General features: G+C 37.3%; 4 protein-coding genes across 4 annotated transcripts in view; 3 read left to right on the forward strand and 1 right to left on the reverse strand.

Annotated features, from left to right (window-relative positions):
• Positions 1-5077: 5077 nt before the first annotated feature.
• On the forward strand, positions 5078-5688 carry Smp_192010 (hypothetical protein; the record flags this gene model as incomplete). Its single annotated transcript, XM_018799259.1, has 1 exon — positions 5078-5688. One exon carries the CDS (start codon positions 5078-5080, stop codon positions 5480-5482), a length of 405 nt encoding a protein of 134 aa, XP_018651066.1. The 3' UTR covers positions 5483-5688.
• Positions 5689-19222: 13534 nt separating this feature from the next.
• Smp_210670 (ran binding protein 9-related) lies at positions 19223-21626 on the forward strand (the record flags this gene model as incomplete). Its single annotated transcript, XM_018799260.1, has 2 exons — positions 19223-19624; positions 21192-21626. The coding sequence occupies 2 exons, from the start codon at positions 19223-19225 to the stop codon at positions 21624-21626; spliced, it is 837 nt and encodes a 278-aa protein (XP_018651067.1).
• A 2597-nt stretch (positions 21627-24223) lies between these two features.
• Smp_127490 (putative blooms syndrome DNA helicase) lies at positions 24224-52371 on the reverse strand (the record flags this gene model as incomplete). The annotated part of the gene is made up of 18 exons (XM_018799261.1): positions 24224-24300; positions 25370-25482; positions 26523-26616; positions 28876-29067; positions 29872-29973; positions 41712-41995; positions 44383-44531; positions 44929-45027; positions 45912-46025; positions 47163-47281; positions 50545-50595; positions 50635-50841; positions 51025-51262; positions 51420-51549; positions 51585-51963; positions 51996-52063; positions 52096-52305; positions 52352-52371. 18 exons carry the CDS (start codon positions 52369-52371, stop codon positions 24224-24226), a joined length of 2646 nt encoding a protein of 881 aa, XP_018651068.1.
• An 11068-nt stretch (positions 52372-63439) lies between these two features.
• Smp_127480 (hypothetical protein) overlaps positions 63440-72089 on the forward strand; it is a gene marked incomplete at both ends in the record, with an annotated part of 32922 nt that continues 24272 nt past the window's right edge. The window contains 4 exons of the mRNA XM_018799262.1: positions 63440-63730; positions 63763-64013; positions 64047-64206; positions 68904-69076. Coding sequence (XP_018651069.1) covers positions 63440-63730; positions 63763-64013; positions 64047-64206; positions 68904-69076 — 875 coding nt within the window. The remainder of the gene's footprint in view (positions 63731-63762; positions 64014-64046; positions 64207-68903; positions 69077-72089) is intronic.

Raw genomic sequence — 72089 nt, forward strand, 5'->3', positions numbered from 1 at the left:
ATGAGAAGGCGTTTGATAGTGTGGACATTCACTGACCAGATAACATCAGAAATAGCCTTCTGTGGGAGAGGACAAACCAGCTTCCAGCTGAAGAGGAAATTAAGAAAAGACGTTGGAAGTGGATAGGACATACATTGAGGAAATCACTAAACTGCATTACGAGGCAATCTCTAACTTGGAATTCAGAAGGGAAGCGGAAACGAGGAAGGCCAAAGTACACATTACGCCGGGAGATTGAAGCAGATGAATGTTGACTGGAAAGAACTGGAAAGGATTGTCCAGGACAGGGTTGAATGGAGAATACAGGTGGGTGGCCTATACTCCTCCACGAAGGGTAACAGGCGTAATTAAGTAAGTATGCAAGTGACTTGTTTTCACTGTAGCAGACGTCGATAGCTGCTTTCTTCCAGCATAACTACAGTTAATTTTTTTGTTTTGGACTATTTATGTAGAATGTAAATGAGGGGATGGTTTATGTGTCAACTCTGTTAGAAATAATTTGTCAGTATACATACTCAACAAATCAAATCTTCTCATAAGTTACGAATCAAGATATAAAGCCATGGAAAAAATAAACGTTGGTTGATTTTCAGAGCGATAACGCAAAAATTTTCAATATTTTTCATGGTTTGCTTTAGGAATCTTGAAATGTTATATTAAAATAGACAATATCCCAGCCTATCAGAATACGAGAGTCTTTCATGAAGGTAGATTCCTCTTGTTCTATGTACAGAACAACCAGACTAGTGCTCAAATGTGTCTCTATTCACATTATGAAAGAAACTGTTGGAACCTGAGGTTATCCTTTTCGAACACACGAAGTTTTCAAAGTCCATAATAAATTAAGAGGATATTTAATGCCTATGTGAAACAAGAAAGTAATTGGTTATTTGGGTTATAGTATTTTCATATAACTCAAATGTTCTTAGGCAACTCTTAGCCAAATGACATAGGTTTTTACAAGGAATTTCAAAAAGATCCTAAACTTCTCATACTTCTGTTCAAGATTTTATGTTGAATTCAACGAAAAAGATACTTGAGCAGTTTTATGATTTATTGATCTAAGTTTCTGTTTTTTCGAAGAGTGTTCATTAGGGATTATCTTTATTTACAATTTTTCTGCCCTAAACGTTTCAGCTTACGATCATAAGACAGATTACTTACATGATTACAGAATCAGCGCCAACAATCAGCTTTTAATAGCCGTATAGTTTATAGATAATTTATATTACCAATGCGTTCATCTAATTATCTGAGTTTAGAGCTGCTAAAAAAATGCCCTATAATATAGTAGAATGATTTAACGACAGCATTATACACATTTCACTGATCAGATTAATTATAAGTGGACGAAAACAATTAAACATCACAAGTTGGGACACAAAGGCGAACAACGATATTGAGCATCTCATTGAATCAACAACTGAGCTTTTCTGCGTTTTTTACAACAGTTACTTAGCCAATGTAATAGAGAGTAAGTCAAGCATATGTTTAGTTTATATGTCACCGAGACTTAGGATGTTTCGGCGGACTTCTCGTGAGTCTATTGCACCAAAACGATTAGCCTTTGTAGATGACTCATTGTTCACTGTTTTTTTGTTGGCATTTGTACACTAAACGAAATTCAATGTCATCGAATAATCAGGTTTTACAAACAGACCGACCAAATAAACAAGTGTTTTGTTAATTGCATCCACGATCTGGTTCAAATAACGAAGCATATTTATTGATACTTCACTTACTGTTTTCTAACCTCCAACATTTACTCAGTGAACACTAGGAATTAGGAGTTACACTCATTACGACTGCGAACTCTTCAATGAAAACCTCAGTAAAAATAAGCACAAAATCCATGGCACCTAAATCTTTTGTAATAATTTGAAGTATTTTAATCGTAGTATAAACTAGTAATCTCTGCAATAACACAATTTAATCATGAAGTATAAGATGAACACGAAGGAATGTATTGCATTTGGAATTCAAAATCAAAACAGTCATCAATACAAAAGAGTCATTAGTTCATTCAAACACCACCATGCGATCAATCATACCTCGACTGCGATGATGTAGTAAAATAATGGGATTCCTGATTTCCTAGCGAGTCAATTCATCGAATGCTTTAGATGTGGTAAAACTAGACACATTCAGTCAATTTGTGATACCATGGTTCATTTCGCTGAAACTGATGCTAAAATTTGCTATTGTGATCCTGTTAATTTGAATGATGCCAATGAGCACTTATCTTTATCCAAGACTTCGAGTAGCAGTATAACGTCACATAGCAGTCCAGAGTTGAATGAAACCCAGAATCATTGTGAGACAAAAGTTTCCAATCAACCAACTTCTTATGAGAATCCTCATGCTATCGTACAAGATATACTTTGTCCTAATGATTCACATATTTCTGATGAAATTTCTTACAACTCTGAGAATAAAATGTTGAATGAATGAAATAATGATCAAAAACCGAATTCAGTTTTGGTAGATTCTGATTTTCTTAATGATCCATTATTCTCTAATGAAATTCTGAATAAATTTGATGAAAATATTTCAAAATAATCAAATCCTGATGTCATATCATATATTATTTATCATCATAATGCATTTGCTTCTTGTAGGAAACATTCAGTACAAAGCACGAGTAATAAATGAGCTTGATTTCCATTACAATTCGGATAACCTCATATCAACTCTTGTTTGTATTTATCATGAAGTCATTTCTAGTAAATACTCTAATCAAAATGTGAAATATGTTTTAAATGAAGCCACATTAGTCATAATCCGGGGATATTTTTCGTGGGGGAAGATATTGTTGGAAAATATATTGTTCAAACTCTAGATATCACTGGTTTCAGTGCACAACTGACATGGTAATTGTATACAATTCCAGGACCTAGGTGAGTCCGTTACTATTTCAGTTGTTAACTCTTATACTAACGAGCTCATTCTAGATAATGTACAGTCTATATCCGATACACTGTCGGATAGACTTAAGATGAACTTAAAAAGAAGACGTACAATCAATTACAGACACCTACACTCCAATTTGTGCTGTGGCGACTGTGGTGTTTGAATAAACCAATGACTCTTTTGTATTGATGACTTTTTATTTTGAATTCCAAATACAATACATTCGTTCGCGTTCAGCTTATACTTCGTGATTAAATTTCGTTATTACTGAGATTACTAGTTTATACTACAATTCAAATACGTCAAATTATCACAGATCCATCACGACGCAAATGTGATACTTAAAAGTATTTGAATTATATTATAAACTAGTAATCTCAGTAATAACGAAATTTAATCAAGAAGTATAAGATGAACGCGAACGAATGTATTGTATTTGGAATTCAAAATCAAAACAGTCATCAATACAACAGAGATATTGTTTCATTCATACACCATATCTTTACAAACCCGAAAAATACAGTAAGAATAGGTTCAGGTGTAACTTTTCAGCAGAAAAGTAGGAAAATTTTCATTACGTATTTAGACGTTTTTAATAGTGATTGTAAAGATGGAAAGAGAAGTAACTTTGTCAGTCATGTATTGAGTATCAAAGTTCGATGAACTTTAGGATTTCTGGGAGAAATAACAACACGTGAATTTGTTTACAGTCTTTTTGTTTGTTAGGAGTACGTTTCTGAAGCTGATAAGTGAGGTTTCCGAAACGTACACAACGAAGTGTCTTAGTGCCTGAAAATCCTGTAGATCACTATCTTAGATGATCATTGTCGAATGACTGGAGGCCTACTCGAGTTAGACGGTGATGGCGTGACAAACCAGCTAACTTCGAAGTCACACCTCGCGGTCAGCATCTAACGTGGATAGCCATCAAAGTCAAGTACAACCAACGCGCAGTTAATCGTACGTTTAAGGATAAACCACTCTTAAATATAGCCTCAAGGTAACGTGAATGCACAACTCTTTGTAAATTATCCTCTTACATAAGCGCAAGAAGATTAGCTGTCGATTTTGAATTCATATTTCTGCTTAATCACTATCAACTAACTTCCGTCAAAAACTATCCACTAGAATGTTTAACAAACTAAACCACTGCCTTCCTAATCTCCAAGTTTTGAATTCTATGGCCAAACAGAAGATACAAATGCCAGGAATTTACAGTGAGTTTGAACTATAAATTTCCAGCGTTGTTAGACCTTGTTTAAACTGTTCGTCATGTAATGCTTCGTATTTCGCTTCAGTTAATTTTGGAATTATACAAATTCAGTCTACAATGCTGTGTTAATCCAAGTATTTAATCAACAGTATCTGTAACAGCTCAGGTTGGTTGGTTAAGAGTTGACCCCAAACAACCAAGCATATGCTAAAACAGTATTGTTCAAGTATTCATTCACTTCCTTACTTTTTGTAAGCGTTATATTCCCTATTATCTTATATTGAATGTTGAGAGCCTTTGTTTGTCTGAACAAATAATCCCACGCTCCACTGTGACTGCGCGAAGATCGAAATAAAGACCTATTCACTACTTCTCTGGTTTCTTCTATCAATAGCACGAGGGTTACCTTAAGGCACGAAAGTGGTGAGCCCTTTTTGAACACAAATTTAACCTCATTTCTGTTATTAATTTTTTTTTACTTAAGCGTAAAAGTAGACCTGATTATCCGTAAACTAAGTTGAGTATATAACTAGTTTATTCCGTATTATCTTAAGTTATTCGTGTTATAGTAACCATTTTTCGTGCTAACTTTATTGCTATATTGTGGTGTGAGCTACTGATATCAACATAAGTAGTATATATGGTGAGTAAGGAATAGAATATCTGACAGCAGAAGATTGAGAAGATCAAGAAGAGAAGAACAGAAATAAAAAGCAATTTGTGTGAAAATCCAGGAACAATGAAGCCTGAGGCAATTGAAGAACATTTTGCAAATAGTGTATCATAGCATGGTTTTTGTATTTTACCAAGTAACGTTGTAATTTGTGCTAAATACATAGTTGGGTGTCCTCACCTGTGTTCTCATTCACAACAATATTTGTCACATACCTCATGTCAGACTCAGTAGAAACCCATAATCTGGAGGATTTGTCACCAGTGGAGATAGACACTGTTATGACTACGAAATCCCGACTTCCAGAATTTGATCGTAGTGATCCTGAGTTGTGGTTTGCTCAACTAGAGCATTATTTCACGAGACACAATATCAAATCTGAAGGGGTTCGCTATAGAGACTTGTGTTCTATCCTTCCTCCTTCAGTCGCCAAAGAAGTCCGTGACTTGATTTTAGATCCACCATCACCACAACCATACACCATCTTAAGACGAGAGATGATAAACCGTTTATCATTATCAGATAGTCAAAGAATCCAAAGACTTTTTCAAGGTGAAACACTAGGTGATCGGTCGCCGTCACAGTTTTTGCGTCACCTCCAAGTGTTAATGGGTGATAACACGGTGGGTGAAGCAGTCCTAAAACAAGGATGGATACAAGCTCTCCCATGCTACGTCCAACACTGAATGCACAAGATCCTGAAACCTCATTATCTCATTTAGCGCGTATAGCCGATAGAATCATGGAGAGAGGTCCTCCAACTGGACCAGGCACAATAAATCACACACAAAAAGTAGAATCAGCAAAAGACCCCGTCACAGAAGGACTCATTGCGAGTGTTAAGAGTCTCACTGAGGCTGTCACCAGAATGCAAATGGGTCATAGAAACAGGAGCAGGTCACCACAACGACCATGATCCAAGTCACAAAACAGGTCACAAATGTCCAGACAACCTGGGCAGTTTTGTTGGTACCACTGGAAGTTTGGTGTCAACTCAACCAAGTGCATGCAACCATGCGCCTGGCCTAAGCATAATTCTAAGACAGCGGGAAACGAGTAACCCCTCCCCAGGTCGCGACGACTGAGGAGGGGCGCCTAAACAGTCGCTTGTTTTATGTTAGAGACAGAAACTCTGGCTTGAATTTCTTGGTGGATACTGGCGCTGCTCTTAGCATCACCCCTCAAAATAAAACTGAGATTAGTCGAGAAACATCATCAATTTCACTTCAAGCTGCAAATAAAACTAAAATTGCGACATTTGGGCAGAAAAACTTAACCCTAGATTTGGGTTTCAGGAGGCAATTCCCTTGGGTTTTCACGGTAGCCGACTTAGATCTGGCAATACTGGGGATGGACTTTCTAGAGAGATACGAATTTCTAGTTGACACCAAGAAACGGCGATTAACACTATAAGAAACTTCGTATTACACAAAAGGCAAAGAAAGTCACATCAGCTCTCTTAACTTGATTCAAACTCCTCCAGTAACAACAGCGAAATTCCAAGATATACTCGCGGAATTTCCAAACTTAACTAAACCAAACCCACAGCCTTCTAAAGACAAACTAAAAGTAAGTCACACTATCAAAACCGAAGGTGCACCGGTTTTTGCAAAACCCAGGAGACTAGCACCAGATAAGCTCAAAATCGCTAGGGCCGAGTTTGATTATATGCTACAACTGGGTATTATCCGTCCCTCTGATAGTCAATGGGCATCCCCTTTGCATATGGTCCCAGAGAAGAATGAAGGTGACTGGCGACCGTGCGGGGATTACAGAGCCCTCAACCGTCAAACCGTACCAGATAGGTACCCAATACCGCATATCCAAGATTTCACAAACGGTTTACAAGGTATGAACATATTCACTAAAATTGACTTAGTCAGGGCATATCACAATATCCCAGTGGCTGATGAAGATATCCCCAAGACAGCTATTACAACACCCTTTGGCTTATTCGAGTTTGTACGCATGCCATTCGGCCTGAGAAATGCGGCACAGACATTTCAAAGATTCTTAGACAATCTACTTCGAGGTATGCCATTTGCGCAGGGGTATATAGACGACTTGTTAATTGCCAGCCCCGATTTGCAATCACACGGACAGCATGTAAAAACAGTGTTAAAAAGACTGGATGAACATGGAATAAACATACATCAAAGTAAGTGTGTTTTCGGTGTTCAAACTTTAGAATTTCTCGGTCACACAATAAGCCCAGAAGGGATTAAACCGATCAAAAAAGAAGTAGACACCATTAAACAATATCCCATACCTAGTTCTCTAACACAACTGAGAAGTTTTCTAGGTCTAATTAACCTTTATCGCAGATTCATACCAGGTTGTGCACAATTAATGCAACCTTTGACAGATTCACTAAAAGGAAAACCAAAAGAATTCAAACTGTCTTCTGACGCTGTCGAAGCTATTAAACAGCTTAAAGATAAACTAGCTCAAGCAACTACGTTGATGTATCCGAATTCTCTTTCCCCACTTGCTTTGATGGTGGATGCTTCTGATAAAGCAGTAGGCGGTACCCTTAACCAACTGGTTAAAAACGCCTGGAAACCAATTGCTTTCTTCTCAAAAAGACTCGCTCCAGCAGAGACAAGGTATTCTACCTTCGGGCGAGAACTTCTTGCAATCTACCTAACCATTAAACACTTCCGACACATGTTAGAAGGCAGGGAATTTATAGTCTTTACGGATCACAAACCACTAACGAATGCACTAAAAGCGAGAGCTGATAAATACTCACCTCGAGAAGTCCGACACCTTGACTATATATCACAGTTCACAAGCGATATCCGATATGTCAAAGGTCAGGACAATCAGGCGGCAGATGCTTTATCTAGGCTAGAAATAAACGTGCTACAGCAGTCTACAGTAAACTTCGAGACGTTGAGAAACGAACAAGAGCAGGATCTAGAATTACAAAACCTGATTAAAACAAACAATTCAAGTCTTAATTTAAAACAGTTCCCATCACCTGTTGATGGTATTCTAATCTACTGTGACACGACCAAGGCAATGCCGCGACCTTTCGTTCCCAAAAGTATGCGAAAGTTGATATATAATAACTTTCATTCTTTGTCTCATCCTGGCGCAAAAGCTTCAACAAAACTAATCAATGCCAGATATATATGGCCGAATTTACAGAAGGATGTACACAAATGGGTTAGAGAGTGTTCAGCATGTCAACAATCAAAGATAAATCGTCACACAAATTCACCCATAGGTGTTTTCTCGCAACCAGATGCACGTTTTGCCCATGTGCATATCGACTTGGTAGGTCCTTTACCACGTTCAAACGGTTTTAATTATCTTTTTACATGCATAGATCGATTTACCAGATTCCCTATAGCCATCCCGATAGCGGACATCACAGCGGAAACAGTAGCCAAAGTTTTCATGCAGAACTGGGTAACCATTTTTGGTACACCTATAACAATAACGACGGATAGAGGAGCGCAATTCGAATCCGAACTATTTAATAACTTGGCTAAACTTCTAGGCTCCAATAGGATACGCTGCACTGCATATCATCCTCAGACTAATGGGATGGTAGAACGTTTTCACCGTCAGCTAAAAACCGCCCTTATACCTCACTCAAACCCCAATCAGTGGACAGAATTCCTACCGTTAGTTATGTTGGGAATGCGAACATCTGTCAAAACTGACGCACAGTGTTCAGCTGCGGAACTGGTTTTCAGAACAACTCTGAGACTACCAGGTGAATTTATTAACCCTAATACTAACATTCAAAAACTTAATTTAGAAAATTATGTAGATCAACTACGGGACCACATGTCTAAACTTAAGCCGATTAATACTCGTGAACAATCGCGCGCTGTATATATACCTAAAGACCTAAGCAATTGCACGCACGTCTGGATAAGATGTGACAAAATAAAAGCACCACTCAGTCCTCCATTTGAAGGTCCTTTCAAAGTCGTCTCAAGAAAATCTAAATATTTCGTGATAGAAAAACATGGAAACATCGACACAGTAAGTATTGATAGGCTAAAGCCGGCTTATCTAGATCATGAACCACCATACGTGTTGTTAGATCGTTTAACTGACAAATCCATTACGGAATCGAAATGTAAAGATGATAAATCTTTACAAATGACTAAAACGGTTCGCTGGGCACATCCGATTAGTCAGTCAAGGATGTTGACAGTTTCGGCTGCAGGATAAATCTAACCACGTAGCTAATCAGACCCTGCATCTACGTAAAAATAGTTTTTTTTCCTCATTCCGCCTCACATACAACTCCCCAGACCTTTTACCTTTGATATATAAGTGTTATGTTAAATTTTTTTTTAAATACTGGACACGTAAGCTAGGTATTCCGAAACGATGGCTGAGGATTTTAATCAAACTCATACAACTAACACTGGCAAATACAACGAATTCAAAAAGCAACCCAGGCGAGTTTTATAATTTCTTTTTCTGGTTAATTAACTATGTTGAATGTACTTCTTATATATCTGTATACATTTTTCACGTAGACTGGCTATACATATATACCATATGAACTAATTCTAAAAGTTTTCGGTCGAAGATATGTTTAGTAGCTTGATACGATTAATACTACTATTAATAAGTTTTTTTTAGACAAAACATTTTGGATTAAACCATGGTCAAGTACTTATTAAAGTTCTCATCATTTTTTTTTCTATAGTATTATTATTAATACAAACAAAGAACTTGTACTGTTCCAATATGGCACTTTGATATATCAATCTGTCCTCTTGTTATCTTTCTCTCATATCTGAGCAACTTATGGCCAACAAACGTCGTATTGAAGGGGGTTTTGGTGAACAAGAACATAGGCCCCACGCACTCGAACCTCTGCCCTCCTGAATGCTGGACCGTGTGCCTAGCCATTAGACCACATCAAACCACGGGGGAATGACTGCAATTTTTCCTTTTATCGACTAATCATTCATAATACTAATGAGTAACAGGACTTACACACTTCTGAGGTGCAAACCAATTCGTTACTTGGATGAATTGACGAAATATTGCTTCAATATATCATGCACACCTAAATCAAACCAGAAAAGGGTATTTGACACAACTGTACTTGATCCGCATACTCCACACAATTTTTTTTGCTTCTTAACCGTATATTCGTTTCAGTTTTGTGGATTACTCTGATGCACCCTTGGTTACGCACCTAGTTGTAAAAGGCGGTCATCACTGGCTCAAGGTCATGCATTTGATCGATTTTGTTAAAGAGTCCAACTTCCAGCAAGTTCACCCTTTTACATATATGCATTACAAAAGAGTTTTTTTTTGTTGTTTTCATGGTTCTTCGTACACAAGATATCTACACTATGTTTATTTCCTTCCACAATACCAATACGTTCTGGAGGCCAAGCACTTACATGAACCGAACAAATATCAATTGCATTTATGTATTTCCATTTTGTATTTTATTATTTTATGCAGGCAGTGGAGCAGTTCTTCAGGTTTGCTTGATTTTCACCATTACCTTTGGAGTAGACTCTTCTTTACTTTTTACTTGAGGGCGACTCAAGAGGTAGGTGAGTAAACACCTGATAGCCGGTCTGGGCATGGAAAAATCGTACCTCACCAACATGGTGTTGGGTAGCCCGCTCGCGGCACTTCCTCAGATATTCTTATTCCACATTCTCACACTTTCTCTTGAAAGCACGCAGCAAACCGTCAGCGATAGTTGTAGAAAAGATCACATGCTACAAAATAAGATGACAAGCTAGTAAATGAAGAGACATCCATGGACTATCGTTGAAAGCGTTAGTCGTAACTGATTGTAAGTCAAATAGTGAGCGAGTTGATAATTTCGCCTTGGGATGAGAAATAGAACTAAGGTGTTTTTGATAGATAGGTTAATCGAACCGACGTTCCTACGGAAGTCGATTCTAGGGGGAAGCTAATGTAACAGCTCAGGTTGGTTGGTTAAGAGTTGACCCCAAACAACCAAGCATATGCTAAAACAGTATTGTTCAAGTATTCATTCACTTCCTTACTTTTTGTAAGCGTTATATTCCCTATTATCTTATATTGAATGTTGAGAGCCTTTGTTTGTCTGAACAAATAATCCCACGCTCCACTGTGACTGCGCGAAGATCGAAATAAAGACCTATTCACTACTTCTCTGGTTTCTTCTATCAATAGCACGAGGGTTACCTTAAGGCACGAAATATCTCATATATAATACAGATTCGAATCACTGTCTTCTTCAAAATTTAATTATTTGGGAGCGAAAGTAACCCAGACGAGTTTCATGATTGCATTAGATTATTTCGTACTGTGTTTGTGATGCCTAATAACATTTCGCAGTTACTTTCACGTACAGTAGTCATATATTATGTGACTACCGCCAAGTTTCAGTCGAAATCATGTACATTTATGACTCGTAAGTTGTCGTATTGTGGAAAAATGTATTGCATGTACACGAGCGTTCTGAGTCCATGCCCTAAATAGACACTTTGTTGTACGTAATATGCCACTTAACGCTAGATAATAAGCTGTTTGTATTAGCTTTTTACGAAGTGTTCACTTTATCTGATTTTTCTAAACTTTAGCTATATTGGTGGTTACCGTTTTAATTAATGTTTACTATACGCTTTGTATTTGCTGTTATCTCGAAAGGCAAATCATGACCCGACTTTGTTATTGCACGAAAGTCATTTTTATTCCGTTTTCGGTTTATTCACATGCAATACAGGTTTGAGGAATACCTAAACAACCTAAGAAATTCTCCACGAACCCCACGATAGTCTTCGTATATGTTTGCATGTACACATCCAACTGTTGTATTAACAATACCCAAACTAACGTTCAGTACAGCTTTCAGTATACGGAAGAACGATGTGACGTTGTAACACGTCCAAACTATCGTAGTTATTCAACTTCGACGTCATACTTTGTTTTATGAAGTATTGTGACCTCATGGCTGTTATCTAAGAGATCAGCTGTTCAACTACTCGACGACATAAAACCTGTCCAGTTCAACTGGTGGTTTGACGACACTATCATTCGCACAAATCATCAGTTTACGCAGTCGAGCGAATCTTCTGCAAACTGGAAACGACATTGTCAACTCTATCCCAACACTGACAGCGTTTTTCACCGGCATCATTGACATGAGTTCAGAGTGACACTCTTGTTTTCTTATGTTCTTTTCGATATTTTTCGTCTCACTTATCGAACAAACATGCAACACTCACCGTTTATCATCTTTTAGAGACTTCGTCGTGCTACTTTTGCTATCAATCTGTAGTCTTCGACCCTTACTAATTGTAACAGGAGTCATCAGCTTTTGAAACTCTGGCTACAAGTTGATCGATATTTTCGCACAACGAAATCGTGACTTCTCTTCACGGTTATACTTCTGTACTTACAGTTAGTCTGTTAAATACAGATATAACTAGGATTCGACACTAACGAACAGTAGCTGTCAACAGCACCGTCTGACTTTCTACTTTAAACCAATGGCAGTATAAAAATCGGCAACGATTGGTAATTCGCTCAACATTTTTCATCTGAGGGATCCAATCACTTGTCAGAGCTATCTATTTCAACGTAACTTGATTGATCTTACAAAGTCATGTCCTTTCTTTTACTTTGAAGATACCACAGGTATTGTAGTTTGATAACACTTTACCAGTGACACCTTCGATAATTGAGTCGCGCCCACCCAGTAAAATCAGAAGTCAGAAGCGAGGAGGTTGGAAGATATATTTGGTGGGTTATCAATATATCGAGCAGTGACTGATCTAATCTGGCTAGTGATCGCAGGGGGTGTTGCTCACGCTGTTCTGAAACGTGATTTAGTGCGGATGCACGGCCGAACACCTTCAGCTAAATGAGTACATTAAAACTCATGTGGTCGGCATCCAATGTCGAACACTCACAGAGCTATCGATTTTGGGGATTTATTCACAGCTACAACTTCTATGGTTAGTCGCTTTACATTCAACCTACTTTCTACAATCATATTACTACTCGCTGTTTCCCTATCAGTTTCTGCTGCCCCCTCTCCATTAGTCTTACACCTCAGTAATAACCGGAGGATCCATAATAATTGTTTGGCAACCTCCGGTGCGCGACCACTCCCAACATGTTCGACACACATTCAAACGGCCGTTGAGTATGGAGGGGGAGTATTGTAGGGGCAGTTAAATACCCCTGAGCTCTAGCCAACTCATCCGGCAGTTGGGTCACTGAATATCGAACAGATCATTGATACCCGTCAAACTTAAGGAAAACCAACGCTCATCAGTCAATCATACACCATGGACTGGCCCATGCGGTGGTGGTTTCACTAGCTTCTCTGTAATCATTCTTACCTATATATCTACGTCATGACGTCCTTTGTGTTATATGGTCTTCAAAACAGCCATACTACTTTTATACATCGAAGGGGTAGTCCACGTTAGATGCTGACCGCGAGGTGTGACTTCGAAGTTAGCTGGTTTGTCACGCCATCACCGTCTAACTCGAGTAGGCCTCCAGTCATTCGACAGAGATCATCATCGTTGATGATTCACAGATCCAGGTGCCGGATGACTTAGCTAGGGCAAAGTGACATTTCACTGGCCCTACAATCCCATTAGATTTTTGAGAAGGCATTTGCATTTGAATAATATAGATGAAAAAGACCGTTCACCAGTAGCGGTTAAATGACCAGCTGGAATACAGCAGATAATATCATCCTAATATCATCAGTAGTACTTAATACGGCAAAATACAGGGTGTCATTTATCGAACCTAATTGGGTAACTGTTTTAGCGGTTACGTATATGTTTTTTCTTTATTTCCACACGGATATCATTTCACCTAAAAGAATCACTGAATCCATTACTTAGAATATAGCAACTTTTTGAGCGAACGATCTCAACGTTCCTTTCTGCTTGTTATAATTTACTATAAATTAGGTCAGAAGTTACTGGCGGTTATCGACCCAAGTAAGTATTCTAGGTCTTTCGTATTTCGGTATTCTGGTGATCAAACCGTTCCTAAATACGTCACTATCATTAATTTCGATATAAAGGACTCTGTTAATGTTCAGCCTATCCCACATAGTATTATTGACTAAGACCTAGCGAGATAGGTTCTTCATTTCTGTGACCCAAATAGTCTAAAAGGGTGAAGTGGAGATATTTCTTAAGAAAATAGTGGAGAGATATGAAGCAAATGCGAAATTTTTCGTTTTGTCGTTTTATGTCTAAAATTCTGTAGAATTCTCTTATTTTCCGTCTAAAAATGCTCCTCTTTGCCCAAATGCACGCGCATTAGCCACCTTTACTCAAGCCCACAAATCTCTAATGTTCTTCATGTCAATTGCAAAACAAAGAAACGTCGATTGCTGTTGATCATTAAGGGTAGACGATACTCGTAAGTTACTGGTATTTGATCACAGATGTCTTAGAAATATTTCTCGCGTCTGCTGGGATCACCGGGTAAGTGATAGTGAGGTTGGACGCAGGGTATTAAGGAATGATGGTAAATCAGTTAATGAAGTTGTTAATCTATATCGACTGAGATGGGTAGGCTACGTATTACACATGCCCAATCACCGACTACCATGGTGAGAAACGCTGACTAATTTTGGAGACGGATGGAAGAAAGTTAATGGCTGCCAAACCAAAATGTGGCGTTAGTCCATAAAGTCACTAACTTCTGGTGTGAGCCATATTGTTAGATGCAGACTACTTGGTTGGAGTCCACACGACTATCGTAAACCCTAGTTGGAGACTCTGGGTGACATGGTTCAGGATCTATTATAATGGTGTAGGTGTATGCACTCTGTCTTCCCTTAAACTGTGAGATTAAAATTACTTTATACCCTTCTTTCTCCCTGCATCATATCCTTATATGCAATCTCTTCTTTTAATATATTGTTACCATTGAGGTAACTGCTTCTATGGATTCGGTGTTGATCCTGTTCTGCTAATGAGGTATGACAACTTGTACCGATGCATATGTGTGTGGTCTTACGTTGTAGGTGACTGACTGACACTATAAAGCAGACGCACACATTAAAAACAAATCCTAAATTGATGAGACTTAGTTATAAGAGTAAGCTGGATCGAGTTTTTAAATGATCCTGATTGAATCAACATACAGACCATCGAAACAACGAATATCAATAAACGGCTCAGTATTGTGGATTGGGATTAGGTTGCAGATCCTACTATTTATTTTCATAGTGTAAAGAGTGGTATTTGACTTTGCGGTTAATCTGTATGTACCCTAAAGCCTATTTCTAATCGTAAACCAAAGACTATATTTGAATCCTAGCCCCAAGTGCTCAACTCTGCATCCTACTACTAAGTTGTAATCTGAAACTCCATATCCTATTTCCAGACTCTTCCTCTGCCTCTACATCTCAATTATAATTGCAACTATAACCCATGATTCTAAATTCTACATTTTTACCCTATAACATGGATTCTGGTCTTAAATCTTTACTCAGACATCTCGGGGTACTGTCGTCACTAACATAATTCAGGTTGTCTTCCTGAGTCGAATTATTCTCATTAGAATAAATGAGCATTACTAACTCAGTTCATCTTATTCGCCAGAAGGTGTGCTGTTTTAAAGTACACATTGTGACTTTAAGTGAGCTCTCACGCTTGAAATTCTCTCATTATGGTTCAGCTTTACTGTCAAAATAGCTTTCACCAAGTTTTAAGGTGCTTAAAATTCCATAGAACTATTTTACTGCAGTACCTTTTTTCTTGTATACATAATATTCTTTTACTTTTACTGATACTTCTACTACGTAGGGATTCGTAAAATAATTTTATTTGGTTGTAATAATAGGATATGACAATTTAAACCGATGTACGTGTGTCAGGTTCTACTTTGTGTATTGTAACAGTGATGAAAATACAATACATTTGACAACCAACCTATACATGATCTTGGTGCAAGTTGTATCTCAAATATTTATCATCCGTTAGTCGGCTCTTGTGCCTAAAATGTGTCTATAATTGTGTTTAGTATAAGTCGTAACCATAACTGCTAACTCCGAGATTCATCTCTTGCTCATAACTCAACCGTAACTTGACTTTTAGTTCTTACCGATTACCCTTTTCTGTTTGCAGTAATAAGCAGTTTGAGTTAGCTCCCAATAACCATGTCATACTGTTGAAAATTTTTCACTGATCGTCAGTGATTATATAGCTAACCAATGTGTTGTAATTGTTCAAGGTCATCAGTACAGCATTGTTTTACTGTTTGCATTTTTAGACAGTGAGTGAACTAGTTGAACGCATAGTTTGCTTTATTTATCTTAAGATTCTCATCAGTCCTGGTTGTATAGTGTGACGGGCGAGACTAAAGAACATGGACGAGCCAATCAGAAGCTTTCGCGGGTTTTCAAGGTCACGGCGCTAAGTTCGGTACCTGACGCTTACGTACGGTCGGTTTGCAACGGATTTTAAAGAAAACATGATAATTAAGCGTCTACAAGATAAGTTATCATGAGATTTTGGCGCAGAATTCAATTATACATTTGGATAGAGTTGTGGCATTATAGCTGATGTCAGTTCGTGATGAAAACTTTAAGTATAATTCCTAACCTTAACCATGAACTGTAAATCATAATTTGAATTCTTCACACAGGTTAATAACCCTCATTTAGTCTTAGTTATTACGTTGACACTCTCAGATTCACTCTAGCGTCGCTCAAATGTCGTCCATAATTTATAGTCTCCTCTTAAATCCTAAACCGTAACCCTAATCCTAAACCCTAAACCATACCAACATACCGACAACACTGAAACTATGTAGTCGAGGCTGAAAGAATTCTCGGGACTTTATCATGGTTCCAGAGGTTGACTACTATGGAGCCACATGGATGAGTTCTTGTGCCGGATGCACTATGATTTTAAAACTTCTGAACCTATATCTGACCTTGATAAGTTTTTGATTCATGTAAAAGAACAGTATCCCCCTTAATTTTTGAGTTTTGTATAATATATTTTTACTGTATGCTAACTGTCTTCTGATTGGCTAATATTTCTCAAGGTCATTTAAGATTCGTTCAAGGGTCGTCCATGTTCTTTAGTCTCGCCGTGTGACGAAATCTCAATATGCATTCAGAAAGTTTGATTTGCTTGTTCTAAGTTACTTCACTTGTGACGTAGGCGAGATGACCGTCTCCCAACCGAAAGACAAGTCCACTGCTCGGCAGTTTACTTGCTTCTACTCCATGGGTGTGAAACATGACCAATATGAATAGGTGATACTCATAAGTTACTATTATTCGATCATGGATGCCTTGAAAACATTACTCTTTTTTATAAATTATGACCACCTGGATGCCGTGTTAATGATAATACCACCATTTAGAGAGCAGCGAATCATCGATCGGACCAATGACACACGAAACCTGTACGAGCAGTCTAGAGTATTTGTCAGTCCTGCTTTTTGCCTAGCCCAGCCAGTTAAGTCCAGAACACCAATCTCAGCCTCTAAAGTATGAATCATTTATTCCAAGTATGCTGGGTTTATATACCAAACAGACTACATCGTATTTTAAGATAGAAAATAACAAGATTCTGCCATATGTGGCTGTGAATAAGGGAGATAGTAAATGATAAACAGGGCATAATTCAAGAGTGGTAAATCATATAAAAATAGTCTATAGGTCAAAATAAAGCCCATAATAAGGGGGACACGAAAATGAATAGTTTAGTTATTTAACAATTATACGATGAAAATATACGCATAGTATTGGTCCAAAAATGGATCCCAAACTTACCATTCACTATTGTTATCGGGACATAACACTCTTGTAGTTCGAACCACAGAGCAAGCAATGCTCGTGTTTGGGATAGGGCTCAAGGTAAGGATGACAAATTGACTGATAAGGTGGTTATCGAATCCTCATCAACTGAGGTGGTTGAGATATGTGCTATATATGGCCAACCACTGTCCACCTACATGGGCTATGTTAACTGGTGTATGAGTAGACTAAAAGAATGCTAAGGGCGGCCAAATCAAATCATATCATCGGTGGATGAAGTTATTAAGGATTGTATTTAGTCATGCTGGTGAAACTCTCGGAACAAGACGAGGGTATCATTTACTCTCAATCCGGAAGGCCGAATCATTAGGGAGGGCACTTGAGGAGACAGTTCAACTGACCTTCAGTTACCCACTATCTCCAAGCAACCTGATGTAAGTCTTCCAACTCTTAGTGGTTGAAAAGGCTATAAGTAATCTAAAGCGAGGGAGAGCAGCAGAGCCTAATGAACTAACCCCTGAGATTTCTAAGAATAGTGGTCCAGTTTTAACAGTCGGATTAACTGAAATTTTAGCTAGAATCTGGGAAGTGAACTTAATTCCATTTGACTGGTCTTGAGCTCTGATCTCAGTTTATAAGAAAGGACAAAGTCCTCTTGTAACAATCACAGAGGGATCAGTTCAAGTAGTATTGTGTCTAAAACATTAGCCTCAATAATACTTCGACGTCTAACTAGAGCTCGTAAAGAGCGAACCCGAGAAAACCAGGCTGGACCGAATATTTATTTGTTCTATTTTATTTATTTGGACACAAATATTGGTGCACACCGAATATTCACCCTTAAGCAGACTATGGAACATAAACATACTACCGAGTAAGCAATGTCTGTGTTATAGATAGGGTACTAGGTAAGGATGACAAATTAACTGATGAGGTAGTTATTGAATCTTCATCAACTGAGGTGGTTAGGACACGTGTTATATTGCCAAACCAAAACATGTCACTGGTGGATGAAGTCATTGAGGACTGAACTGAGCCATGTTAATAGATGTAGACTTGCTTGTTGAGATCGGGGTGATTATATAATATTGGATAAAACCATTAGTAATAATAATAATAATAATAATAATAATAATAATAAACAGTGGTTAGATACTTCGATCGAAATGACTCGAAATCGTTTCGAGCAGAGCAGGTGCATCCATTGTTTGTCTTGCCTCGAATTCTGGGCTTCTGAATTTCCCATAACTGTTTTCTTCTGTTTTTCTCTCACTAATTTATGTTTTCTTTTGGAGTGGTATATTCAACATGTAATCACCACTGATCCTGTTGCTACCTCTCCTATTCTATGATTTGGCTTGACAATCTATTTTATCTGTGTAATAATGAGATATGGTAACTTGAACCGATGTACATACTTACCAGGTTTTCCTTACGTCGCTCCACTGCCTTGTGTTTCAGACCTTTAGGTCAAAGGCTTGAGGAGTGTCCCCCTCAAGAATACCACCTGCTTCGGTTTGGGCACCTGGGCAGTATCCCAGCCCTCACATGGATCGAATGGTTTCTGTGGCTCATATCTGTTTGGCGCTTCCTTGTACCAATGCTTATGTGTTTAAACATATAAATAAATAAATTTAGGCATAACTTTTTCCTGTTATTAACTTTATTGTTAAGACCTATGTCTACTCCACATACAGAAGTGAACTCTGGACAAACTGAATTAGCCCCTATTAGTACAGTCGGGACTGATATGTCAAGTAATACATTGTCGATTGGTGTCCCTCTTCACACTCTTGGTCCCATTGAAGGGCAAGATGGACTTAGTTTGACTAGACAAGAAATAAATCGACTCATCTTGGAGTATTTAGTTGTCGAAGGCTACAAAGATGTCGCTGAAAAATTCAGTCGTGAAACGGGAATTGTAGAGCCTTTAAATGAGTTGCAAGTTGCAGGTGCAAGTTTAAATGATCGCATGTGGATTCGTGAAGCAGTTTTGTTACGAAAAATCGAAGACGTTATTGATACAGTGAATCGACTATGGCCTGAACTCTTTGATAAAAACCCTTTTATCTACTTTCAGGTAAGATACACTACTTATCTTATGTCAAATCTTTGAATATAATATTTGACACTTGTTATCTATGTAAAGTCCCACTACTATTCATACAAGTTCATAATTGATGGATCATCCAGTTGTTATATTACATTAATCACTAGCTGGAACTGTAGAAACTTCCCAGTGTTTCTTGCTTTTTAGTGGTGCGCCAGCTGAGGTCAGTCTGTGATGAATAGCATCTACAAGCTAAAGAAATCCAAAATTCCATAAAAAGTAGTGAACGGGTAAATATACCTCATCTCAAAGTAACAACTGAACAAGGTCGATACTTTTAATATAAAAAATAACCAGAGAAGTAGAAAATTATTGAAATAAAAGGAAACCAAATAAAGGCTGAGACTCAGTAATGCTGTTGAGATCGGTTTCTCTAATCATCTTTATACATATGTCAGTCCAAGCTATGACCAAACAGCTGAAAAGTGAAGAGGTTGAAATATCAGTAAAAGTGAATAAGTTCAAAGGAATAAAATTTCTTCAATAATAATACTGTAAAAATATCAGAAAAGATTCAAGATAAGCTCGTTTGTACCTCTACCTATAATCATGATCTATGTCACCTAAAGCATACAATTATTATTCACTAGGATTTCGCTTACTATAAGTACATTTCTCTCCAGGACAAGTAGATAATTAATTTCATAAGCTCATATCATGTCTTTCTCTGATCACCCTTGAGGACTTGTAAGCTTACTCCAGAATAGCGCGTAAATGACTGAGAATACATGACACGTTCAATCATCTCAGTTGATCAAAGTGCCAGAAAGTTCTAGGTACAAATCTTTTTGTTTGGACTACTGTCAACAATCATGTGAAGGTACTATAATCATCCTGTGTTCTTACAATTCCGAAATCGTACTAGATGGAATGTAATGCAGAACTAAACTGTTACTAAACTTCAAGAAAAATCTTCGTCACAATAAAAACTATTTTCGCGTGCTTTAATTTATATAATTCATCATTATTTTAATATAACTAGACTCTTAAAACCAATTACATTTATTCGTACGTTGTTTTGAGAGACTATAACAGGTCAGTGTAGCTATTGGCAGTAACCGAGTTCAAATCTCGAATGTAATGAATGTCTGTCAGATTACTGATTGTCATGATGATTAATCAAATGGCCACTGTCAATAACAAATAATTTCTTACAGTTCAATTATGAGGCAAGAACAAATGTTGTAGACTGAAGCATATTCATTTTATTTTGTGTCTTCCAAATTTTCACAATTACACACCAACTTAATAGGTAAGATGTAAATTATTAGTGATAAGTTACATATCTACATCACGAAACAGTAGTGTCATGTTCTATATCTTGAGTGAATTCTATCCATTATCGCATTATACGAGGGGTGCAATATATTGTCAATTACTTACAAAATATCCTTAACACTTCACTTCCACATAATCTTTAATTTATATGACAGGGAAAATTAAGGAAAGCTAACTTATTTCTAAAGTTTAGACCGTAGATTAACTAAATTTCCACTCTTAATCTCTAAATAATATCTACAACATTTTTTTTGATTAGCTTCGACAGCTGCAAATGCTAGAACTTATTCGGAACAAACGTTTAGAAGAAGCCCTTATATTTGCCCAGTCGTATTTAGCGGATCCAGTAGCCAAACGGCTATCAGAACATCCTCAATTATTAAATGAAATGCAGAATACTATGGCACTATTAGCTTTTGACAATCCTGCTGAAAGTATTTACGGCAAGCTGCTTAGTCCTCAACACGCTGAAGTGGTTGCAGGAGCACTAAATCGAGCTATACTTCGACATATCGAATCATCAGGAGATGAAATCGATACTTCAGAAGAGGGTAAAGGCTCTGTGACTGCAAACTCTATGGGTTATTCCGGTGTTTCATCCACTGTACCACGATTGACAAAAATGATGGCACTGTTACTACATTTCCGTGATTTATCACAGCTTGAACTTCCACCCGAATTAGCCTCACTATAGATTAGTTGTTGAAAAGTGGAATAAACTCGTTATTATTCTCATCTTTTATGTTTCATAACTTCAACTGATTATTTTTCGTTAAAGGCAGCATGATGGTTGATTTCATGACATTTTGACTAATATACATGTACAAATTATATAACAAGCAAGATTGTGTATTAATAATATTAGCCAAAAATTTCAGGTAGTTGGCCCATTTTGGGAGACTTGTTTTACACTTATGTGACTTTTTAATCAGTATACAGCATTAAAGAGTTTAGTTAATTCTTATACCCTTGTTTCCTTCAGAAATAAATTGTTTGAAATATGTCTCACTTACTGCTACAGTTCTAAATAAACGGGATTTGTGGATTTCTAAACATAGCAACGGAACGTTATGGACATAAGCATATTTGTAGTGACCTCAATCATAAGATAAAATAATATGGTAATGGTATGCCTAAAATTTTGATTACCGAGTTTTGGAAAGAATACAGCGCGAAATCTGAAAACAAATCACTATTATAATGCTGTCTATAACAAACAAGGGTTTTCTAAATGATAGTATATCAGTACCAATCTACCAATACAAATATGAAAAAAACAAAGTTGCAGAAGATATCGATATATCTGCACTAATAACTGGATCGTTACAGACAATTGTATTAGTGAATGTTAATGTACATTATAAATCAATGACTTATATGTTACAATCTGTTTCTTCAATCCGAATTTCTCACAATGCTACTTGAAAATATGTTGAGTTAACTTATTCACTTCATAACTAAGTCTGACATTGCGGCCATATCGAATCCACATACAAGTTAATTACAGGAAGTGTACACTTATTCGGTTTTCTATTAAATGTATCGTATAAATTGTTCAAGAGATATCTTTGCTATCACTAACTGATGTGTGTACAGCAGTGTGAGCGCACTTATGAAACACTTGTCCACGAAGATAGGTTGCTCGCTTTGAATCATATTTATCTAGGTCACCGAACCATCAATACTGAGCATTAGTATACATAGCTAGTTTGAAATTATAAAGCAGTTGCATTACGTATGTTCATTTCTCTGAAATAATAATTTAATCCTTCCAGCCCTACCACTGAACTAACAATATTATTACACTTGTATGATGTTACTGTTAAAACAACTAATCTACCAGGGATCAATTGTATATCAGTCACACTTCAAAATATATTTATCATTAACAAGTGTGAATTTATCTCTTGAATAATAGTATCACGTTTACCAAGATATGAAACTAGCTAATATATCTAAATATTTAAACCAAAGACAATCTAAAATCGCATTGGTATTTATCTACTGAACTATTATAGTTCATTTAGACTTTTATCATACTAGAAACAAATACATAGGAAATTTATATTGACTTTTCAGTATCCTAGTTATTATTATTTTGTGTGACTGGAAATATAATGACTATCAACTTTAAATAACCCATCAGATATTAACAACCTGATCGACTATGGATACCTACCTACGTATATCTTACAAGTCTATTAATAATCCTGGTAAGTTGACAATGTCAAGAATGGTGCATGAAATTCTTAAACTTCGTAAAATAAGTGCACGCTGCACTAGTAAAGTAATTTCTACAAATGATAAGCCAACTTAAGCTTTATTTCAGAGAGGAATGAGATGAAAACGAAATGCAGGAACGTGTAAACGGCATTACACTACGAACATAACCAGCATTGCATTTTGTTTTGTAAATATGTTAACTAGATATATTTCTGATTATTTCGGGCAGCTAGAAGCATCATCACTGACGTTTACAGGCGAATTAACTTATCTATGGGATTGTTTTCCAGAGAGAAGGAAGTAAAACTAAGATGGTGTAGTGCCATATTTCGCTAATCGAAACCTTGATAACCGTTATAATACAAATCTCAACGGTGCATGAAATCAGAAGGCAAAGAGAAGCGGCAACTACAGTTTATTATAAAATAACAGGCCAGAAAGCTACAAGCACATGAGTAAATATGAGCGAGCGCAAGCAATCACATAGTCAAATTGTTTAAGGACGCAGCAAGATAAAGCTAATAATAGGATTTGCGTGCATATATATATTGGGAGGAGGATGAGTCATCGAATGATATTTAAGCAATTAACGTTTTGGCTAGAGTGTCATGTACTCATAACATTACAAAGAGATATGCAAGTTGTTACTATCCGAATGACAATGTCTGTTGATTAAGTTAATAAAAAGGACTAACCATATCGAAAATGGTTGTAGGATAGTTGCTATAACGGGATAAGAATCTGAGTAATCACCATCTTACAGACACTACACACTGATATGATGGCACATTAACTAGTGTAGCACATTGGTGTTTTGTCAAAACAAAGAATGTGAGTTTAAAAGTGAACCAATATTGCAATCATAAGGACCTTTGATAGGCTTGAGTTTGTTACATTCACATTCACAAAATAATTAGTTGTCTTAAGTAATATTTCGACCCACGTTTGCCAGACATATATTTTTTAAAGAAAAAAGGAAAGACGAATATTTTAAAATTATTTATTTTGATACATCAAAATGCATAAAAACAATAAGTAACTTTATAAATAACCGGTAAAAATGTCTAATTAATCTCGCTTCACAGAAAGTTTCATGAGTTTTGGTTGAAATGTGTTTGTGTTGAACGTGCTTGTTGGAGCTTTTCTATAACAAATGAAAAAAAAGATATTGTGGAATTAACTGACATACCTACAATTTTCATTAATGTGTACGAAAATTAATTTATGGATTAAATATACATATCTAAAAGCTTATTTTGTAGTGTTGTGTAATCGGTATGATAGATGTTTTATTCAAACAAAACAATTACTACTCAGGGAACACCTAGAAATCTTTTAATTTCAGGAGCAAATTCCCAGACTTCTAGTGAGAGACAGTGGCTAATGGAGAGGCGATTGCTCATCAATAAGACATGATTACGTAATATCAAGTTAGACAACTACTGGATATCGGTTTGGTAATCTAAACGTTTAGCGCTTGCTAAGGGACTTAAAGGTACTGGGTGCGCAACGTTGAGGAGTCCCATACTAGGAAGCAAAAGCTAGCCAGTATTTTCCGGTTTTAGTGGTTCATTAACTAAAATCAGTCCGTGATGCCAAGTACACAATAATAGTTATTACATACTAAAACACAGACCAGTACGATATTGTAAGCAAACAAAGAGACTGATGTACTTCCTGGAATTAGCAATAAGAGGAAAAATGCTATTAACCAGCAACACTAAGTAGCAAGTTGATTCAAAAACCTGCGACTAAAGGATTACAAAGGACAGGTTGAACAAAGACTTTCTTATTACAATAATTGAAGCTTGTGCTTTTGATTACGGACAAAATCTAGGAAACTTAAAACCATACGAAACGCTCCTTCATATATAGCAGCTCTTAAAATAATATCAGTTTCCAATGATAATTGTATTATACGTCAATAAATAGTAAGTCCAGAGAATGTGTGATGGTCATATTATGACTAAAATATAAAGGAGTAAAATAACTAGTTTGTCAAGCTTTACGTTAAATCACTAGAATATTAATAGCAACATGAAATGATGAATGAAATTAGGTCGATTCGCATAAATACAGCCTTTCTGAATAGTGGTGGCTAGATAGGACGCAAAAATTAGTAACAATCGAGTTATTTATTTCTTCACAATGAATATAAAGAATTTAAGATAAACAACAATAGTTAAGCCATTAACTGAGAATAAAGTTTTTACCGTTTCCAGCCTGCTGAGCTACTGGATGACGCTGACGAACTGGGATTGGATTTGAATTGATATTTGCCAAACAGATAATTTCGTTTACGTTCGCCTCCACCACTTGACGTTATCTGAAATATTCAATTGAAAATAATTAATAAGGTATCATTTATGATGCTGATGTATAACCATGTCATGTCATTCAAGGTCTCTAACTATCGATTGCTATCATCTCGCAGATTCCAACCAGGTAGTCTACGCCTACCAACATGGTTCAGTCCACTTATCAGTGACTTCATGGATTTGCGCCATCTTTTGGTCTGGTCGCTCTTAGCTTTCTTCCAACTTACTCCTATACCATAAAACATCGCTCGGTGGTTAGGCAATTCGAGGTCCAAATTATGACGCTACTCGGATCCTGTATGCGCGTTTCGAAGACGCGGCCCACATCGATGGCGCGAGATTCTAAAGTCCTAGCTAAGGAAGTCTGTTGTCCTATTTGGCACAGTGTTCGGACGTTAAAAGCTCCTACATGTAGTTTAGAGCGTGGTTTCAGGACACCAGGAATAACGTTCCACGTACTCGAGTCGTTTGCATTAGCGGCGCGAAGTGATAAAGGGACGTGAGAAGGGTTAGTCGTGGAGATAGGAATTATAAGGAGGTGTAGGAAGGATTTGATTGTGCCCAACTTGGTCTCGTGTGCTGTCACGGGTATGAGGGCTGATGTCATTTCCCGGCTTTCCACACTGTGAAAGGGTATTTCTTGAGGAATCTGACAAGGAAGTTGGATTAATGTTGGTCTTAACGACCTGGGAGTGTAGCCGCAGAGCCTAAAAGACAACTGCTTGAAGCCGGTCACGCACAACTCTTTTGTGGCGGGTTTTTTGACGTGTTAGCTTCGTTCTTTAAAGGGCCTTACCACCAGAGACGGAAATCCGTGAGGTAAGGTGTGACATCTTTATGGTCGACCTTTTCTAACCCTTTCCTTCCTTGTGAGAAGACAACATCGCTGCAGATGCTAGTTGTTCGAGTGAAACACCTTACTGCTGTCACACCTCTCCATAGTAAGCAGTACGACTTCGCCCATATTGAATAAGGCCATTAGTACTGATAACAATGAATGAATACATTTTTTCAATAATACAAAATAAAACAAATGAAATTCACAAACCTTTTTCGTACTGTAAGCCTTTGTACGACCACGTTTAGCGAAATTACTACGTCCTCGACCCCGACTGGAACTAATTAATGGTAAAGATTGTTGTGGAGTGTTCATTTCCTCATGTTCTTTTTCTTCAGCTTTTAAGGCTTAAAAATCAAAACAGTGTGGAAGCGTTATTTTAAGCAAAACTGATACGAACGAAAAATTGGATTATTATTTTACAGAGAGAGTAATTATTACGAAAGACGAAGATATCTCCTTAAAGAGATAATCTTCAAGTATAAAGGATAAAAATTAGTTTGGTACTAATTTTCCTTTGTTATTTAGTACCTTATCAAGTCTTCCAACGCTCTAATTTTTTTTTTTTTAAAGTTTTTTTAACGACGTAGTGGCCGTTACTCATAGTCGAAAATTACCGATTTAACCATAAATGATCGTAAAACAAGGAATAGTACTTCGTGTGACCCAAACAAAGTGTAGTAAGGGTTTGAAAATAACATACCAATCGTATGGAATGAACATGATGGCAACATGCTTAACTATCATATATAATAATTACTTGCTACTGGAAAAGAATAAAAGGTTAATGTCAGTCAGTCAACTACAACGTAGGATCAGGCACATATACCTATAACCTTTTGAACTTCAACTAGAGTTGAGCCATGTTGGCAGATGCAGACTACCTGGTTGGGGCCCGTGTGACTATCGTAACCAATGGTTGGAGACTCTAGGTGACATGGCTCAGGATCGATCACAATGGCGTAGGTGTATACACTCTTTATCTTACCTTAAACCTTAAGATTAAAATTGCTTCATAACGTTCTTCCTTCCTATACCATATCCTTATATACAACCTATCTTTTATATACTACCACCACTAAATTAACTATTTCTATGAATCCGGTTTTCATCTTGTTGTGCTAACGAGATATGGCAACTTGGGCCGATGCATATGTGTGCCTCGTCCTACATTGTAGCTGACTGACTGACTGAGAGTTGAGGGACCTACTTCAATGTTCCATTAAGACTGTTTGGGAATGGTGGGTGACTGTAGAGTAGTTGAAGGCCAGCTAAACTGTTCTCTAAAGTGTTTCACCCATCGTTCTAAACGTCCGGGTTGAGAGTAGATAAGGGTTCCGTCTTTTTTCCGAGACTGTCTCACTTACACTTGACTTCTTAATTCCGGTTTCTTTTATTAGTCTGAAAAGTTGCCTGGTGTTGCCTGCAGACACTGCCTTTTCCACCTCTTTCGTTTTCGTTGCCCACCACTCCTCACGATCGTTCTGTAGACTTTTGGTTAACCTAGATCTGATTTGTTTTCATTCTTCGTCGTGTTCAGAGCCTGATGGCATGAGTTTACGAGAATCCATCAGTGCGACAGATGTAGAAGAAACCTATTGGTTTTTTGGAACCCTTCGGTTTAAATTACTATTAGATGTCACTGTTGTCTCCACAGCTGTTCGTATATCTTCCCAAGCAACATCTGGGTCAGCCTCGTTTACAGAACGGCCTAAATAAGAAACTCAGTTGTTCATGAAACTTACTTTTGGTTTTCTCGTCCCTTAGTTCAATTCTATTGGGTCTTCTTAGTGTGGTTTTTCTGCGTCCAGTGAGGCGCAGACAAATGCGTGCTCGGAGTCTAAACAAGTATTCCGAAACAAGCCACAATCTTCTATCGAGCCTCTTCAACGATGAGTGATGACAATATGGTCTATTTGAGTCCATCGTTGGTTTGGCGAAGGTGGTCGCCATGTTAGGCGATGTCTCTCCTTATGCTTAAAATCAGTTTGCTAAAAACAAACGGTTGTCTGAGCACAGATGCAACAGACGATCACCATTATCGGTTCGTTGAGCCGGAATACTAAAATACCCATCTATATGTCTTTGTCTCTGGTTTAAGCTAATTAATTAGGCATTAAATTCACCTGCAACGAGTATTATGTCTGAGCGTTTAGCTTTTTGAAGAAGTTCAGACAACTTTCTGTAAAAGTTATCTTTCACTTCATCCGGGGCTGCAGTCAGTGGGAGCGTAGGCAGAAACGACGAAAAGGCAACGACGTGTGTCTCTATCCTTCCGAGTTCTTACGGAGCCATTTAGTCGAACAGCACATAGGTGACTGTTAAAGGGGACCCAATCTAATAGTGCTTGTTCTGCTCTCGTAACAAGGTTAATGTTAATCATTGGTATATAATTCCGATTTGTGATTTTCTTTATCACTAAACAAACTATAGAAGATAAATATTTCTATTACCGATAATTCACAATGCTCATCTAACACACAAAAATGGTAATTTGAACGAAATGAAGAAATCATTTAAAGAATAAATATAGTACTGAGTTAAATAATTCAACTGCATCTTACCACCAAGAATTGAAAGATAATTTAAAGTAATTTCTAAAAATGATGATTCTGCATTGAAACAATTCAATTTGTAATCCGTACACTGAGGTATTTGAAGTAATTCTTCACGAGTAGCTGGCAAACTTGAAGCCATTTCTAATAGCATTTCATTTGGAAATACAGTAGCATAATTTGAAATCCCTTGAGCGGACGCTGAATAGTGAAAATTAACAACAATAATAATAACCAATTGAACAGTTGACAATAAAACAAGAATAAAATCCCATGCGTGTAGTTTCAGTTAGACAGTAGAAAATGTTTGTTGATTACATCGCGTTCCCCTATGAAATATTACATGTATATATTCAAGGTTGAACAAGGCATTCCAGTGGTAAGACCTATAGCATATTACAAATCGAATATAATAACAAAGCCAATAAACACCACATCGTCAAATATAAGTCCTAACAAAACTAACTAGTTGTAATATTCTCAAAATAAAAAAGTATTATTAGCTAATAAACTGAATACTTGATAGAAAGCCTTACAGTTTAATTACAACTACTTCTCAAACTAATCAAAAAAGTAAGGGAGTATATAAAGAACCGAGAAGTATCATGTGTCATTTACAGTTAATTTTTAACCTTGTGCATCCACCCGAGATAATCCAGTAACTCATATCAGTAGAGTGAGATAGGGCACTACGAAGGCCTCATACTTTTAACGGATGGTTTTAATAATTCGACTATTTAAAATGAGGTAGACTTAGAAAATATATTATCCATAGCCTACTCGTCAAAAATTGACTAAATGAACCGAGAGGTAGCGACTAAACCAATTAGATTTTGATTGACAAAAACAGGGCTGTTTTTTCCATAAACACAACAGCAAATACTAAAGATTGTTTCCACCAAGTAAAAATTAAGACATTCACTATAAACCAAAAAGACGTTAACATAACAAAATAAATCAATTTGATGTCAATTACACAAACACAAAGGTAGAACAATGACTTACTAAGTTGTTTTGCTGCTTGAACTAATTCCTCATAGCATTGATTACGAACACTGGCATAACGATCTTCTGGTGGGCGACCAACAACATTAGTTTCACTTTGTCCTGATCGATTCGGTATAGAAACGGGTAAAGTAATCTATAAATAAAAATCAAGTAATTTGTTTGTTCATCCAAAAATGAGACAACCAAATAATCACAAAATCAATAAATACTCAGTTCATCAACCTACAAATACTAAATTTTCTTTATTTGAATAGAGTTGTAAACTGAATTCGAAACGTTAAAAGTATCTATATGAGGGTTTTCTTTTTTAAATACTTTACAAACACTGATTCCTAAATAGGTAATGCACTAACCCAACTGGTTAATTTTGTGAAAGTCTAATGTAGTGAAAATTAATCAATGTGCTAATTATTATTACCTGGTAAACAACTGAAAACAAGAGAGCACAAAATGATTGTCCAGTTTAGGTTTTGATTTTAGTAGTTTACATTAATTAGTCAAAATGTAAACCACTGCATTTTGAAGCAATATTAGAATGACAGCCCGCTGATCACCGGAAGTACTAATTCGATGGGTGCATCAAGTCGAGGATGCATGTTTCCAAAAAGAGTTCGCAAGAGGAATGTAGGAATCGTTCCCTAATCCTTGGTTTTCAACTTCCCTTTAATTGTCGTCAATTCTGTTGTTTTCTCCAATTTGTCCATTGAAATTTTATAGGTAAACAAATATTTCTAATTATTACTGGTCCGAATATGGGTGGCAAGTCAACTTATATACATAGTGTAAGTTACAAAAAGAAAAGACCAAATAACATTTTCCTACTTTCCATTCTGTGATGTACTAATGCTTATGTGTATATGTGTCCATGAGAGAGAAACTATCGCGAACACATGACATGCGCATCATGATCATTATCAAGACCTACGGGAGCCGATAGTATATATATATATATATATATATAACTTGATAATCCATCCGGTACAGTGAAGACTTTTTTTCCCGACCGTTGCTGCTACCTTGATGTGGTGGTCGGGCTTGCCTATCGTGATGGTTCAATCGAGTTATACTGACTGAAACAATCGTTCATCAAGGTCCTACCATGCCAGACAGGTCGGTTGAAGAGCGGTGAGACTAAAAGCAGCAAACCCAAGGTCCGAAGGCGAAGTCGTACTGCTGACTGTACAGAAGTGTGACAGCAGTAAGGTGTTTCCTTCAGACAACCAGCATGACAGCGATGCTGCCTTCCCACAAGGAGGGGTGGGGTTAGAACAGGTCGACCCTAAAAATGCACACCTTGCCTTATCCCACGGATACCCGTCTCCGGCGGTAAGGTCCTTTGAAGAACGGAGCTAACACAAAAACTACCCAGAAAAAGGTCGTGTGTGACCGACCTCAAGCAGTTGTCCCTTGGGGACTGCGGTCACGCTCTCAGGTCATTAAGACCACTTCTAACCCAATTTCTTTTTCAGGTACCTCTAGAAGAACCCTTCCACGGTGTGGGCAACCGGGAAGTGATAACTGCCCTCATACCTCTAACAGCACTCAAGACCACTGTATTCATAATCAATCTCCTTCTTCAATTCCTACTATTCCTTCTACCTTGACTTTCAACGCTAAACTTCCTCTCTCGGTTTCCTCCTCAAGTGTCACCATGGCCAACGATTCTAGTGCGCGAAACGCTGTCCCAGGTCTACTAAAACCTCGCTCCAAACTACACATTGGAGCCTTCAACGTACGTACCCTATGTCAAATCGGTCAACAGGCCTCCTTAGCTAAAACCCTAGAATCTCGTACCATTGATGTATGCTGTGTCTCCGAAACACGCATACAGGATCCTAGTGTGGTCATTCACTTGACCTCACCTCGCCAAAATGGACAGCCAACGAAATACACCCTCCGTGTATCTGGCGACCCGTTGGCTAGTTCTCGTGGACTTGCAGGTGTAGGCATAGCACTAAGTACAAGGGCAGAATAGGCACTATTAGAATGGATCCCCGTTAACAGTCGCCTGTGTGCTGTCCGGCTAAATGGCTCCATAAGAACTCGGAAGGATAGGGACACACGTCGTTGCCTTTTCGTCGTCTCTGCCTACGCTCCCACTGACTGCAGCCATGATGAAGTGAAAGATGACTTTTACAGAAAACTCTCTGAGCTTCTTCAGAAAGCTAAGCGCTCAGACATAGTAGTCGTAGCGGGTGACTTTAATGCCCAGGTAGGCAGCTTAAATCAAACAGAAAGACATATAGATGGGTATTTTAGTATTCCGGCTCAACGAACCGATAATGGTGATCGTCTGTTGCAACTATGCTCAGACAATCGTTTATTTTTAACAAGCACTAATTTTAAGCATAAGGAGAGACATCGCCTAACATGGCGACCACCTTCGCCAAACCAACGATGGACTCAAATAGACCATATTGTCATCAGTCATCTTTGGAGAGGCTCAATAGAAGATTGTCGCTCGTATTGGAATACTTGTTTAAACTCTGATCACGCTTTAATACGAGCGCGCATTTGTCTGCGCCTCAATGGACGCAGGAAAAGTACACTAAGAAGACCCATTAGGATTGAACTGGAGGACGAGAAAGCCAAATGCGAATTCCAGAAACAACTGAGTTCACATTTAGGCGGTTCTGTAAACGAGACTGACCCAGATGCTGCTTGGAAAGACACACGAACAGCTGTGGAAACAGCAGTAACATCTATTAGTTATTTAAACCATAGGACTCCAAAAAACCAGTGGATTTCTTCTAAGTCTATTTCACTGATGGATTCTCGTAAACTCATGCCATCAGGCTCTGAAAACGACGAAGAGCGTAAACAAATTAGATCTAGGTTAACTAAAAGTCTAAGGAACGATCGTGAGCAGTGGTGGGCAACGGAAGCAAAAGAGATGGAAAAGGCAGCGGCTGTAGGCAACACCAGGCAACTATTCAGACTAATAAAAGAAACCGGAATTAAGAAGTCAAGTGTAAGTGAGACAGTCTCGGAAAAAAGACGGAACCCTTATCTACTCTCAACCCAAACGTTTAGAACGATGGGCGGAACACTTTAAGGGGCAGTTTAGCTGGCCTTCAGCTACTGCACAACTACCCACTATTCCTAGAAAACCTGAATGGAACATTGAAGTAGGCCCCCCGACCCTACTTGAAGTTCAAAAGGCTATAACTAATCTGAAACGAGGAAGAGCAGCTGGTCCAGATGGATTGGCTCCAGAGGTCTTTAAATATGGTGGTCCAATTTAAGCGATTAGGTTGACTAATATTCTGGCTAAAATCTGGGAAACGGACGTAATCCCATATGACTGGTCACAATCTCTGATTGTCCCAATATATAAGAAGGGGCCAAAATCATCCTGTGATAACCATAGAGGGATCAGTCTGACTAACATAGCATCTAAAATAATAGCCTCAATAATTATCGGGCGCCTAACTAAGACTCGTGAACTCCAAACACGAGAAAATCAGGCTGGCTTCAGACCTGGTCGTGGCTGCATCGGCCACATATTCACCATTCGTCAAGTTTAAGAGCACAGACATGCTTATCGGCGTCCGACAATGATAGTTTTTCTTGACTTAAAAGCAGCATTTGACTCTGTAGACCGAGAGGTTCTGTGGCAGTGTCTGTCATTGAAAGGTGTACCTCAGAAGTACATAAACCTTGTGAAGGCTCTTTACTCGAACACTACCAGTCCAGTGAGAGCTTATGGCGAACTGTCATATGATTTTGCAACCTCAAGTGGTGTCCGTCAAGGCTGTCCACTATCCCCATTTTTGTTTAACTTCATTATAGACCTGTTGCTGGAAATAACACTCTCTTCGACTGAATTTTCAGGAATTGATCTCCTACCAGGGGGACCACTAAGCGACTTAGAATACGCAGATGACATAGTCCTGTTTGGTGAAGACGCTGACAAAATGCAGAGTCTTCTGTTGGAACTCAGTAATAATGCCAGGATGTTTGGGATGCGTTTCTCCCCATCCAAATGTAAATTGTTACTCCAGGACTGGCCTGCGTCAACACCCGAACTAAGAATAGGGAGTGAAGTAGTCGAACACGTCGACAACTTCACTCATCTTGGAAGTCTGATCAGCCCTAATGGGTTGGTGTCTGACGAAATCTCAGCACGGATTCAAAAAGCTCGTTTGGCTTTTGCCAACTTACGTCACCTATGGCGAAGACGAGATATCCGTCTATCAATTAAGGGACGAGTATACTGCGCAGCAGTTCGTTCTGTTCTACTTTACGGCTGTGAAACATGGCCATTAAGAGTAGAAGATACTCGTAGGTTGCTAGTATTTGACCACAGATGCCTTAGAAATATTGCTCGCATCTGCTGGGATCACCGGATAAGTAAGTAATAGTGAGGTTAGACACAGGGTACTAGGGAATGATGGTAAATCAGTTGATGAGGTGATGAATCTTCATCGACTGAGATGGTTGGGTCACGTGTTACGTATGCCTGAACATCGATTACCACGACGCGCAATGCTGACTAGCATTGGGGATGGTTGGAAGAGAGTTAGGGGCGGTCAAACCAAAACATGGCATCAGTGCTTGAAGTCACTAACCTCTAGTCTGAGCCATGTTGGTAGATGCAGACTACCTGGTTGTGGTCCGCTTGACTATCGTAACCAATGGTTGGAGACTCTGTGTGACATGGCTCAGAATCGATCACAATGGCGTAGGTGTATACACTCTTTGTTTTCCCTTAAACCTTGAGATTAAAATTGCTTCATAACTTTTTTCCTTCCTATACTATATCCTTATATACAACCTTTCTTTATATACTACCACCACTAAATTAATTACTTCTATGTATCCGGTGTTCATCTTGTTGTGCTAACAAGGTATGGCAACTTGGGCCGATGCATATATGTGCCTGGTCCTACGTTGTCGCTGACTGACTGTCGTCAATTCTAGATTTTAAAGGAATTCTATTACTTCTTATAATCTCGAAGTGTATATCAATCAATTACACTAAAAACAACTCACTTTAATCGAACCATTTAATAATCCTGTTGATTTTGATCCAAGACGAACATAGGCAACAACATGATCTAGTTGTGTAACTGCTAACTCTTCATACAAAATACGTTCGGAAACAAGGCGATGGAGTAGTCTCTCAGCATCTGTTTTTGAATAAGCAGAACCTTGTCCATAGATTTGATTTGATTCATCACCACTTTTTTGAATGTGACTGGTTTTTGCTCCTGATCAAGAAAGAAAAGATTAATGACATATTTCAGATTAAAATAAGTGACTGGAAATGATGTGCTCCTTATTATAATTTTATTAGTCTCTCACTTCACATAAAAGTAATGTCACTAAAAAGTTGACATGAACATAAGAATATGACAAATTGCTTGGTTGATGCTCACAGCACTCTTCATTAAGATAAATAGGGTTTCTATCGTTGTATTAACTTGATGTCATACATAGTAACTTAAAACTTAAGGACTGTTTTCTTCAATTCAAAAACACATTTTCCCATTCATCCTGATTATTATTATCTTATTTGTATTCTGTTTTCTGATTAACACAAACTGAGATTATTAATCATCATTTCAGAAAACAACCATTTTATTGGTCTTGTTGAAAAAGCTCAAAATAAGCTCTTTGTCTATCATACTGAATGTATACATATCAGTTAGTTCAGTCAAAGCCATAATACTCTGATTTCAACCAAACTGGATAAATCAGATGACACAAATTCTACATGCTTAATGTATCAGTATGTAATAGTGTCAAACAAATGTAACATACAAGAACTATACAGATTTATAATATGATCTACCTCGAAAAATATCCACAAGATAATTCACTGTCACATTGCGTCGTGATCGTACAAACAATTCAACTGTACGAACTATTTTGATAGCATCTTCTGTTACATCTCTGTGTTCTAAACGTCTTCGATCAGACAACTGACAATTATCACATAAACAACCAACTATAGTTCCACAAGTAGCTGAATCGAATGCTTCACCAAAATGTGATAGTATTTGTTTACGACGACAGTCAATTTGATTTTCACAATAAGAAACCATACGATAAAGTGCATCTTCGTGAAACTGATGAGTTCCTCTAGCTACTGCAGAAGATCCATCGCCTGGATTATTAAGAAACAATTGAATATAAAACTATTAGCTAGCCAGTGTGAAAGCTAGGGAACGACAAACTTTACTTAAAAAACAACGGTGCTAGTTGAACACTGTAGGATTTTATTATGATCAGTAAGTGATCGTAGAATAACTGATAGGTGACCAGCAATCAAGTCAAAATAATACATTTGCTATAAAGAAATCAAAATTATGAAATCACCAGGCTGAATTTCACATTCTTATCAATTCGCTTTATAATAAATTTTCTACGATTGTGAGATAGCTATCAGATAGAAAGCATCCGACAATGTCAGACTATAGTGAAGGTAATTACCTTACAAATATTAAATTCCCCGCAAAACTTAGCAAAGAATAGTAAATTGCTGCTAAAGTAATCAACCAATTAATCAGAACTATATTTTATGTTAAAGAAAAAATAGTAATTTAACGCAATAACCAAATACAATTTTACGTACAATCGCCTATACGTAACGAGTATGGTTGCAATGTGTTGGTAATTTATTTATTTAAACACATAAATATTGGTACAAGGAAGCACCAGATAAATATGCGCCTCACAAATCTCATTTGATTTGTGTGAGGGCTGCGATACTGCCCAGGTGCCCAAACTGAAGCAGGTGATGTGTTGGTAAGAAATTTACAAGAAAAGACCAATGCATATATATATATAGGAAAATCAGATTTTCTGATTTAATTTGAAATGGCTTGAATTATACTGTTGTTGTTGTATTTTGACTGAAATTTAATTAGTCCTAGTTGGTATATGTGCATTCTATGCGGAATGTCTCAATATAGCCATTAAGATACAAGTTGATTCGCAATAGATGAACTGAGGGCAGGAGTGGAAACCAGGTTTCGTCCTTACTTAGGGCTCATCAGCTGGATGTTCTTTCATCCCAGATTTGATGTTTACTCCGGGACTGACAGCCCAGTAGTACATCAACTCTGGGATTTAGATACATCTAGCTAATGAATTCTAAACACGATGAAGCGTGCATCCTAGATTACACTGTGAACTACAGTCTGTCTATTTTGTACAAAGGTTTTCTGGTTAATGATTTAAAAATGTCTGCGATACATTTTAATATAGTTTGCATTATAATTTAATACTGATTGAAGAATTATTGAATACTGTGTAATACTTGATGGTTATTTAGTACAATATTTATCAAACTCCTAAGTTGAATTCTTTTAGAATCTACAGTAAGATCACGATATTGGATTTCAGCTTATATGGTGAACAAACTGAACTTATATATTGACGTGTAACAGTAACATTTGTCAAGATTTGAATATTACTTATTCTTAACATGTACTTGATAAACTTGTAAAGCATGGACAAAAACATACAATTTTCAGTCAATAAGAAAATGGATAAACATTTAAGAAAAAATGGTTTGGGGCCTTTTTTCTAGATTAAATAAAATTTAGAAATTTTTTCAAGTACAACTTGACATAACCTTGTATTAACTTCCGTAATCTGACAACATCATGCCAATGATAATAAAGAATGCATGTCGAGGGTAATCCATCTCTTCCTGAGCGTCCAGCTTCTTGATAATAACCTTCAATTGATTTTGGTAAGGAATGGTGAATAACAAATCTAACATCTGGTTTATCTATCCCCATACCAAAAGCAATAGTTGCGCATACAATCTACAAATTTAAAATACCACTACGTACAATTAATTTTTATGAATACAATGGAAATCGGAATTATATCTTAAATTATTGTTAAGCGATTTTTATTAATGTTGAAAATTGATTAAGATGAATCCGATATCAACATTAGATTCATTACTGTATTTAGATTATTTGCATGTATACCTCTGGATTTGTTGAAAACTTAGACAATTGAACGACATGACACAGTGTAACTTCCCAATATTTATGTATCTAATATGACAATGAACAATTGCATAACCAGCCCATTCTCTTTGTCGTTACATAGTTGTACTTCGTCCTTTTTCATATATTCAAGGTAAGACATGTGTATTGCATCGTAAGGATACAAAGATAACAACGATTAATATGGATAACTATTATAAAAATGAACAAACTGGTATCCTAAGTAATATGATACGTAATGTAATTTTAAATTATAGCAGGGGTAACTAATCGATCGTTTTGAGATTTTTAAGCCCGATGAGACTGTGGACAGACGTTCTTGATAGTGGAAAGCGATGGTCAGCCTTTCTCTTTCTGATGAGATAATTGTGTAAAATAGTTTTTAGATGTTGCCAAACCTCTCAGATATACTTTTCTTTATTAGACCATCCCAGAGAACAATCTCATTGTACCGAACGCAACTCTGATATTAAGAAACACAATCGCTGGTGGATTGAAATAAGTATTCTTACACTCAATAAAAGGTGAAAATCTGATCAAAAACAGCCAGCTTCCAGAGGGTCAGTCTTTTACAGGTTTCACACAATCTCCGGAGTATGGTGAAAGCCGATGTTTCGAACCCAATACCCATGAGTTATTTTATAAATGATGTGAGCTCTTTTTAAAGAAGGGGATGATGGTCGTCTTATTCTAAGATGTTGGAGCAGTCTTTATGCCAAAATTCTCCCAAAATAACCCAATCAATTCACCATCATCCTTAAGAGCAGAGGTCAAATTCTCTGGACTACGTAGTTTGGGACGTTTTAAATATAAGAGTTCCTTAAGGACCTCCTTTCAGTAAGGTGGATCAGTCAGGGAAGACAGGACAGTCTGATTGATGTTGCCGGGGAAACAAACCACCTCAAATATTTCTCGAAAAACCCCGTTTATTGACCGAGACAACTTTGAATATTATAACGTCTTATCAACTTCATGAACCGTTTCAGTGACATCAGATTTCATGCTGGTTTGAATGAGTTGACACAACTTCAGGTAGTTACCAGATGTAGATGTTGCTACCCAAAAATTGATAGGTTCTGACCTCCATGTTCCTCAATCCTTAGGTAAGTTTTGTGAAATCTAATGTAAAGAGCATGTAGCAACATAATGCTTATAAGAGGGACGTTTTGTGAATCCTTAAAAGACGTAAATAGCCATCTACAAGGCGTTGAATCGGTCAGGAAGTAAACCTTGTCTGATGTCAAACATATTCTACCAGACACAATGGTTGAAAACTTTACAAAACATAATTGACGGTTAAATAATTACATTCATCTTTTTTATTGGTTAACTCAGAAATTCCTGACACTTTACAAGTTTTTGAGTTTGAGTTAATTCAGATTGCCTCCTAGTTTTGTTGGTTTCTTGTTGTTTTTTTTAAGGAAAAGCGATAAGCTAATGTGTAAAGAAGTTCTACTCACAGCTTTGCATCATCATGACGCCATGAAAATGGCGAGTAAAGCCGCTTGCAGCTTCGCGAAACGTCCCGCTTACAAGCCCTGGGTTTCTTCTGGCTCCTTGCAACTGATGGAAGCCCGTCGGTCTACTCCGGGTGACCGTGAGTTTGACCACAAACGAAGGCTGTTACGTAGAGAAATCGGGCAAAGCTTGCGTAAGGACCGAGAAGCCTGGTGGTCGCAGCGTGCTAATGAGATGGAAGCAGCAGCTGCATCTGGTAACTGCCGGAAGCTCTTCCAACTCATCCGAGCCACTGGCAGCAAGAAGTCTGGTGTGAGTGAAACAATCTAGGAGGATGACGGGATGCCAATCACTAACATCTCTCGACGTCTTGGACGATGGGCGGAATTTTTCGAAGGGCAGTTCAACTGGCCTGCTGCTTCGGCAACATCAACCAGTTTGTCCTGCCCCCCATGGCCGGTGACGACTGATCCACCGAACGAGGCGGAAGTCCGCAAGGAACTCCAACTCCTGAAGCGCTACAAATTACCAGGCCCAGATGACTTACCTCCAGCTCTTTTTAAAGATGGTGGTGACTTTCTGACTAAGGAATTGACTATGTTGTTTACAAAGGTTTGGGAGTCAGAAAGCGTTCCAACCTCATGGAATGAGTCAATAGTCGTCCCTATCTTTAAAAAGGGTTCACGTTGTTCCTGTAACAACTACCGGGGGATAAGTCTACTTCCGATTGCGTCCAAACTATTGGCTTCTGTCATTCTTCGTAGGTTGTTTAAAACCCGAGAACGATTGACTCGCGAGGAGCAGGCTGGTTTTCGTTCTGGTCGAGGATGCATTGATCACATCTTCACCCCCCGCCAAATGTTAGAACACCGTCATACTTATCGCAGGCCAACAATCGTAGTGTTTCTTGATATCAGGGCTGCCTTCGATTCGTTGGACAGGGCTGTTCTCTGGGATTGTCTATTGAAGAAGAGTGTGCCTGAGAAGTTCATTAACATCTTAAAGGCCCTGTACACGAACACCTCAGGCAGAGTGAGGGCATACAACCACCTTTCTCCCTTGTTCCATTCGAGCAGTGGGGTTAGGCAGGGTTGCCCAATCTCACCATTCCTCTTCAACTTTGCCATCGACGACATCCTGGAAACAGCTCTGATGGATGTAAGTAATGGCGGTGTGGATCTGCTGCCTGGAGAACGACTTCTCGACCTCGAGTATGCGGATGATATTGTCTTACTGTGCGATAATGCCCAAGGCATGCAATCCGCACTTAATCAGTTGGCAATCAGTGTCCGCAGGTACGGCATGTGCTTTGCACCCTCCAAGTGCAAAGTACTCCTATAAGACTGGCAGGATTCTAATCCTGTACTCACCCTAGATAGTGAGCAGATTGAAGTAGTTGAGAAGTTCGTGTATCTAGGTAGCTACATAAGTGCTGATGGTGGCGTGAGTGATGAGATTGATGCACGTATAAGGAAAGCCAGAGCGGCTTATGCCAATCTGAGCCATCTTTGACGCCTTCGTGATGTTAGTCTGGCTGTAAAAGGTCGGATCTACAACGCGTCGGTGAGAGTAGTTTTGCTCTATGCTTGTGAAACCTGACCTCTCCGAGTTGAGGATGTTAGACGACTCTCTGTGTTCGATCATCGTTGTCTCCGAAGGATTGCTGACATCCAGTGGCAACACCATGTTAGTAATGCAGAGGTTCGGCATCGTGTGTTCGGGCGCCGAGATGATAATTCAATTGGTGTCACCATCTTGAAACACCGACTTCGGTGGCTTGGACATGTTTTACGAATGTCGTCCCAGAGAATTCCACGTCGTGCATTATTCGCCGACTCTGGGACTGGCTGGAAAAAGCGGAGAGGAGGTCAGTGTATGACATGGTGTCGTGGCATGAAAGAAAGCTGCAAAGGGCTAGCTTCTGTTGGTCCTTCACGACTCCCTGGCTGGGGTCCGAGAGATGGTGCAACACAGTGGCTAGAGACGTTATCAGATATGGCTCAGAATAGAAGCCAGTGGCGATCCTGCTGTAACCTTCTTTTACTTTCTTCATAAAGAGTGGTTCTAACTTTCCTAACTGAAAGAGTCTTCTGGTTGTACATTTCAGTCCGCCTTATCTTTTCATCCCTTCTCTCCCTACTTTCATTATTTTGTGTGGCGCATATGTATCTGGTGCCCTTTTGTACCAATATGTATGTGTTTAAATAAATAAAATAAATAAATTTCTGTCTAAAAAAACAAATAAAGGGAAATAGTCACAAGCATCTAAACAGAATTAAAAAGTAGTTTATTTTAGACTTAACCTACACAGGGTTTGAAATTTCTTAATTCAAAAAGTGAATAAAGAATATATTAAGTATAGGTTTTTAAATCTATTGTTTTCGGAAGAAAACTAGGTGATATAACTTAAAACAGTACTTGCCTTACATTTATCTTCTTGTATCCATGCCTGTTGAACATTTCGCCGCTGAGCATCTGTCATTCCAGCATGATAGGCGGACGCTTGAAGACCAGCAGCCTTCAGCTCTTCAGCTACGACATCACATTCTCGACGTGATAGACAATAAACGATTCCTGATCGTTTAGGAAACTCGTTACGTATAACATCAATAATCTCTTTTGTACAATTTTTAAGCTTTTTTGGCCGAACCTCAAATCTCAAGTTTGCACGGTTGAAACTTTGAATAAACCTATGTATTAAAATAGCTAGGATAAAATATGTTTCGGTAAGTTGTAGAAAACTTAAAACTGTGCGTAAAAACTTGTTGTTCACGAAGTATTTTCCACTTGAGACTGTGAACTTTATTTACCACAGTTAAGAGTTGAGTACAAAATCTAACTGCTCAGATAGCAAACAGCAGTGATTTTAAACGGATGGCTGTAGGGACACAAATAGAATATGTAAATTATTGAGTTATAAATATATAAGGATGAGAGCACCAACAAACTGGAGGTGAGATTAAAAACTATGTACTTCAAATCTAAACAAGTAGTTCCTGTGATAGCCCTTTCAAGTTACATGATAAAAACTATAAATTCACAAGTTAAACTAAAATTTAATAAAGTTCTTATACACCAACTGGTTAGAAATACTGTAACTGATGAAACCAAGTCTTAAGAGCCGACCCTCTTAAATTCATGAATTTAAGAACTTATAATTTGATAGAATACAAAATCAAATCAGGCAATTATACAGAGTAACAACCCGATAGGAAAAAAAACATTAGTAATAGTTAAAAACAAGAGGTAATAAGACAAGGTATACCAAGGTACATGAGAATAAAATATTTAATATTCGAGAAAGAAAATATAAATAATGAGTGAATCCAGATATCGGACGCGATCTGAACTGTTGCAAAAACATGCGCAAACCTTATTCATATAGATCGCTGATTGTATTTCTCTACTTGACGAAGGTTAACAGTTAGTGAAAACAAATGACGAGCTGTATTAGACCAAAACTAGTAACTTACACTGTAGATGTCACGAAAACATTTACATCTGAAAGTAACTATCTTAAACTAAATAAAACCTATTTTGTGAATTTAACAGGTTTAAGCATCGGTGCATTGAAATCTACTGAAAAAAGACGGATAAGTTGACAGATGCTACATCGTCGAAACGAACTCTGATTGAGTTGTGATATTATACTACTTGGTAAAAAATATATAAATTCGTTTAGATTATCGGGTTATAACCTGCTGGATCATATTACTACTATCTTATGCAACAAAGGGACTAAATGAACTACAGAATACCGCAGATTCCGAATCGGCATGAAAGCCTTGAGCCAGTCACCAAACAATCTGATTATCAACGACACGCAAAATATTCAAATACGTATCACTTAAGACTGACTAAAGCAGTTAAGAGAACGTTTAATGCTGCCGACCTCTTTCTTTCTTACTCGACACGATCTATGGTGATTCCCCAACTAAAGGACAAGTTGCCTGGTTATGCCACTTCTATGTGTATCTATAAATTCAGCTGCTCCTGTGGAGAAAGCTATATTGGGCGCACTACCAGACAATTGAACCAAAAAGTTAGTGAACACCTCCCTTCGTGGCTAGGAAAAGGTATGGTCAAGTCGATACGGAGCTCGATTCTTTCACACTTGATTGATAGCGGTCATGAAGTTGACAGAAACCAGTCTTTTAAAGTTATTTATCGTATTCCTACTACTTTTCCTTATGGGGTTCGATCTCGTCTCCTACACATAGCAGAAGCTATAGGAATTCGATCCAACAACCCAAGTCTTTGTGTTCATAAGAAATTTGTAACACCCTTATCCCTCCCTTGGCCTTAATAAATAATCTTATTTTCCATACTCTTTCTTCGTTTATTTTTCTTCACCCCCCTATCAATTATTTACTTATAATTTTTCTAATATTCGCTTCCAATTATCTGAACACTTCTTATTACGTAATCTTATAATTTCTATGAATGTTATTTCAGTGTCTATATTTTTCTAATCATTGACCTATTTTCCTATTATGTAACATTGATTCAAACCTTTTATTATTCTTATCACAACTAGCACACCTGTCATTACACTATCAATTTGTACTTTTCACTTATTATTAATTTTGATTATGTAATCTATTCCACTGTTATCATTGACTCATAAACTGCCTTGATTGGTTTAATAATTTCGTATTTGCTTATAAATATTACTGTATATTAGAGTAAAGCCTGATGAGGATCTAATCGAAAACAATATTGTTCGCTTATATATGTTGTTCTAAATCACAATATGGGAATTTTTCAAATTTTGTATCACTTAATGACTTTAACAGTAAGCAACATATGTTTAATGACACTGTTGCATAGAAAAACTTGCAATAGCATAGACCTTTACCAATTTATTTTCCTACTCAAAATTCCAAATAGTTATACATGATGAACAGTAAGATTTGGATTTCGAGTAATAACGGAAGTTTTGGGTTACGAGGACACAGACGGAGGTTACCGAATATAACAGATGGTAATGATAAACCTAGGTTATTCATTAGGATTTTCTTGACTGTAATTTGTTGAACCGCTCATAGAAATGAAATTCTGAACAAAAATAACTTACCACTTAGTATTTGTCATTTTCAGCTGAAGTAGAATATCTCTACGAACTTTTGGTGTAGCTGTAGCAGTCATGGCCATCATTGGTACGTCTGGGAAGTTGATTCGCAGAATATTTAGATTTCTATAATCCGGTCTAAAATCATGGCCCCACTATTAATAGTAAAAAAATACAATCAGACAGCAAAAAATGGACAGAGCTAGACACTCTTAAAAATGATATAGATAATGTGGGTAGCGATAACTTCGGGTGACTAGTCAGAAACTAGCTAGTAAGGACTAAGTGGTCAATACTGTTGAGGATTTCCGGATGCAGAATATTTGTGAATTGTGTTGTTTTCAAGAAAAGCTAAATACTGATATAGACAAAGATATCCACGTGAAATAAGATTTTGCAATATATGACTAGAGGACTTTTCAGGGACATTTAAGTTAACGCTATCCTGGTTAATTCACTATATCTCTAGATGCTTCCCTTATATGAGTCTTCATATTGAGTATCTTGATTAGCTTTAACTTGAGTGCATTGTACTGTTAATAAAAGACTCACCTGACTGACACAGTGTGCCTCATCGATCACAAAACGATCTAAACGTTTACGTTTGTACAGTTGTTCCAGGCATCCTTTCAGCTTATCGGAAGCAGCGATCTAGAAATTTATTACGAAAGATTTGAGAAATTACTGTTTAAGTAGTATCATACCATAGGTTATGTGGTAAAGGCAAGTACACACCTGATGTCAACACAATAAAAAGAACTACACCATCAATAGAAAAAGTACTGATGCTACTAAGACGCAGACACAGATAGGATTCTTTAGTCAAAATCAAAGATTTTCAGAGACACACTCGTCAACACCTTAGATGTTGAAGAAATACCATTCCCAGTATTCCATTAAATGTTACTGGTTTTTTTGAAGATTCTCTAGGGATATGCTACTTATCAAATAAATGGCTTAAATCAACCCAACCTTTTGGGTCCTGGGACAATATACAGTAGCTACTGCTGGTAATTACAACGGTTATTTCTATATTATTTCCTCTCCTTATTGAGAGCATCGTGAATACTTTAAAGAGACTTATAAAAATTGTGAGTACTACAGATCAGGTTGAAACGAAAACCGTCATGAACTGCGAGGAACATACATTCAAGAAAATGCAGCCCAGAATAGCAACATCCTTAATACAAAGACAATGTAGTTTATTTACCAAACAGCTCGGTTTTGAGCAGAACGTTTGCATAAAGGTTAATGATACTATCCGAGCTTCCTAAATAAAACGAGTGAGATAGGGTTCAGATATGAGTCTTAAAGGTTGAAATCCATGAGCCCTAACCAGAAGGCCAACGCTTAACACAGTGATTATACTTCACTTTTACGTACCTAAAGGCTAATAACCACAGTATTTTTCGGTTACTATATGATGATATGTATACTGTGTTAGATATAATTTAACAACAGTTAAAATATACTTTAATCAAATATAACACAAACCTATATCAAAAAGCGTGTAATTTACAAAGAAAGGAACATACTTTCTCTGGTGTTACATACAAAAGTTTTAAGCGCAGATTGGCCATATGTAGAGCAGTGTATACTTGATCAGTTTCGGAGAGACTGGCCTCACCTGTTAGATGAGCAGCTGGAACCTAAAAATAAGCAAAAGTGAGTACACTTCTAATCCCAAGATAACTTTTAATAAATCACCAGTACTGACGACAAAATTGTTATGGATGAAACTACAAGAAGTAAGGCAAATTGATCGCAAACATAGTCATCTGGATAAATGGTTAGGAGAGATGATGTCCGTAACACACGGCTGCAGTTACCCACCACAATAAAACTAATTAGAAGTAGTGGAACGTTCCCATTTAGCCACACAAGCCAAAAACTAAGAATTCTTTAAAGCAAATTTGGCAGTATATTAGAGAGAGCTGTTGTAGCGAAGATTTCATGATACACATATTCATCTTTAATCACTGCCGTATGCATATGTATGTCAATATCTGTAATAACGTTCATTTTAAGATATTATAGGTTGTAAGCAGCTGATGAGAACCTGACGAAATAAAATGAATTCATATTATTCTGCATCAATCTTCGTTTTTGCTCTCTTCATGATAATAAAGGGAACTATGTGTATGCAACATATTATAGTCAAATGATTAACCACTCCCCCCAAAAATAAAACATCCCACTGCAAGTCTGAAATACTAAGATAAAGATCAAAAAGAGTAAACTTTGATCTGTAATATCATATAAATTTTAGTAGCCGCAAGCCACATGCTGGGAAGTTTACAAACTGCACCTTAAAAATTTCAGAAAATAAACATCACTGCAGAGCTACATAAAAGAAACAATGGGGGAATAACCATAGTAAAATATAAAATACAAAAAGCAATATAACTAGCAGTAACAGAATATTTGCTGAAATAGGAACTTTGTGGACTTAAAATAACTTAGAAAAATGCAGTAAAAATTCAGTATTATTAAACACGAGTGACAGCAAAATTCTACGACTAAGCTATACAAACTCAGAAAATGTGTGACAAAGTTTATCACAGAGCGTATTACATGTTGAAAATGCAAAAGGCACTTTTTTCCTATGATAAACCGAATAACACAATAAGGGAGTACGGTAAAAACATTTAAGAAAATCACAACTACAAAGGATTTAGTATGATACTTAATACTGAAGCTCTTATTTTAATTTTCAATCATTTTATGTAATTTTCGCACTACTCTCACTAATTATCCTGAAAATACATCTTAAAAACAAGACTTACCCCAAGTGACTGAAGTTTTGTAACTTGATCCAACACTAGTGCTTTTAAGGGGGAAATTACAACCGTTAAGCCAGACTGAACAACAGCTGGAAGCTGATAACACAGGCTTTTTCCACCACCTAAGATTAAAGGAAGTTGTAAAACACAATTGTCAGATGAGAATTTCAAAGATAGTAATCATAGAGAACTCGGTGCAGAAAATTTTCTTTTCGATGACATAATTTACCTAAGTTATACATTCGTATTCATACTTGTTCGATAAATATTTGAGTTTATAAAAGGACAAAAGAGATTACATCATAAAAATATCCCGAATTCCGTTATTCCAGCAGAAAGTATAGACCAAAATGAAATCTTAGACGAATTCAACAACTGTGTATAGATAACCGACGTGGAATGATCAGTATACGAATTTTCATAGTTGTTATTTATTTACTTATTTAAACACATACATATTGGTACAAAGGGCATCAGATACATATGCGCCAAACGAAATAATGAGAATGGGGGGGAGAAAGGGGGAAGATGCGTATATATAAAGGAAGGAAAAAAAGGATGAAAAAAGAGAAGAGTAATGATGGGGGAACTGAAATGTACAACCAGAAGAACTCTCTCAGTTAGGAAAGTTAGAACCACTCTTTATGAAGAAAGTAAAAGAAGGTTACAGCAGGATCGCCACTGGCTTCTATTCTGAGCCATATCTGATAACGTCGCAGGACAGATAACGGGGACCGTTTGCTGTAACTGTGCACAGACCACAACCTGTTTCTGGCTAGCACTAACTTCCGGCACAGTCATCGCCGGTGTGCCACCTGTCGTCCTCCCTCTGCATCTCAAGCCTGGACTCAGATTGATCACATCGCGATCAGCTACCGCTGGCGTGGTTGTGTATAAGACTGCCGCTCCTTTTGGAGTACCTATCTGGAGTCTGATCATGCCCTGGTCTGCGCCAATCTCACCTTACTTTTCAGTGGCCGAAGGATTGACCGCCATCAACGGATCGATGTTAGTAAACTGGCTGCAACTTCTGTTGCAAGTAAGTATCGAGCAGAGCTAGCTTCTAGGCTAGCTACCATCCCACCGAAAAGTATAGATGAGCATTGGTTGCATCTTCATGACGCCATGAAAATGGCGAGTAAAGCCGCTTGCAGCTTCGCGAAACGTCCCGCTTACAAGCCCTGGGTTTCTTCTGGCTCCTTGCAACTGATGGAAGCCCGTCGGTCTACTCCGGGTGACCGTGAGTTTGACCACAAACGAAGGCTGTTACGTAGAGAAATCGGGCAAAGCTTGCGTAAGGACCGAGAAGCCTGGTGGTCGCAGCGTGCTAATGAGATGGAAGCAGCAGCTGCATCTGGTAACTGCCGGAAGCTCTTCCAACTCATCCGAGCCACTGGCAGCAAGAAGTCTGGTGTGAGTGAAACAATCTAGGAGGATGACGGGATGCCAATCACTAACATCTCTCGACGTCTTGGACGATGGGCGGAATTTTTCGAAGGGCAGTTCAACTGGCCTGCTGCTTCGGCAACATCAACCAGTTTGTCCTGCCCCCCATGGCCGGTGACGACTGATCCACCGAACGAGGCGGAAGTCCGCAAGGAACTCCAACTCCTGAAGCGCTACAAATTACCAGGCCCAGATGACTTACCTCCAGCTCTTTTTAAAGATGGTGGTGACTTTCTGACTAAGGAATTGACTATGTTGTTTACAAAGGTTTGGGAGTCAGAAAGCGTTCCAACCTCATGGAATGAGTCAATAGTCGTCCCTATCTTTAAAAAGGGTTCACGTTGTTCCTGTAACAACTACCGGGGGATAAGTCTACTTCCGATTGCGTCCAAACTATTGGCTTCTGTCATTCTTCGTAGGTTGTTTAAAACCCGAGAACGATTGACTCGCGAGGAGCAGGCTGGTTTTCGTTCTGGTCGAGGATGCATTGATCACATCTTCACCCCCCGCCAAATGTTAGAACACCGTCATACTTATCGCAGGCCAACAATCGTAGTGTTTCTTGATATCAGGGCTGCCTTCGATTCGTTGGACAGGGCTGTTCTCTGGGATTGTCTATTGAAGAAGAGTGTGCCTGAGAAGTTCATTAACATCTTAAAGGCCCTGTACACGAACACCTCAGGCAGAGTGAGGGCATACAACCACCTTTCTCCCTTGTTCCATTCGAGCAGTGGGGTTAGGCAGGGTTGCCCAATCTCACCATTCCTCTTCAACTTTGCCATCGACGACATCCTGGAAACAGCTCTGATGGATGTAAGTAATGGCGGTGTGGATCTGCTGCCTGGAGAACGACTTCTCGACCTCGAGTATGCGGATGATATTGTCTTACTGTGCGATAATGCCCAAGGCATGCAATCCGCACTTAATCAGTTGGCAATCAGTGTCCGCAGGTACGGCATGTGCTTTGCACCCTCCAAGTGCAAAGTACTCCTACAAGACTGGCAGGATTCTAATCCTGTACTCACCCTAGATAGTGAGCAGATTGAAGTAGTTGAGAAGTTCGTGTATCTAGGTAGCTACATAAGTGCTGATGGTGGCGTGAGTGATGAGATTGATGCACGTATAAGGAAAGCCAGAGCGGCTTATGCCAATCTGAGCCATCTTTGACGCCTTCGTGATGTTAGTCTGGCTGTAAAAGGTCGGATCTACAACGCGTCGGTGAGAGTAGTTTTGCTCTATGCTTGTGAAACCTGACCTCTCCGAGTTGAGGATGTTAGACGACTCTCTGTGTTCGATCATCGTTGTCTCCGAAGGATTGCTGACATCCAGTGGCAACACCATGTTAGTAATGCAGAGGTTCGGCATCGTGTGTTCGGGCGCCGAGATGATAATTCAATTGGTGTCACCATCTTGAAACACCGACTTCGGTGGCTTGGACATGTTTTACGAATGTCGTCCCAGAGAATTCCACGTCGTGCATTATTCGCCGACTCTGGGACTGGCTGGAAAAAGCGGAGAGGAGGTCAGTGTATGACATGGTGTCGTGGCATGAAAGAAAGCTGCAAAGGGCTAGCTTCTGTTGGTCCTTCACGACTCCCTGGCTGGGGTCCGAGAGATGGTGCAACACAGTGGCTAGAGACGTTATCAGATATGGCTCAGAATAGAAGCCAGTGGCGATCCTGCTGTAACCTTCTTTTACTTTCTTCATAAAGAGTGGTTCTAACTTTCCTAACTGAAAGAGTCTTCTGGTTGTACATTTCAGTCCGCCTTATCTTTTCATCCCTTCTCTCCCTACTTTCATTATTTTGTGTGGCGCATATGTATCTGGTGCCCTTTTGTACCAATATGTATGTGTTTAAATAAATAAATAAATAAGTATACATAAAAAGGTGTAATGTAATGTTATTGAGGATACAAACCATGTTCATGTTTAAAAAACGGGACACAATTGATCTAAAAAGATGAACCGAAGCACACATCACAGTAATGTCTAAACAAAGTTTAATAACAGAAGATAATGATAACTCACCGGTGGGCATGATTACAAAGCAATCACGGTCAAGAAGAGCTGCATTGATTGCTTGAAGTTGATTCCGTCTGAAGGATCGTAGACCAAACATTTTTGAGAATGCTTCCATCATGCGTTTAGAATGAGGAAAGCGATCATCTCCATCAAATTCGCCTGTGGATCCATCATCTGGTTGATTATATTGGTCGTCACAGTGGGTCTGGACATCTAATCGAAAAAGACTATGGTCAAAATGTGTGACCACAATTATTAGAACAATAAATCGATTTTGAAATGACTCAATTTTTCTTTCAGCCTTCATGTATTTTTAGCTACAACAACAGTAACTTGTTTACTACAGTTTCATTCCTTTGTAACTTAAAGGGCGAATTTTAAAAAACTGATACTTACCCCATTTAGATTGAGCTTGAAGTGGAAGGAAAGCACTTCCTTCGCCAGAGTCAAAAGTCATAGTCGGATGTCGTATGGTGCAATTATTATCCGTCTTTTGTGTAACTGACTTTCTAACTGTTAAACATTTTATAGGAACATCCGACGAGGCTCGGGTTTTCGATGGGTTAGTGCTAATGTTAGCCCAACTGTCATCATCGGACAAGATATTCTCAGGTGCATGAGAAGTGACGCCCATCTAGGCAGGAAACGAAATAACAGATGAGCGAGATAATTGGCAATGAGACAAGAGGCTTTTTTACACGAAACTAACTTAATATAACTTCTTAAAGCAGTAGCTACAGTTTTAATGAAGCCTAACCATCAAAATAATCATCTAACAAAACTGTACTGACCAACGTCCTTTTAGAGGTATTTGAGTTGCGAATGTGTTGATCAGATGTGGATGTAAGAGAAATAGGATTTGTTAACTTCTTCAACGTTCCTGAGGGAGGGCGACCGCTTATAATAATTGGGTTTGAGCTTCTGCAAGAAGTATTATTAACTTGATAACGACCAACCTCTCATGAAGTAATTTTGTTATTACAGATAATTCATCCCCAAAACAATACATTAATTTGTTCATCGGCAAGTTCTCCAATAAGTCACATGCTTTACAGATTGAACTGTAAAATGACTGAGGTATTGAAACAGAGTCATCATGAGATCCTAAATTTGAGTTTTCTGTGCTAAATGCTTGAACATTTCGAGACTCATTTTGCAGACATGGTTTAGATACACTTGTCACAGAAGTAAAGGACACCAAGCTAGGAGTTTGAGGGATAGAAGAGACCGGCGATGTTTTATCAGTTGGTCTATTGAGTGTTAGGTCTTGGGTGGGTAGAGGACTGGGATTTTCTACTGGTTCAGATTCGTCAAACCAGGAGGGTGAAGGAACTTCTATAGCTTTTATATTTAACTAGCAAACCTACCTAGTGACTCTTCGTGAATTGAAATGTCGAGGTCAGGAGATGGGGACCTAACTACATCATTGTTGTTCCTGTAACTAAGCATATGAATGATAAAACTCACCTGATTGGAGTCACTGTAGCTGTGGGGAGAAACTTAGCTGAAACTTTTGTTGAATTATCATCTTTGCATGTTGGGGAGTTATCAGACGTCGTGAAAAGCGGTCTATGCAATGGAATACTGGGTGCCTTTAAAGATTTAATAATCAGAAAATGTAATCCATACTGAGCTCGAAATGCGTGGAGTGGTCGCTTTTGGAGTGCTCTTGAGAGGCTTAAAAGTGAACCTAGAAATATCAGTTCAAAACTTCTTGCATTACTTTCGCTGCCCGTCACCCATTTCCAAGGCTACTCAGAGTCCCTTTAACAGTATTTTATTCGAGACTCGTAAAATAGGTAAGATGGAGGAATACTGGGTACTTCTGAAAAGGATCTCAAGAACCATATAAGATGATAGAGACCGCGTGAACCTATAAATTTGAACTTTATCAAATAGACCAAGGGCTCGAAAAACAAAACATACCCCATTGCTAAAATATAACACAGATTGCAGGATAACAGCATGTTACGAGATATAGCATTAGCTACCAAATGATCTTTCCAGATACATAAAACCTGCAAAGTAGAAAACAAAAAACGATGGTTAAAAAACCCCGTGAGAGCCACTTATGATTGAGTTGCAGCCTAAATATTACTTCCTACTTAAGTGATAAATACTAGACTAGAACTTCTGCTGAACATAAGTGAGGCTTGTGACAATATGAACAGACATTCTGTGGGGTATAGTTCAGTGTCCTCTGGTCAGACTACGATAAATTAATCAAACTTGATAGTAATAAGGCCTCCTCTAAGTTATAAAGCTATGGCAAGGAAGATAAGTAGAGTAAACTAGAAATACAAAATCTAGATACTTTTAAAAACCTGTTTTTCGGGATTTAATCAACAAACACAGAATGTTTTTTATTAAAACTTTAAAGCGTTTGATTGCAATGTAAATGAAAAAGACTTACGTAGCAAATGTGACGACTAAGCTGGATTTCATAAGACGCGCTGATATAGAGGCATCAAGAATTCCGCCTAACATTTTAACTAAGGGACCATTTCGAAAAATGTGGGTACCTTGGATGACAAAGGAGCCGTATGCCCAATAAATTTTCGGATAGTAATAAGTAACTGTTGAAACGAACATCGTTGACTTTAGTCCTTGCTTACGAATGAAAAAGACGTATATCTTTTGTAAACGGTACAAAGGTACCTTAAACACGGTATTTTATGGTTTCATATCATATATCGTGATGTTTTCTCCACAAAGTCAGACTTTTTTCGCGGTATCACTCTAGAATAAGTGGTCAGACGAGAGTCATGTGTTGTCATATCTGTCGTACTACTCTAAAGGAAATTTAAAGACGGACACTGAGGCCCGAATCCCTTTACCTAGTCACTTGGGTTATGACAGAGCCAGATGAATTTCGTATGATTTATTTGGAAGGGTACGTCCAGTTCTTTGTCAGATAATTACAGAGCTAATCAATTATAAACCCACTGGATGTCCAGGATACGACTTGAAAGACTTTGCGATTAAGGTTGTAGCTGTAAATAAATCCCCAACATCAATAGCTCTGTGAGTGTTCGACATTGGATGCTGACCACATTAGTTTCAATGGACTAATTTAGCTGAAGGCGCTCGATCATGCATCCGCACCGGATCACGTTTCGGAACGGCGTGCGCAACATCTCCTGCGATCAATAGCCAGATTAAATCAGTCACTGCTCGATGTATTGATAACCCATCAAATATATCTTCCAACCTCCTCGCTTCTGACTTGAAACTTGAAACCGTACGCCGTTCTGGGTAGCAGTTCCGATACTCCTCTCATTTGCGAAGGAATAGTTAGTCAGATGTATAGATAAAGTTAACGACTGTTAGTGGAGCTACTGTCTTTAAATATATGAAAGCAAATTTATAAATATATTCTTTGAATGAAAGAGAACCTATACTAATCATCAGAGCCTTTACGATCAACAGCGTCTTGACACATGATACAAACCTCCTAACCGAACAACACCTGGGCTCGTGGAAGCATTTAAGAGATACAAGTTTTCCGAGATTATAAAGCCGTCGAGTAATAGTCTTGATCGAATGTGATACTTCAGACGCACACTGAGTTTTGGAACAACATGTGGGAGGTAGAAAACCCAGGTTTGGTATGTGTACGTCACTCGTTTGGTTGGGTCTTAAGAGGACAAATAGACTAGTACGTCAAGTCAAATGACAACATCATTTCAAACCCACTATATGTTACACGATCTGGAAAGATTATATAATTATTATTACGAGTATTTAAACGAGCTGCTTGAAAGACATTCTGTCAAAGACAGGCAGGCTTTTCAAAGAGATAGTGGTACTATTGCCTTGGTAGATGGCAGTTGCACTGCTGAGTTGAAAATAGACCCAGAATTATCTGCTAATAGTGAAATTGACCTCCAACTACATTTAGTACAGAAGTAAGTTCAGGTGCAACTGAGATTTCTTCAGGGGGTTAAGCTAAAATAGATGTAATTTCGTCGTCTGGGTGTGAGTCTCATACAGACTGTGATGGAAAGAATACGCTGAAAATCCTCTGAAGTGGTTATTGAACGATTTGTTATTTCTTCTTAATTTTCTCCTGTCATGTATTTTAACTTCTACTGAAGTCTCTTGTAATCACGCTCTATGTCCCTCAGTCTTCTTTGTTTGGGCTTCTATTACTTGAATTATTTGAAAATTAACCTCTCTTACCTAATTTTGCTATTGCGTGTTGCCGGACCATTCACAACGGTTTTGTTGTCGATTAAGAACAAGGTTATGGTGTGGCTTGGCTCATAATTGTTGACCTTTGTTTTCTGGGAAAGGTTAACCGGATCTTTGCAGATAGATATTTGGTCTAGCTTGTTGAGAATACACTTATGAATTGTCAGTTACTTAATGCTTATTTATTAACCGTTTTATTTTCTGTTAAGCATTTTATTTTGTGCTAGGGAAACATTTGACTGAATAACAGCGGCCGTACTGTTAGGATTATTTTGTACTTTTTATGTTATTTGTTTGCTTTCTCAAATTATACTGGTTGAGGATACGACCGGTATTCTAATTTGGCAATTAGCGACCAGTAGCACCTTCTATATTCGAAACCTTCCCGACCAAAGGAAATCAGAAGTCAGACGAGAAGAGGTAGGAAAGATATATTCGATACGTTACCAATAAATCGAGAGGCGTTTGTTCTTAGCTAGCTATTGAAACGTAGGAGCTGTGTCCCACGCTGAATCGAAACGTGATATGGTACGGATGCATGACCGAAAGCCTTCAGTTAAACAAGTCCACTTAAACAACGTGGTCAGCATCCAATATCGAACACTTAATGAGCTATTGATTTTGGGGAATTATTTACAGCTACATGGTTTAACTTCAACACACAGTTTGTCTTCTGATATAATTTGATGAGTCACTCAAAAGCGCTTCATTTGTTATACAGGAGAACGTATTTCGGCCTAATTAAATAAACATTTGTTTGTAAGCTCTGAGTTCAGATAGAATGCTGGAATTTCCGTCGTTACACAGACTATATCGACAAACATCCTTCACTCGATTAACAGTTTGCAACAACGTTAAAACTGGACGGAAAATGGCGTTTGAGAAATTCAGTTGATTATGGACAATATTATTTTGTTATCCATGTATCGCCTAATAAATCATATGGAAAATTGATTGATACTTCATCTGTATATACAATAAGAGATTGAATGTTTATAATGTGTATGTGTGGCTTGACTATCGGACGACTGTCTACATGATTTAAATTATGCTTATTTATTATGAATAGAAGGATTATCTGTTTGCTTAGTGACTCAGCTGATCGTCCGTGTATGAATTCATGAATGTGAGCGAAAATAAATAGTTGAGTTGTTCATTTACCTAGAGAACCGGAAGAATCTGAACATGTAATTAACTAAAATCAGTTTAGCGATGACTGTGTATCGCTTATAATGAAGTCCAAGATTCATCATGATTGCACAGAAGATTTCTGGATGTTTAACTAGCATTGCATTGTTACATAGTGTTGAGTGTAGATCAATTAGTGATGTGGTGGTAGATCAGTGAGCTCAGTAGGTTTAAATATAAGTGGTCTTCGAGTTCAGAAACTCTAGAAAGCTCGACGCACCAGCACCTCGGGGTAATGCTGCTTATTTGTCCATCCTTGAAAAGAACGAACATTCTCTCGGTCTGTAGTGTTAGGGAAAAAACTGAAAGTATTTGACGTGTTAATAACCGTCAGATTAAATATTATTGATTTCAGTTTATTTAGTATGTATTTGTTTTATTTAAGTTCTGAATGTAATTGTTCATACGTTTGATCTTTGACATTTTCGATTTCACACTGCTTCGGTTCAGTATTTTGAAAACCGTTCATGTCGTTCCATGATATCTCCATATCCGGTGTTATCCACTCCAACTTTGGTGTTTCGCTCTCCGATGAGGATCGTTGGCACTTCTCAACTATCGACTGCAGCCCCTCGTAAAACTGATTTTTATTGTCGTCGTTGCAGTACGTTTTTGAATTTAACGTTACGATTACACGGCATTTTTTATAAAGTGCTTATATGTCATTGAGTCCTAGTTTATAGCCCATCAATAACATTTAAATTAACCCTTTAAGTAAAATAAGTCGACTGACAAAAAATCGAGCACGGAAAAGCCCTATTTCTTCGGATAATAACAAGTCTATAAGAGTAGAGAATAAACATCTATCATCCTCTGTTGCCAAACATATAATCGAAACAGGTCATAAGTGTGACCCTAACCCGGTTTTTATGGTGCTGTTTAAGTGTAAAAGGGCGCATACTGAGGTTTATTGAAGCCTTAGCCATACGAAAATTCAAACCCCCTTTGTGTATTCAAAACAGTTTCTTCTCTCCTTAAACCTACCCTGGTGATATTAGCTTATTATCCAGAGTGATTAGATGTCAAATTGTTTTCACATTATTTTTATTTTCCTTGTTTATTCTTACCCCATTTCCAGTCTATTTGACCTTTTATTTTTATATATAACTGTTCTTAACAAGTATTTGTGTGATCAGACTGTTCGAAATGTACTGCGCTATTACATCACATAGTTCTGATAATCTTTGTATTCTTATTACATTATCGAAATTCTGCAAGAACATTTACCACATACTCTGCAACTCCTTTTGAATAGAATAATAGTGGGACTGCATGTATACTACCCCTGTTGCTGGATGACTCAGTCTCTTATTTAATAATGAGTTCTACCTCAAGATCTGAAAGTATCGACCATATTAAGAGTGAATTAGACACCACCTATAAGCAATTAAGCGATATGCGTTCTAAAGTGGATTCACTTGCGGGCTTTTTATTAAAGCATGATGAACTTAAGCAAGAACTAAAGACACTGTCACCCCTTAAACTGCTATTGTCAAAGGATGTAGTTCCTGCGGAATTTGGAGACAGGGTCACAGTACAATCTGCTATCGATTTTATTGCTAGTGAAGTTACTAAACCAATAATCCCCCGAAATAATGTGATCATCTATAACATACGTAACAAAGTCGCCATTAAATATGTAAGGAATTCGATATTAAAAGCAGATAACCTCCAAGACAGTCCATTCTAATGTATTCGACTTAATAAAAAGCACCAGAAATACTCCTGCCCTATCTTGTCTAGATTCGATTCCTATTTATTAGTTGAACAGTTGAAAGAATCCGACCAGCTAATCTGTTCGCTTAAGGAGTTTAAGAACGCTCATATAGTCTCAGATAAAACCACCAACCAAAGACTAACGAAAAAGAGCACCTTTAATGAAAATAACGTTGTTGAGATCACTACGAACCCCATTGCCCCAGCAGCTGAACCCACTGGTGCAGCTAATCTATTTCAGGTTAGCCATCACTTTTATTCACCAATGCAGAGTGCTAGTCGGTCTCTCACACCTTTAGTGATTTCATCATTTCTCTACAGATATGGTAATCCAGATATTTCACTTCTTCTCCTTAAACAGTTTACTCTCTCTATGGAATCAGGTTCTTACCATAACTGTTGGAAAACCTCTTACATCATACCACGTCACAAATCTGGAGATAAGACTGACATGAACAATTATCGGCCGATAAATATTACTCCAGTTATCTCTAGAATTATGGAAAAAATTATAAGTGACAAACTATCCAACTATTTACTGACTGAAAAATGCATCAATGATACGCAACATGGATTTCTAAAAAGTCGATCTTGTATGACATGTCACTTTGGCTTCTTTAATTCAGTTTATTCTCTTCGTAGCCAAGGATATCTGGTATTAGTGCTATAACTGGACATTTCTAAAGCCTTCGACATGGTCAATCACCGGCTTCTCAGAGGTGAACTTGCATCTCATGGGGTCCCCAACCCTTTGCTTGCTTGTACCCATAAGGTGTTTGTGAATAATAATAATAATAATTCCTTCCTCATTCACCGACATGGAATTGTTAAAATTAACTCTTCATTGTCGAACGTCGTCCCCGTTAGAAGTGATGTAATGCAAGGTAGTGTCTTAGTCCCTTTGCTCTTTTTAGTTTTTATCAATTATTGTTGTGGGTGTTTTTGTGTGGGTAAGCCCCTTTTGTACGCAGATGATCTTAAAGCAGTGTATTCATTTTCTCCACATGAGATGAGCAATATTCAAAGTTGCATCAGCACAGAGCTTAACAAGATAGCGCAGTGGCGCTCAAAATGGCAGCTGGAGCCTTATACAGCTAAATGTGGAAGGATATGCTTTGGTTATACGTAATTCAACTTGGATCTTGACATAAATGGTGAAGTGTTATCTAGGTTACACACAGTGGTAGAGTCAGGACTTAGGCATTCCTACGACTTGTCGTTTACAGAACAGATAATGAAACAGACCTTCAAGTCTCAACGCCTCATAGGATACATAACTCGAAACCTTTTCAACAATGAATCACGTATTTTAATGTACAAAGTTTGTGTTCGACCACTCTTAGAATATTGCGCGTTCATTCTTAGTAGTGTGCGCATAAAGGATAGATTAAGGCTGGAATCAGTACAGAGGCGATTTACATTTCGTATTCTTGGAACTGATTGTACCTTGACTTATAATTCTAGATGTAATAAACTTGGGCTCGACCCTTTATGGAAGAGGAGATTCAAACTAAATCTTATCTTTTTCAAAATACTTAACAAACTATCCTTTACATCCAACCAAGCGATTCAATATGTAGAAACTTCTCACTACGACATTCGTTACTGCTTGTCACTAGCGAAACAAACACATTCCAAATCATCTCTCTATATAAATTACTTTATCTGTAAGTTTTCTAGACTCTGGAATAATCTACCACAAACTATTCGTTCGATAAAATCTCTCCCATTGTTTGTTCGCTGCACCGATGCATACTGCTCCTCTGGAAATGCATTAAATGTTCTAGCGCCTGTAAGTGTATCATATTTCACATGTGAGATGATAGGAACTTCAGATGTTTAACCACTTACCTGCTGTCACTTTACATTAACACTGACCCTAGCAACCTTAACTTATTTGAATAATATCTAACATGAACAGTGGTAAACCTGACCAACATATCTTGGGAATCATTGCTTTGTTATTCCATGCCCTCTGTTTTGATTTTACTTTCTGTAGCTGTAGGTACTTATCAATAATTCATCCTGGCACTGGAAATAACCTTAAAGAACAAAGTTCATAAATCATCAGGCTATTCACTTAAGAAAAATTAAAAGTTCCCTGCTGATGCATTGTATTGCCGCGATACATTTCATTACTAAACGACTTAACAGTTACTGGACTAGCAAACTTAAAACAATTTTATATCACATGTTTGTTCTCTACATTTAATGTTACTATTTATATCAAGTTCATCATGCCTGTAAACTGGTGTGAATTCTGTAACTATTATTATTTTCAGAATATACTTTTATTATCATTGCTGGTTAAAAAGCGGTGGATAAAATTGATTGTAATCCCGTCCTCCTTTGCCTTGAATGGTGCTTTGATGATTGTTGATCAGTGAGTTTCCCATCCTATAAGTGGTATGACTATTATTATTCACAAACAACTTATGGGTACATAAGTGTTGTGAAGAAACCATTTCGGATCTATTCGGAAATGCAGTAATACACAAGTTTTAATAATGTTTGCGTAATATTTGTCATGTTAAAAAAACAGGTTATGTGTAATTGAAGAATTGTTCAAGAATGTTGAATTGACTTTAAAAAGGTGTAGATGGCGTCGAATCGCGATTGACTATGATCACCGCTACAAGAAAATTACGAGTCAGGTTTTCAGTTAGATCCCTTAGTTGGCCAAAGACCAGAAGGCTGCTTCACGGTTGCAGTATGATATATTTTTTGGCGATCTCGTGATATCGAAAGAGTGCCGAGACGTGCCAAAGTTTACAGGCGGAAATGCCGAGCGTAAGCAAGTTCGTGCAAGGTTACAGGCAACGGAAGGAAAAGTGTTTTTGGTACAGTTAAACGCACGAGTACAGTAAAACAGTCGCTGGCACAATTGGTTATAATAATTGTTTCCATAACACCGATCGAGTTCTCGTCACCAAAGTAGTTTACTACAAAGGAAAGAGAGAAACAGAGGAAACGCGAAACTTCGTAGATAGATTAATAAGCGTGTTTGTGAATTCGGAGAATGTGTAACGACCGGGATGCCAATATTTGGTTTAAACGCAGGACTAACGAACCAAAATTTGTTCGATTAGACCAGACATACAAGGCGTATTTGAGTTGCTCGTCTTATATTATATCAAAACACAAACTCTATGTTCAATTCAAACGGTTCTAATTTAAGATAAAGAACAAATTAAATAAAAAAAATACAAAATACCTCAAACGGTGCAGTCTGTACTATACAGTCAAGGGTTTTCTGTAACACAAATTAGAGTGCTTAACAACAGAAGGAATAGCTAATACAAAATATCCAACTCTTGAAAATAAATAAAAATATTCCCATAAAGATGGGATCTGAGGCTATTCCAGAAATTCATTAAGAACAAGGGATTCATAATCAATTAGACATTTGAAAAGGAACAGAAATGAAGCCGTTGAGAACGAAACTCTCAAAATATGGAACTAGTGGCAATCACCAAGTCCCATAATAACAAGACCATTTATAGGGAGGGTATGTAATCAATTACAAGACATTTCGGGTGTGATAAGGTGTACAAATTTACCATATTAAAAGTGCCTCGTGATGCGAGATGGATAGGCGTCGTTTCTCAGGTAGGATGTATTCAGAATTATTGCCAAACAGACTAATAGCTTCGATTATCACTATTTTTTGGAGTGTTCTGAATTTTCATGGCTCAAAAAATATCAAACACTTCACACACGTGGACCTTTTATAACAAAGACCGAACTAATTAATACTTTGGGTTTGAGATTGTATTTAACCGTGGAAGCAACACCAATTTTACAACTAACGGAACATCCTTTTCTGAGGTTTAATTGATGTATTAAGTTGATACACACGTATATCTTTTGGACGTTTGGAGTATACTCGGACCATGCATATCTGTTTTCACGTGATATCTTTTCTAACTAGGACGCGTTCGAAGGTCATATGTTATAAGGTAGGATGTGTGAATTGATGCAGACTAAGTTAAATAACACCTAACAGTGGGCAAATATCTACTTCAACCAAAAATTGATTCAGCTTGCTATCATCACGGTATCTCTTCAAGGGTAATTATAACTAACGAGTATTAATTAATTAGATGACAAATGTGACAGTGTCTTTTTGTTATTCTTTATCCAGTCTGCCAATCGGGAGTGGAACAGTTATCAACAACTTTAGGGAGTTGGAAGTAGTACCTTTTGTTTTATTGTGACAAAGTTAAACATATTGGTGCTCACATGTTCGCTTCGATAGATTAAGTTACAGAAGAGAGCCAGTTTAGATCTTCTCATTCTGTTACTTACTATTATTATCTAGACTCTATGACGTAAGAACTAAGAAAAAGTTTTTACTAACTGTTGTCCGTTGGTGACTGTTATTCAAAATACTTGTAATTAATTTCATTTTTAAGAGCATACATACTATTTTCGTGGGCATCATCAGTATGCTATTGCACGGGTTCAAAAACAAATATGACCTCAGTAGGGTTGAAGTCAACAATGTTTTTGCGCTTTCTTTCTTCAAAAGGGGGACAAATTTTATGGACCAAGTACAGGGATAGGCAGCCAATTGATTGATAGAGCCAAAATATAGATTTCAACACCTGGGATAATTCCCGCTGACCCTCAGGAGAATGAGAGGTAATCTGATAATGACATAAAACATATGAATTACACCAAACCAGCGCAACACGAACGCATCACATAAAAATCACAGCATCCCACTCAGGGTAACGCTAAAGGGACTGCAAATCAAAAACTGAAGGTCCAGGTATGCTTCCACATTTGCTCATTTAGAGTATCACCCATTTGGTATGCTCTCTCATCTGAAATGACCACAGCCTCCTCAGAGAATAGCTTTGAGAGGTGACTTGAAAAACATGTACCTGTAGTGGTATTGGTGTTGTAGGTTGTGTGGTCACATCATGAAAAATCTAAAATTTTCTGATTATGTCTATTATCATAGTAGTATTAATACCAATTTAGACCATAATCTTACATACCTGCGGCTCCCATCCCCCTCTTGAACCAGATGTGTCTAATGCATGTCTTATAAACTGCCATGATAATCAGTAAAGCATATCACTAATTACTCTCTATGTCTTTTACTATCACCTCCATATCTCCTCTTATTCTTCAATTTCTCATACATTATCAGTTAACTTGTTTGTTATGCTTGAAACAGTCTTCTTTCATTAGTGAAGCAGTTGTCACTTGATTATTTTCAAATTACAACCAACCAAACCCTTTGTCTGGCAATGTGATAGCTGCTGATATCCAGTATACCCATCGCCCTGAGACAAACGCATTCACTCAACTACAAGATATTCAAGTCCACGAATAACTAATAAACTGACCGGAATTAATTCAGTCGAGTGGCTGGGCCATCTACCATTGGAAATAAACAAATATTCGAAACCGTACCGAAACAACACGAAGCAATCGCAGTGAATTGGTTAGTTTATGCAAGCCTGTGGAACAGATATTGAATATTGACCCGTCATAGTGATTAGAGTTCCAGCGCTAATCTAAATAGGAGGTCTATGTTGGGATATTAGGGTTTTATGTGGTGTAGATTCGGTTGTTGTGTGTTCTAAAATAAGTCCCAAAATGCAATAAACCAAGCGTATATTTAAAACCAGAGTGAGTTATGTTTACTTGAGAGAAATACTTTCTATAACGTATTTAATACTAGACAAACCAAACGAATATGAATGAAGAGCTCAGTAAAATAGAATCCTTTCTTAAAGGTGATTCTGCAGTAAATAGACAATTAAGTTCAAGAGCATGGCTCAGCATGTATGGGTTAAAGAATAATAAAATCGATAGGTCGTCCGTTCTACAGAACATTGGATTCCCAGTGAGAGGAGGTAAGCTGAAATTTAGAAAAATTTCGGAATCTAAAGAATATCATCATTGTCTGGGAAAATACATTAAATCCTGCTACGGTGATAATCTATTTGTAAGGATAACAAACGATAGAACTGGAGATGTTTATAATGTATGTTAATTCGTGTTTATTAGTTTTTAAAGGTTATCGCTAAGAAAGGCTACATTAAACAACTGAAGATGAAGATAACGCAGGCCGTAGATCTATATCGCGACCGCCTTACCTGGCTAACTTCTGGGAGTAGATCGATATTTGGTGTTATCCAAGAGCATTCGGCAGTTTTTCTTTTGGATATTAAAACGCAGTCTCCAGAAATATTTTCCGATTTCGTTAATTCCCTAAAGTGTTTGATATCAGAACAGATAGCAAATATGAAGATGATCAACATGATTAGGTAGCTTTTGTTTTTTTTAGCCCGATGTATTAGATGTCAAGATGAACCCTATTTTTTTTCAGACGAATTGGTTTCTGTGGACACCTCCACACTGAAGAATATGTTAGAGTGGATAAACACACTAGAGCGTCTATCATTCTCCAGCTCGAGTTGTACAACTGATTGCATTTTAAGGATGGGCCAGTTTAAAAAGGTGAGTATTGGTCATATTTTATTTGGAAGCTTATGCATACTTAAGCTTAGACATCATATAAAATAAAACGTTCGCATGTTATATACTGTGGAATAGCTGTGATGACTTGAAGTATTTGAATTATAGTATGGACTAGTCATCCCAGCAATAACGCAATTTAATCAAGAAGTATTAGATGAACACGAACGAACGTACTGTATTTGGAATTCAAAATCAAAAGTCATTAGTACAAGGGAATCATTGGTTCATTCAGACATCACAGTAGCATACATTACTCCTCCATCCATACCCATTCTTCAGTTCTCGGGAATAAGGCCAGTGGGTCAGCTAACCTGCATTGGCCTATGATGCTAAATATTCAACTTTTCTTTGAAACTCTACCAAGGGAGTCAAGACAACGTAATGTGACAAGTTTTTCCGGTATTACACCTGGTTTTATTCCATTATGGCTTTTAAATCCTTGTAGCGGCTGATTCTGTATCAACCTCACATATGTTATTATAGTTTCTGGACAAATCACTTTATTTACTCTTTTCAAGCCACATTTTGACCTTCTTGATTATTAGCTTATTAACCCTGACTGTTCTCATATGATCGAATGTGTGTTGATCGCTCACCCTATTCATTACGTGTCTGTAACTAATTTTCGATTTGATCAAAAATATTGAACGCATTTGATTAAATTGAGTTGGCTCACTTTCCTTCACTGCGCATCACTTTGTTTCATTTCACTTTGCTTTCGTCACTTCATTTTCCTGATTGTCTGTCTAGACTAATGAGTGTGTGAAATATAAGTATTTAAAATTCATTTTAGTACCTTGCTTATTTCATTCCGTTATTCTCTAACGTCATTTAGGTTGATAAAAAGACGCAATGGTTGGCGGCATGTGTATTTTAGTAGCAATAAGCATTCGGCTTAACTGTAGTCAGATATAAGGCCACTAAATCCTTTTGTGTAGACCCTACATACGATCAGCATTATGGGAGATGGGAAAAACACATGGCAAATCTTTATACTGATTTATTCATATATCATAAAATTTACTATGACAAGACGCCTGTTGGGATGACCCTGTGATTTTCTCGCAAGCGACATGACAAGCTCATGGGTCATCAAGGAGCATTTTCAACTAATCAGCGATTAATTAGAAGTTATGTGAAGTTATGTTACTAAAATAACGAGAATGAAAAAGTCACATGTGGAGATCCTGATTGGCTGATTAACACACTGCTACTATGTTTAGCAGTATTCTAGAACTTTCGGTAAAACTCAAGGACTCTTAAATTACTATAAAATCCCTGTATTTTCTGTACATAAATGAACCCTGTAGTAAAGTGCTTCCCACACACTTTGTGCCTTTTTTCTGGTCTTCAAGTCGGTGTATAGTTCTAGCTCGGGGGTTACGGAACTAGCTTAGGGAAGCGAATATAGCGTTCACAATCGGCCAGACGTAACAACGCCAAACTTACTTCACACATGAATTAATAGCATGCCATAAACTGACTCTGTCGCTATTCGCATCCCAGCACGGCGTTAGAAACTAATGTGCGAGGTGGAAGTCCTTGAGATGATATTCGTAAAACATGTACAAGGTACAGCATTTAGTGTTTCAGGGTGACAACACCAACTGAATTACTATCAGTGTTCCAGTACACACATTACAGTGCCTAAGCATTAGCGGATGTCAGCGACCTTTTGAAGAAAGCGGTAATGTAACACAGAAAGTCTCTAAATATCCTCAACTCAAAAAGCCGAATTCCAGAATATCAGGTAAGAACTCCTATCGACGAATTCTAAACTTAAATGTCTACAACCTAACCAACATTCCAGATTACTTTCGTTTGATGTGCTACCACAATTAATCACACAAACCTATCAGACACGCGAGCTCTTCAAGTATTATACTCCTGTTCATAAAATTTAATAAGTATATATTTATTTTTATTTGGACTGGTAGCATGAAATTAAGTAGTAGTTCTTAGTGCCTCTTAACATCCTATAAAACTACTTGTCAACTACGTTTAGTTGTGAATATTTTTCACTTCATGTCGTTTATATAATAACCAGTAATACACTAAAATTCTAATATCCATATTATAGGTATCTATAATTGGATAAAGTTCAAGTGTTTTAAAATCGAGTCTCATTTTATAGTAGATTGGTCTAACGGCTGTGATAACAAATTAAACTTTCAGTTGTGACCAAGTCTTAAATCAAGAGGATCGAATCCGCCCTATCCTAGTGAACGGCGAGTTTTTCCTTGATGTCCTTAGTTTACACGTAGTTTTCAAAGGCTAGTGACGAAATAATCTTCTTAGATCTGGATGAGGCAGTGCTTTTATTACTATTTATTATCATTATTATCATCATTATTTTTAATAAGGATCGAAAATTTTAAAAGGTACATAAACTGTCTTTACAGTGTTACTATCAATCATAGAAGTTCAATCTACATAAAGGCCCAGTACCAAACACTCAAAACCTCTGGGACAGATATTGATCCACACAGTTCTATTTTTATAACAGAGGTTAAATAAGTTATCTTTTACATTACGTAACAGTTTTATCACAATAATTCAATACTTCTTATATTAAGCCCAGTTAGACGACATCCGTTAAAGAAGCCGGAGAATGTACTGTGCCCTTAAAATAAACATCAACTGAGATATAATACTACTTTAATTATATTGATATGGGTTATTTAATGAAAACTGCTTTGAGGCACAATTCTCAAATAAATACTTGATGAAGTAAAGACATAAACTGATACAGTACGACGCATATTTGTTTTCACTTAGTCGTTCTTTATCAGTTGTTTAGAAAACTGTTAGCATTGAAATGTACCTAAAATCAAATAACAAAACTGGAGACTAAAAAGCTATCAAGTTATCAGTACTTCTTTGAAGCAAAAATATTTTCCATCGTTGTAACTTATCGCTGTCATTGTAATTGCATAATTTTGATTAAACCATCCATTATTATCAGTAATATTGTTTATGTTGTGTTATATCTTCTTTGCTTAGTTATTTCTTACTTCATGTTCTTAAAAACGATATTTCTACTCGTCTGTGATTTTCTCTCACCAATTTCTCAAGCCTATATAAACTCCTCAAACCTCCTTGAGATTTACACAAACCTTGCTATCAATTTTCGTTTTCCGGATAATTGATTCCTTACAGATGTTAATTTTTCGATATATGACTTCATATGGCTTTATTTTCTACATATATATCTATAGTACTGATAATTCTTGTCATTTCGATCTTCTTAGCTATCAATATCTTATTTAATACCATATTATATTTCACTATGAATACTGTTGTATGTAGCTTATGCTGAACTATGAGATAAAAGTAATATTATATTATTCGGTATCAGTTGTTGTCATTGTTTTATTCAAATCCACGCAGTTAATTGTATTAGTTAATTGCTGCGAAGAGGTGGCTATAAAAAGTCACCGGGCAGCCAGATGAAGTCACAAATTTCAAAAATGAAGGAATTGGAGTTTGAATTTTACTAAGAGCACCAGAACGATATCATAAAATCTTGCACCCGATCAGTCTCACTAAGAATAAACTGACCTTGATTTCCGTTGATATCTACCACTAAAATACCATAAATTAGTTTGAACAAAGTTGTTAGCTTGGTATTTACGACCCTTTCGAATATTTATGTTTGTCCTGAACACTCTGTGATGTGCATAAGATTATTATTTGAAGTTAATAATCTACCGTCATAGCAATATAAAGAATGTCAATAATCCATAAAAAGTGATCAAGTAAAAATGTTGAGATTTATGGTAAAATATGTAACAGGAAGACAGTTACTAAAGCTAACTGCAATAAGATACATGCTAGTTAAACACTTCAGTACAGAATCCAGCATACATATCAAGAGTTAGCAGTGGCTTTTTATATGAATGAAAGGTTTTTGTGATTGTGCTTCATAATCTATACTAGGTGGTTTTACTAAAGAGTTTTCATTGTTGCCCTGAAAAACGTCATTAGTTGATACTTTATACAGAATCAAGCTTTCCGGTCACTTAGCAAGTTTCATCCTGTTTCATTCAGATGACCCTATTTGCAGTCAAATTTCTGTGTAGGTTATTTTTACCTCCAGTTGTTCTTAAATTAACGTTGTCGGTCTTTTTCGGTTGACTTCTAACTTTATGACTATCTAACCTATTCCGTATAGGTCGCAAAGTTATTTCCATGTCACTTTATTACTGGTTGATTAAGTCATTTAATTCATAGAACGCGATAACACCAAAAACATTTGCCTCCTTTGCTAATCTTTGTCATTTCACATCCGAATTTAGAAAAAATAGTGAGGAGAAAATAAATTCCAGCAGGATGCTTTCTTGTTCACCTTCTAAGCTACAAGCCGGTTTTGTTATCTTGGGGTCATTTACCCCCCCCCCTAAACAGTAAGACTGAAGTATTCGTCATGGATTTTAGCTCATTACATAACAGTTCAGAGTCCACTATCTGGATCACTAACTTTACCACAAATCTGTAAATGTAGATAATTGAGAATAAATGCATGCCATTCTTTTCTTGCAAATGGAATACACCCTTGATTTCATTTCGGTTTTTCGTGTGACAGCCCAAATCAAAATCAGATTATTTTACCTCAATAGAAATAAATACCGCGTTAAATTTGAAGATTATTACTGTAATTATTTTTAAACATATAGAGTTTCGAATCAGTCTATCTAATCACTGAAGGTGAATCTACAATGACGTCACCGGAACTACTTGAAAATATTGTCAAAACTTTGAAACATCCACTTCATATTGTATCTTATTGTTGTGAAGATATGAAAACAATAGACTATTTGCACAATTTATGCACTTATACTGGTGGACGGTAAGAAGTAAATTAAGATTAATTGAATTTTGGAATATTCATATTTTTCCTACCTCTAAACTATTTTAATACAGTTGTAAGCATCACTGTATACAAATGAACATGAAATAATTGTTTGACTCTATTGTAGAAATTCGGACTAATTCATCCACCCCTCATATAATGAAATTAGATCACCTTTCAGTTTTAATAGTAAACACTATAACCTATTGAACTGATTAACTCGACTCAAATGACATATTTGAAATGGCAGTTATCTTATGAGACAAAATAATTTATTGTTTGATGTTATATTTTGTTGCTCATCCCAATACTACCAGAGATAGTTGAGTTATGAATTACGAATATTCATTCATCGACTATCTATGGCTGGTGTAGGAGTAGGTTTCAAGGAATCTCGAAGCTGAACCATGTAGTTACGTTCAGAATACCTGGTTAGGGTCAGTATGCTTGTCGTAACCATTGGTTAAAAAATTTGAGTGGCACAGCTACGAATCGTTCTCACTCGCACAGGTGTATTCACTATTTGCCTTCATATAGATCATACGTTTCTAAATTTCCACGTAAATCTTTTATATTCCATGAAATTCTTACATAACCCAATCATATCTTCTTTTCCTACTCTATTTTATTCTCACTAATACCGTTGCTATCTCTTTTGCTCTTGGATTTGCCTTGACAATTTTGTCTAGTTTTTTCAATGAGGTATGGCAACTTGAACCAACGCATATATTTCCTAGGTTTTTCTTTGTGTACGGCTGACTCATTGACTGTCTGAGAGCAAAAAATGCCATTCTACGTATCATTAAAATATTCAGTAACCATATGATTGGATTAGTCTTTTTTAATTATTTGGGAAGGCTAATGAGAGTTGATTTTTATTGTCGCTGGTTAACCGAAAAAGAAACAGTCTAAAATTAAAAAGACTTCATAAAATTGGTAGATGGAAATTACATTATAAGACTTTTGTTTACTTTTAATTATATATTTTAACTGATAGAACATTTTTAAAAGTGGTGAGAATAATACTCCAAGTCTTTTATCTTAACTAACTCACTCATGTTGCATTCAGTCTTTAAGAAACTGTGCTACAATCACATGAGATCAAACAAACAAATGCTCAATATTTGAACTCTACGTTGTGTGTATGTTGATTTTTATACATAAGAAAGTGTGTGAAGCTGGAAAGTGAGAAAAATAATGTCTTTTCGATAAACGAACAGTTGTTAAATTAGTACTGTTCACAATTATTAATCTGTTTGGCATTACAGAAGAAGGTAAATGTAGAGGAGAAAAACTTATTAAAATGAACAATAAAACAAGCATTATTGAAAAAGTAGTAAATAAACATTGAATATTAAGACATTCAAGATCCAGTGGTGGGATTTCGTTCTATTTAAATAGTAAATTAGAAAGTGTCTAGTTAATTTGACCTTGAGAAACTAAAGACGAACTGTTTAAATTTTTCGAATGCTTTCATTAGGTAAAAATGGGAACGCGAAAACTAAAACAATGAAAGTTAGAATTTGCATTAATGTTGTAGTGAATAACTCTCTTTTTATACTGTCAATCAAATATTTTTCTCTCGATTTCTTACATGATAACACTTTACTCCCTTGAATGTTCTAAAGATATATGTCCAACTGCTTCCTAATTTACAGTCAGTAGAACAAATAATTAGGATATGATTATTTAAATTTTAAAACAAAGTAGGGAGAAACAGGTGACAGACAATATTTTTTGCGATTGAACAAGTTTTGAAACATTTGTTTTAATTATCACTTGCTGCATTGTTGTTATGGGCTTCATTCTAGAATTCTGAGTGAACAAGTTACGCGTGAAATCTCGGGACCAAAAGATGAAATTCGTCAAAGTAAAGTTCCTTACAGAAAACATTATAAACTCAAGTCTCTAGTCATGAGATACCCAGGCGTCAGAAAAGAATCCATCAATAAAACAGTATAGAAGCTGTAAAATCCCAGGACATATCGTAAATAAAAATAACACTAGGTTGCTCCAAGCGGGAATAACTGCAATTAACGTGAACGAATTAGACACTTTTTTTCCAAAATGGACGAACCAGTAAAGATAAACAAAGTTTTGGAGATTAACTTACAAGAAAGCCGGATGATAAAATAAAGAAGAAATACTGTTTAAACCATGAAAAAATATAAAAGATGACCAGCTGAAAGGTACAGACAACAAATGTTTGGTCGAAACAAAGAAATACGGCATACACGCCATAAAAGTAGTGATATATAACTTAAACTACTGCGTATTATATGTAGTGGGCCTTGCCAAAACAAAGAGAGAAGGAAAATAAGGAGAGAAGTTCCAAAATGAGAAGAAATTCTCTTATAGCGGTCATAAACGAATCAATTTAACAAATACAGTGTTTAAAATATTTGCTTCAATAGTACTTCGACGTCTAACTAGAGTTTATGAAGAGCGAACCTGGAAACATTTTGGTTTCGGACCTGAACCTGGATGTATAGACCTAAAATTCATTCTTAGTCAGATTCTGGTACACAGACATATTTTCCGACGTCCGACAACAGTTTCGTAGTGGTCGCTACTCACAAGGATGTTTGTATGTAGTGTGTAGCTGAACGTTGCGTCGAGGTTGCAATAGTTGTGGACGCTTTCAATGCGTCGGAAGCACGGCGATGGCGGAACACACCAAACGATGCGAATGGATGATTGAATGCTATGCAAATGTATTATGTAAATACTTTTTAACTTCTAGTAATAAATATATATTCGTTCTGCTTATTGTCGTGTTTTATGTTTATATTCCTTGAACTTAAGGCGGCGTTCTGTGTTGATAGTGAGGTCCTGTGGCAGTGTATGTCATTTGTTATGTTCTACCGCCCGTCGAATATCATGTGACAAGACCGCCAGTCAGGACACCGACTTGTACGACCTTGGTCCTGTGCCAAACCAATGATGCGTTAACCAGGACGAGAAGCCTAAAGTCAACTCTGAGTCCTCATTGATTCTTCCTACCTTACCC

This window comes from Schistosoma mansoni, chromosome 3 (assembly GCF_000237925.1).
Source record: "Schistosoma mansoni strain Puerto Rico chromosome 3, complete genome".
NCBI classification, from domain to species: domain Eukaryota; kingdom Metazoa; phylum Platyhelminthes; class Trematoda; order Strigeidida; family Schistosomatidae; genus Schistosoma; species Schistosoma mansoni.